The following is a 72,089-nucleotide window of genomic DNA, read 5'->3' on the forward strand; positions in this document are numbered from 1 at the left end:
GTGAGGTTTCAACGGAGAACTACGACGGTTCGTGGTGGCTACTGGTGGTTGTGGTGATGGAGAAGAAGCTTGGGACATTGGAAATGGTTTTGGAAGAAGGAAGGAGAAAGAAATGGCGTTTTTCCAAGGCTACACGAATCACAAAGGCTGAAACACTCAAGTGCTTCTGCTCTCGGAAAAGGAATGTTTCTCACACGTTAGACGTCGTATCGCCAATTGCAACGGTCAGATCATCCACACCTATCGTGTGAACCTCCAGACTAAATCTCGAGAAGATCCAACAGTTAACGAATGCAGGAGGGCGTTTTTACCGAGACAGCTCAGACAACTTCCTTGAGAAGCTTTCTCATGAGGCTTCTTTGTGAAGCTTCCTTGAGAGGCTTCTTTGAGAAGCAAGAGTCTTAACTACCCACACCCCTCTAATAAATAAACTAACCTCCTTGAAAATAAAACATGTATAAAATAACACAACAAATAAAATCAAACATCAATTATAATTACTAATAATATTTCAGGGTGTTACAGTGCAAGTTAGTAGTGCAACAAGAATCGCTCCTATGAGAAATGTGTTGAATACAATTGTGTTGATGAGCACATTGTACGTGATGACATCAATGAATGCATCAAATGATACAACATCAATTCTTACTTCAAGTATGATATCTTCTGCACTAGTGTAGAATATGATGAGCACCACTACTATGCCATTATATTCAAATGCAGATTTAGTGTCCAATACAAGATTAGAACAAATTCCTCCATTTATCACCATGCCCACAATTGGGTAGGATCTTCATACCAAGGAGGCCATGCATTCAATAACAATAATAATGGAACCCTTTTTAATTTGAGGTATCTATGGGGCATGCCTAAATTGAGACCCCAACGTTTAGGGTTAGATTCTTCTCAACCCTTCAATGGAACATCTAGGCAGAATTCAATTACTTCTCAAAATAGAAATCAAAGCCAAAATGACCAAGGAAATGCTTATCACAATGGGTCAGAACAATTACAAGGGTCAGGTAGGAATAGGAAAAATGAACCTTTGTTTGCAAGGATTTCAAACAATACTTTAATAGCCTTAAGACAACAAGTGGACTATAGTAATCATGATACGATGAACATGCTATCTCAGCAAATAACAACTGTGTTAAATCCATTAGTTCAAACGTCCTAAACATGATTTGAATCCCTCGAGTACAACCTCAAAATATGAATCCTACACATAATGTGTTAAACATTGGACAATCCATCATTGGAAGACCCATACATCTCTTAAGGTTTTGATGAAAACAAAGATGTAAATTTGTGTTAACCGTTTTGTTGCATGTAAGTCAACATCTTTAATAACTGGAAGCAACACTAGGTGAGACTTATCCATTAGTGGATACCTCATCTACTAGAAGCAACAAATACACGTCCAGTCCATCCAAACACCAATTGAATTAAGCATTTTATTTGAATTATTCATTTATACTAGTTTATATGATTATGTTTAAAATAAATATATCTATGAATCAATCCTTTATTTCCTTTTATGAGTATAACAACCATATTGATTTATGAATGACAAATATGGAAAGTTATGATCATATTACATAGAAATTCAAAGGATCTACTTATTCCAAGAAACAAGATCAATATGCTCAACAATCATATTATTCAATCCCAAAGATACTCTCCACAATTAAGATATTCTCTCTACCTATAAATACGACATAAAGGATTGAAGAACAATAACAAACACGTACAAAAAAAATAAGAGTCGTGAATCAAGAAACAAGAAAAGCACTTGCTAAGAAATATATTGAGTTTAACAGAGTCCATTCTCTGTGATATACAAAGTACCTGTGAGAGGTTAGAACTTCATTGTAAATTCGCTCATTGAGTGTTGTAAATAATCTTTGATTCTATATCAAACTTTTGTTTATGAAATCCAGGAGTGGCTTAGTGACAAAACAATACTTGGGTGTTCTTAAATTCAAGGGCAGTCTAAGGGTTGTGTCATTAGTGGCCTTGAGAATACTTGTAAGCCAAAAGTGGCAGAAAAAAATACTTGTTGCAATCAAGTTTGATTAGTGAAACCCTTTACTGGTTGGTAAAGGAGAACTAGACGTAGCTAAGCTTGAGTGAACCAGTATTTCAAAGTCCATTATTGATACATTTTGTACACAAGGTTTTCATTGGAAAATAAGTTTTATACATCATTGGACGACAACCCATTTTTAGTCATTGAACGAGGGTTCTAAAAAATCATTTATTATAAATGTCTTCCAGATAATCTGGCGAACAATGGCCCGACACTGCACATAATTGCCCAACAGGTGCAATGTGCTCACCAAACAGCATCCATCTATCATCAATTTCTGTAGTAGACAGCGAAGACACAGTAGGGTGTGGCAGAATAGCCTGGATGTAGCTGAACTGTCGTACAACCCTCTCCGATCGGTGGACGACCGTCAAGGGGCCCCATCTGAGATGGCCGAAAAATAATGAAATGACCTTAAATTCTCTAAATGAACGGTGGTCACCATACGAAATCCAGCACACCGCGTCAAGGGTCAATCTATCCAGACACCTCCGATACGTGGCCACAGGGAGTGTCTTGCCAGAGGTTCAACGACATATTCTTAGAATATTCAAAATCAGAATGCTCAAAACTATAATGCTTAAAATCACCAATAACAGAATGCTCAGGATGCTCAAAAGGTACTAAATGATGTCTAACTAATCTATGAAATGTCCTATCTATCTCGGGATCAAAGGGTTGTAAGTCAGATGGATTTCCTCTAGTCATACACTAATTTCAGCATGCACAATTAGTTGCCTTCTTATGCAAGTAACAATGTAGGTTTGAACTACAACTACCATCAAATGATGTCCAAATGACTTGAAATTTTGTGAGCAACCTTATAAAATTATGAGAAGATAGCACAAAAAATTTCAAATGACAATTCGAAGTCTAACTATATAATCTAAAAATGATAAGTTAAGAAAAATAAGAGAATAATACTTGAAAAATAAAAAACTTTTGACAGAATCACTTTTTTTGGATGATGGAGACCTCAACCGGCCTATAACCAAATGCCATGGCGTAGGAAATTTTTTTCTACCCCAAATACATATATAATAATTGCGATTATGATAACCGGAGCAAAAGTTATGGTCGTTTGAAGTTTTGACAAAAATCAAATTTGTTACTTTTTTGAACTTTCAAATCTGACCAAACTAAAGGCTCTAGCTATTTTTCCCACAAAATATAGATTAAAAGAAGTTACCACAAAAAAATTCAGCAAAAAATAACAACTCTAGCTACTAAAACAAAAAATCCCAAATAATTCAGCAAGGGTGGTCGCTAAAATCCGTCGCTACATGATTTCCACTACTACTCTATTTTGCCGCAAGCAAAAGTGGTCGCTAAATCCGTCGCAAAACACTATTCACAGCAAAACACCCAAAACTGAAGCAGGGGAAGCGCTTAACAGAAAAACTAAAACAGAACATACACTAAACAAAATACCAAGACACTAAACAACACTAACACACACACTAACACAACACTAACAATTAAACATAAAGCACAAAAGAATTAAACACTAACACGACACTAGCTATTATGAACCTTTCGACACTGCTCCCCGGCAACGGCGCCAAATTTGATCGAGGTCGTACCCGAATCAAATAAATATTAAAATGTAGTAACTAGGAAGTGATACTAGGTCGTTTCTCAATGAGCAATGATACACCAAATGTTCATAACAGATAGTAGGAAATAGTAACAAATTGGGGGGGGGGGGGGGTTGTTTGCTTTTGTAAATTAAACAGCGAGTAAAATTGAATTAGAATTTATCAGAATTAAAATACGGTTCTTCCCCTTGATTCACAAGCAAGTCTCTTATCCTAGGTTGCGAGAATTTATCCTTTATCAGTTCAACCACTTAATCCAACCCTAAATTAAATTACTAAACGAAATTTAACATAAAGCATTCATTATGTGATTAAGCATCACACACACCAATTACTCATAAACGATCATTAAGCATGAACATAAATTAAGCGCAGAGACAATTAATCAAGCACTAAGCATGCATGAATTAATAGCAACAAATTCAGAGTAATTAGTGAAGAGGAAAAACTGAACAGAGTTTAACAGTAATAATAGAACTTCAAAGAGAACTGTGCTTGATCCTCAAGAGAAAACAACGCTACAGACTTAGTCTTCCATTAATCAAATAAAGAACGAAATTTTATTGATAAAACTAAAAGTCTGAATTGGAATTGTAAAAAACGAAAATAAAAGAGAAAGAGAAGAGAAACTAAAACTAAAAAAGAAAAATAGAAGAGAGAGAGAGGAGAGAGAGAGGAGAGAGAGAGAGAGAGAGCTAAACTAGAACCTTGGTGTTGTTATATAGTTTTTTTTTCAGCCCCAAAGCTTACAAATCTGTTTTAAATCCAAGCCCATAAGTAAAATCAAATCAAATCTAGATAAGATAAGATAAGATCTAGATGAAATAATATCTAGATGAGATCAAATCTAAATAATATCTAGATAAGATAAGATAAGATAAGATAAGATCTAATTTTGTAGAATAAATCAGTCTGCCCTCTTCAAGTCCAAGCCCAATGTTGGATTCAAGCCCAAGCCCAATTCTAGATTCAAGCCCAATGCTTCATTAATTCTTGAAATTAGATTAAAAACATCAAATTAGCTGAATGGTCCCAAATAATAAAACTGCCTAATAAATTTGACAATTAAGACTAATCAGTATTTAAAATGGTGCAAAAAGGGTTAAGAAATAGGAGAAAATAATGGCACATCAACTATGAGGAAAAATATGCTCTTGTTGCTAGATTAGAAGCCATAAGAATGCTATTAGCCTATTGTTCGCGGCCGGCAAGTGTACCAGATCGCACCAGTAGTATAAAACAGTAAGAACTGAGTATCGAACTCTCGGGAAACTTGTGTTATCTGGTAAGCTATTTCGGTAAATAGGTGTCTAGTATGAAAAGATGATTTTGGTTATGAACAGGTATGTAAACTATCTAAGCAAAAAGAAAGAAAATCATGCAAGAGAAATGTTGTGTAAAAACAAGTAGAGAACGCGTTGGTCTTCCTAATAGGTTCCTGATGCTAAAACGAATGTTCTCTATCTAAAAATGCTCATGTATTCCTATGTTGTCTCCTGGACTGCTAGACCCCGATTCCTCATGATAGCCTAGCCTAATCCTGATCAAGCCTCGTTCGTAGATTCCTCTTGTAAGACTAAACTCAACCAGAACCGCATTAAGACACACATACACAACTAAGTTCTTGTACCCTGATTCCTCGTGATAGTACAACAACTTAGCCCCGTACTATCAAGGACTTTAGAATCAGACCAGTTTACACTGTTGAATGACCCTAACAAAGCATGCATCTACGTGATCAAGGTAAAGACATACTGGAATGAAAAGCAGATAGCATAGAGAATACACAAAACATCATTACATAGATCGAAATATATTTGCATCAGGTACCTACAGGGAAGATCCAACAGAGGATTTAGCTTTTCATAGTCCGGAAACCTCTTTTACAATACAGAGAAGAACAAGATGAAAGATTGCAAAAATACAAGTGGTAAGGATGTCTCCTTCACCTCTAGGATCTCACAATCACTCACAAACTCATCTCAAGCTCTCAGAACGGCTTCCGCTTCGAGCTCTCGTCTCTACAGATCTTCACACAACAAAATCTCTCAGAACTCTCTGGAACTTGGACCTTTCTCTCTCTAGAACTTCCTAAACATGCAAAAGCTTCAAGCCAAGGCCAGACTCTCATGCATGCAGAGGCTTCTCAAGAAAAAATGCCAAACTCCTGCAAAAAATCTGATTTCAAGCTTAAATAGGTGGGTTGGTCCGTGCTCGCGCGCTTAGCGTAAATCTGAATCGCTTAGCACGCATAAGTGGATTTTGGCTTAGCGCATTTCTCTCGCTTAGCGGATGAGCTGAAGCGGTGCGCTTGATGACCTGGAGCGGTGCGCTCAGTGAACCTAACAGCTCATCTTCTCCTGGCTTCTTCCTCACACTTAGCCACTAAGTGTCACGCTTAGCAAATGCTCACTAAGCCAGCAGATTGGCTTAGCGAGAAGGTGAAAACAACATTTTTGCCAATTTGCCTAATTAACCTGAAATTAAGAGAAATTGATTATTAAACACACAAAACAAAAGTATAAATTATCTATTACCTATATTTAACAGAAAGTACTTATAATATTACAAAACAACTATAAATTGGAGAAGTTTGATACAAAATACACAAGTTTTATACACAAAAGTTAGTCGTATTCATCGACTAACACCTATGCATCCATTATGGATTTTAAACTTTATCAAATGGATGTGAAGAGTGCCTTTTTGAATGGCTTTATCTAAGAGGAAGTATATGTAGATCAACCCCCTGGATTTGAAAATTCAGATAAGCCCAGTCATGTCTTCAAATTGAAAAAGGCTTTATATGGCTTAAAGCAAGCCCCTAGGGCTTGGTATGAGCGTCTGAGTAAGTTCCTTTTAGAGAATGATTTCTCTAGAGGTAAAGTGGATACTACTCTTTTTATTAAGAAGAAATTAAATGATATTTTATTAGTTCCAATCTATGTTGATGATATTATCTTTGGATCCACTAATGACTCTTTATGCAAAGAATTCTCTCAAGACATGCAAAGTGAGTTTGAAATGTCAATGATGGGAGAAATAAATTTCTTTCTTGGGTTGCAAATCAAGCAAACCAAGAATGGAATTTTTGTCAATCAATCAAAGTATTGCAAGGAATTGATTCACAGATTTGGGATGCAGAATGCTAAGCATATGGCCACACTAATGAGTACTGCTTGCTATTTGGATAAAGATGAAATCGGTCAGTCAATAGACATTAAGCAATATCGAGGTATGATTGGATCACTTCTTTATTTATCTGCTAGCAGACCAGATATAATGTTTAGTGTGTGTATGTGTGCTAAGTTTCAATCAAATCCCAAACAATCACATCTTAGTGTTGTTAAGAGAATTATAAGATATTTGTTAGGCACTATGAATATAGGATTATGGTATCCTAAAAATTCCACATGCAATTTTATAGGATATTCTGATTCCAACTTTGCCGATTCTAAAATTGATAGAAAGAGCACCAGTGAAACTTGTAATTTCATTGGATCTGCTCTAGTTTCTTGGCATAGTAAGAAACAAAATAGTGTTGTTTTATCCACTGCTGAAGCGGAATACATTTCTGCTGGCAGTTGTTGTGCCCAAATTCTTTGGATGAAGCAACAAATTTTTTATTATGGAATATTTCTTGATCATATTCCTATAAGATGTGATAACACGAGTGCTATAAATCTATCTAAGAATCCTATTTAGCACTCAAGGACCAAACATATAGAAATAAGACATCATTTCTTGAGAGATCATGTTCAAAAGGAAGATTGTGTTCTAAAATTTGTTGATACAAAGAATCAATTAGCTAATATCTTTACAAAACCTCTCCCTAAAGAAACATTCTTTGCTATTAGGAGAGAATTAGGTCTTCTAGATGTTAATGATCTAGGCAATAGGTAACTCAAATTGAGTCTTATCCTCCTTATGATCAATAGATTGTCTATGAGTCTAGTTGCTTGTGTTATTTGATTTTGTTTGTGATTGATGATTGTTGATTGAATGTGTTTGATTGTGATTGTGATTGAATGTTTTTTTATTGTGTTTGTGATTGAATATGTTTGATTTTGTTTGTGACTGATGATTGTTGATTGAATGTATTTGATTGTGTTTGTTTAATTGTGCTTGTGATTGAATGTGTTTTGTTTGTGATTGAATGTGTTTGATTGTGTTTGTGATTGATGATTAGGTGTTGTATTTGACTTGAAATAGTTAGCTTTAAGTGGAAAAGCCTTGTTTAAAGGGTCTGGTAATCGATTACCATTCCCTGTAATCGATTACATAAGAACAGCAAGGTTGTAATCGATTACAGAAGCCTGTAATCGATTACCAGTAGGCACTATTAGTTACAGGTTACTCCTATAATTGATTACAATGGCCTGTAATCGATTACAAGGCGTCCCTGTCTATAAATATCTACATTTTTGCAGAACCCTTATTCTCCCATTTCGTGTGACGGCGCAAAACTTTCCCCAATCTTCAAATCCATGTATCTCTCTCATTTCTTCACCAAATCACTTCAAACAAAGCCCAATCTTCATCATTTTTCATTCCCTTTCAAACCCACTGATCAAAATTAGCTGCAACATCTTCAAATGGAAGAATCATCAAAGAAGCGAAAAGGGTCTTCCTCCACCCCCATTGTTGCTGGCCACCGCCGCCAAGGAACCTCTAGAGACCCATCCACACCAGTTCCTCCTTCTCTTTCATCTCCTAGATCATCCATATTGTTTTCCTCGGATGATCAACATCAAAGGTACTATTCTTAATTCTGTAATAGAGTCATTCTAGACCCTAAGTACCTTGACCTTGAATTCTTTGATGAAGAAACATTTGATTGTTACCAAGTGTTTCAAAATTCTAGTTTGATTGATTTCATGTCTTTGAAACTGTCGTACTTTCCCGAATTAGTTAAGGTGTTCTATAATAACTTGAAAATTCAGTATGGTATTCTTTACTCTGAGGTGCATAATATTCCCATTGTCATTGATCAGTCCTTGTTCTTTTCCTTGACAAAATTGTCCAGTCAAGGTGTTCCTTTTGAGGGCACCATTGTTGATAACTGGAAATTTGATTATTCTAGTCATGATGCTCGCTGCATGGTCTGCAATGACCAGGCTGACATGACCAGTAGATTACTTGTTGGGTCATTAACTTTTGATTGTCGTATCATGCATTATATCATTGTTTGCATTTTGCTTCCACGATCCTCAAACCTTGCTCAAGTCTCTGAGGAGGATTTGATTCTGATGTGGGCTTTTCAAACTGGTCGTCAGATCGACTGGGCCCATCTAGTTCAGTTTCGAATGCATAAGGCATTACGGGCCAATGCACCTCTACCGTATCCCCACCTTGTTACTCTTTTTCTTCATCACTTCAATGTTCCTTTGGATGATGAACCATATGTCAAGGTTAAAAGGTCTTTCTCCATTGGTACCAGTGTGTTTACCTCCTTTGGTTACCAAAAGGATGTTGATGGTCAGTGGATTCACAAACAAGACTTGCCTCCACCTATTCCATACGAGCGTACCCCATCTCCTCCACCACAAAAGGGTGATTCCACTGTTGGATCAAGTGGTCTCGGAATAATTAAGAAGGGGGGGTTGAATTAATTATGAACGTGTCTTGACTAATTAAAAATTTATCCTTCTTAATATTACTAGATTTAATTAGGCTTTATAACTAAATTATGAGAAAGTAAAGAATAGAATAACTTAGACAAAAGTAAAGCGGAAATAAAAAGTACATAACGGAAAGATAAAGAGTGTAGGGAAGAAGAAGACAAACACAAGATTTATACTGGTTCGGCCACAACCTGTGCCTACATCTAGTCCCCAAGCAACCACCGATTCTTAAGATTTCCAATAACCTTGTAAAATCCTTTACAAGCAAAGATCCACAAGGGATGTACCCTCCCTTGTTCTCTTTGAACAACCAAGTGGATGTACGCTCCACTTGAACTGATCCACAAGAGATGTACCCTCTCTTGTTCTCAGTATAACAACCCAAGTAAATGTATGCTCTACTTGTACCACAAAGGATGTACGCTCCAATGTGTTAAGACAAAGAATTCTTAGACGGTTAGTCCCTTGAATCTTTGTAAGGGGAAACAAAAGATATCTCAGGCGGTTAGTCCTTTGAAATCTTTTGTTTAAAGGGAAAGGGAAAAAGATATCTTAGGTGGTTAGTCCTTTGAAATCTTTTGTAAGAAACAGAAGATATCTCAAGCGGTTAGTCCTTTGAAATCTTTTGTCAAGAGGGAGAAGGGAAGAAACAAAAGAATTCTCAGGTGGTTAGTCCTTTGAATCTTTTGACAAGAGAGAATGAATGAAGAAAAAGAATAGCACAAGTTTTCGGTCAATGAACTTTTCTTGAAAGAGAAAGTATTGAACAAAAACTTTTAGAAAGATGAAGAGAAATGAATGAAAGAAATCTTTTATGCATAAAAGGAATCAGTATTTGAAATTCGTGTCATGGTCACATATTTATAATCATTTGATTACTCAAATTAAAATTTGTGACTGTTGGTAATTTCTTTAAAACTAGTCACTTTAAGAGTTGTGACTTTTGTGAAAACTAGTCACTTAAAAAAGTTGTGACTTTTGAAAAAATCTTCAGAAACAAGTCACCTTAATAATTGTGACTTTTGGTAATTTATTTTTCAAAACAAGTCACTAGTAATCGATTACCATCATAGTGTAATCGATTACACATCAACAGATGTGACTCTTCATGTTTAAATTTGAAAATCAAAACATTTAGAAACACTGGTAATCGATTACAAGTATTGTGTAATCGATTACACAAGTTTGAAATGATTTGAAAATGTTTTATCACAAGTTGTGACTCTTGAAATTTGAAATCTAACGTTTTAAAACATTGGTAATCGATTACATGATTATGGTAATCGATTACAGCTTTGTAAATCAGTTTGAAAACAATGTTGGCTACTAGTAATTGATTACTGCCTTCTGGTAATCGATTACCAGAGAGTAAAACTCTTTGGTAAAAATTTTCTTTGGAACAAAATTGTGCTATTCAATAGTTTTTGAAAAACTCTTTTAATACTTATCTTGATTGAGTCTTCTCTTGATTCTTGAATCTTGAGTCTTGATTATTCTTGAATCTTGATTTTGATTCTTGAAACTTGCTTGACTCTTGATTCTTTGGAACTTGCTTGACTCTTGATTCTTTGGCATCATCAAAATAATCTTGGAAGACATTGCTTCCACATCCACTTCTCTGTTGTGCTGACTGAAGTCCTCACAAAACTATGTGAACTTCGAGCTTTTGTGGGTGAGCGATTTGAAGCAATGGATACTCGTCTTGATGCGATGGATACTCGTTTTGATGGGATGAATACTCGGATCACCTGACTTGAAGATGATATGAGCTTCATCCAGCATTGCTTTGATCCCCTGGCCGATTCTTAGTTATTTCTATTATGCTTTATTTCCTTAGTTTTCTGATTATTTCTTAGCCTTGTATTTTGGCTTTTATTGCTTTAGTAATTTGATTATGGTTGTCTTTGATGTTTCTCATTATGTTTTGCTTTGTGTTTGGTTATTGTTAGACTTTGTTTTGGTTGATTAAGACTTGTTTGTGTTTGGTGTCGTCTATGGATTGACTTAGTTTTTGGATGGATTGTGCTATGGTTTTAATGTTGCCTTAGTTCCTTTCTCTAGACGTTATTGGCTTTCTGATGTTGCCAAAGGGGGAGAGAACAAGGGTATAATTTATCATAAAACTTAGGCATAAATTCCAATCTTAAGGGGGAGTAAGGGTTGTGAGCACATATTATCAATTGTATATCATTTATCTTGATTTCAAATTATTGTCATCATCAAAAAAGGGGGGATTGTAGAAACATATATGATATGAAGTTTTGATGATGCCAAAGATAAGTTTTTCTCGAGTTTGATCCAAGTCAAGAGTCACAAATCTTCAGAAAATAACTCCTAAGAGTCACAACTCCAGAAAATAACTCTCAAGAGTCACAACTCTTCAAAAAATTAACTCCCAAGAGTCACATCTATTCAAGAGATTTTTGAATGGCCATCAAAGGCCTATAAATAGGTGACTTGGGACACAAAATTCCTAAGAGAGTTTTTCTAAACTAAATTGTCTTATCCTCTCAAAACCAAAATGTCTTATCCTCTCAAAAATATTCCTTGGCCAAACACTTGCATATTCAATAAGGAATCTTGATTGATCTCCAATTGTAATATCTTTCTCTTAAAGAGAATTCTTCTTCTTCTTATTCAAAGAGATTTGGTTAAGAGACCGAGGGTCTCTTAAGATGTAAGGATTTCTGAACACAAGGGAAGGGTTGTCCTTGTGTGGTTCAGACTTTGTAAAAGGCATTTTATAAGATAGTGGAAATCTCAAGCGGGTTGCTTAGGGACTGGACATAGGCACAGCGTGTGGCCAAACCAGTATAAAAACTAAGTTTGCATTCTCTCTTCCCTTAAACTTCTTTTATTTATTGCTATTTATCTTTTTCTTTAAAGAAGTTTATTTTGAATTTTCTTTTGAGTAATTCATATAAGGGTGCATTGTTAATCCAAAAAGAGAGAGAGTGAAATTTTTAATTGGGGAATAGTTTTTGTATCATAATTCAACCCCTCCTTCTTAAGATAACTGAGGCCACTTGTCTAACAAGTGGTATCAGAGCTTCATTCTTGTAAAAAGTTTAGAAGCTTCAAGAATAATGGCCTCAGCAAACTATTTATTTCCCGACGGACGGAAAATGCTCATAAATCCAACACTACATATTTTTTACAAACATATTTAAAATACATGACAGCATATAATAAAAAAACTTCAATTTAAAAAATTTTCGTCAAATCTTAACTAACCTGTAACAGAGTGATATATCCTGCAAGCTGCCTCGCCGTGCTCTTCGACACGTCATTTAAATTATCATACATGTGCACAAGTGCAGCAGCGCCCCAAGCGTAACCCGCACTCTGTGTCAGGTTACTCAATGCATCCAAGAATACTGTAAAAGCATATATGATATGAAGTTTTGATGATCCCAAAGATAAGCGCTTCTCAAGTTTGATCCAAGTCAAGAGTCACAACTCTTCAGAAAATAACTCTCAAGAGTCACAACTCTTCAGAAAATAACTCCTAAGAGTCACAACTCTTCAGTCACAACTCTTCAGAAAATAACTCCCAAGGGTCACAACTCTTCAAAAAATAACTCCCAAGAGTCATATCTGTTCAAGAGATTTTTGAATGGCCATCAAAGGCTTATAAATAGGTGACTTGGGACGCGAACTTCCTAAGAGAGTTTTTCTAAACTAAATTGTCTTATCCTCTCAAAACCAAAATGTCTTATCCTCTCAAAAATATTCCTTGGGCAAACACTTGCATATTCAGTAAGGAATCTTAATTGATCTTCAATTGTAATATCTTTCTCTTAAAGAGAATTCTTCTTCTTCTTCTTATTCAAAGAGATTTGGTTAAGAAATCGAAGGTCTCTTAAGATGTAAGGATTTCTGAACACAAGAGAAGGGTTGTCCCTGTGTGGTTCAGACTTTGTAAAAGGCATTTTACAAGATAGTGGAAATCTCAAGCGGGTTGCTTGGGGACTGGACGTAAGCACAGGGTGAGGCCGAACCAGTGTAAAAACTGAGTTTACATTCTCTCTTCCCTTAAACTTCTTTTATTTATTGCTATTTGTCTTTTGCTTTAAATAAGTTTACTTTGAATTGTATTTTGAGTAATTCATATTAAGGGTGCATTGTTAATCCAAAAAGAGAGAGTGACATTTTTAATTGGGGAATAGTTTTTGTATCTTAATTCAACCCCCCCTTCTTAAGACAACTGAGGCCACTTGTCTAACAAATATCACGTGCACGTGTGTGGTACTCTTGTTAGCAAAGAGTGTGCATCTAAGGAGATGCAACAAATACGCTTGTGCTGCTACAATCCACTCACATGCCTCAATCTTCAGCTCATACAACTCGCGCAACCACGATAGTTGCACATAAGACCCGTGACACTGAATGGTCTCAGCTCTAGCATCTGCAGCACTGACCTCGAGTAACTCCACCAATATCTCGACAGCGTCGTCGACATGAAGCTGCTCAAAGCTGTGGAACGCCCCTAAAACAAGAAAATGTAACAAAGATGCAACGTCATCCAAGGTGATAGTCACCTCTCCGACGGGCAAATGGAAACTTCTTGTTTCCTTATGCCAATGTTCCACAAAAGCAGACATTAGTCCATGATCGCTTGTATCTAGAGAACAAGCGATCAAAGGACCCAGTCCACTGGCCACCACAAGGCCTTCAATCTCTGCGGCAGGCTTCCCGAACTTAGTCATCTTCCTTCCATGGAAAGATAGCTTCAACTCAAGACGTTCCTGCAAACAATATTTATGAATGATGTAAAAAAATAATTAACTACTCAACTACGTTCTTTATGTTTTTTAAAAATTACATACCTCTCCATTCCACACGCTCAAAGCAATGTGATTTTCAAAATCACTAAGAACTGATGTGTCATGGGATCCGCTTGGAAAACCCTCAACATCAGCATCACCTTTTTCAACAGGTGCTTCTGGTTGCTAGTCGACCAATTCCTTCTTGGTCGTAGAAGGATCCTCCACAACAACTTGTCTCTATCTACGGGCTGATGCAGTAGGCCTTCGCCTCTGGGGGACATCATCATCACTCTCGCCTCTCCTCCCCATCACTTTTCCTACTGCGCACCCTAAAGCGCGACCAAGACCTCTAGTTCTAACCATTATCTACATAATAATTATCCTATTTTTTATATTCAATGGCCCTAAAGCGTGATTCCAATCATTTTTAATTTTCACATCAAAATTACTTTTTATAACTAATTTTAATTAATTTAAATATAGTGTTATTTTTCGAATCTTAGGTAATCTCATCTTAGTTTTAATTTGAAAAATCTAATCTAATCTTATTCTTAATTTAGGAAATCTAATCTAATCTTAGTCTTAAGTTGTGAAATCTAATCTAATCTTACTATTGATATAGGAAATCTAGTATAAACTTAGTAAGCTAATCTTACTCTTCATATGGGATATCTAATCTATTATTCCTAATCTAATCAAATGTAATGTTATATTAACAAACATAATTAAATAAAATAACAAGCTAATTAATCAATAACACTAACCAAATCAGGCCATACATAATACATTTTCATTAATTATTAAATTTCACAAATGATTAAGACATTACAAGAAATAATTACAATAAATTTTATTAACAAAATCAGTAAACAACAAAATTAAATTAATAACAAAAAAAACCATACGGATTGATAATCCATATGGTTTATAAAACAATTCTTTTAAAAAAACATTTCACCTTCATAACAAATTTTTAATAAAAAAATTTAAAAAAAAACCATACAGATCAGTCATCCGTATGGCTTATAAACTGTTTAAAAAAAAACACATACGGATCAGTGATTTGTATGGGTTATAATTATTTTTTTTATTTTAAACCCATACGGATCACTGATTTGTATGTGTTTAAAAATAAATTAAAAAAAACTATACGGATGGGTTATATAATTTTTTTTAAAAATAAATCACTTAGTGATTTGTATGCGTTATAATTTTTTTTAACAAAATAACCATAACAGATCAGTGATCTATATTAGTTGAAAAAAATTTAAAAAAAAAAAACCCATACGGATCCGTATGGCAAAGTTTAAAAAAAAATATTTTCAAAAAAAATAACGCCAGACAATATTAAAAAATATCAAATATATATATATATACAATATATTAAAAAAAACAAAAAAAAACCCATACGGATCAGTGGTTCATACGGATCATCAATCCGTGTGAACCATACGGATCACTGATCCGTATGGGTTTTTGTCGGCACACCGCCATTTTTTCCGGCAAAATACCTTTTTTTCGGAAAGGCTACCAAATAAACCGACAACAGCAGAAACATACACCAAAAAACAATGAAAACATAACAATATCATCATGCAACAATGAAAACACAACAATATGACCAAACGCCATTTTGTTTATTTATCTCTTTTTATCTGTTGGGTTGAATTTGTGATGATGGTTTTGTTTGATGAAGTAAAATAATGTGGTTTTGGGTTGGGTTTTAAGGAGGGTATGTTTTGTTTGATGAAGTAAAATAATTTTTAGTGATTTTTAACTGATAGATTATTTACCATATTTTAAATGTTCTTATCAAATATTTTTTATGGTTTTTCCGTGAGAAAAAAATCATCACAAACTTTTATGTCATTTTTTAACGGTAAAATTTAATGATAGGAATAAAAAATTTAAATGAAAAAAATAGGTGAGAAACCAAAACCCATCAACATTTTTAATTGCGGGATAAAAAATAAAAATCTTAAACAATTAATACAATAAAAACATATTTTATTTTTATTATCTAACAAATTACTATCAAATGTTAATGCTCCTGTGTAATGTAAATGAAATGTTTAGACAAAAAGTTTGGGGACATTAGCTTTGTGAAAAGATTTTGTATTTGCATTTTGTTCCTTTTTCAGTTTTATGATAATTTGTTTTTTTTTTTCAATCTAAGAGGTATTCTTAGTTTTTTATTTGACACTTAATTAATTTTTTTTACTTAATCGTTCCATTTTAGAATAAAGTAATACTTCTAGTTACGACTTCATGCTAAAACCAGGGATCGAACCTCAAACCTTTAATTAAGAAACTCAAGCGTTAAACCACTTGTATCATCAACTTTTCTGTAAGAGTTGTTTAGAGTAAATTATATTTTTTGTCTTTAAACTTTTTGTCATTTATGATTATGATTTTGGTCTGTAAAATTTCCAATGACTGATTTTTGTCTCCAAACTTTTTTTTATCTAGTAGTTTGATCATTTTTGTTTATTTTAATCCTTGACATTTGATTTTATTATTATTATTATTTGATTTTATTAGGTTTTCTAGCAGTTTTTAATCACTGCATTTTGAAAGGATTGAATAATTTGAAACATCTACGTTTTACTTAAAGTTCCATCACCATTTCACCATGACACTTTCTCGCATACCAGATAACTCAAGCAAAACGAAAATACCCACACAAAACACAATTTTTTTAAAAAAAATTCATTAAACCCAAATCTGGTGTTGTACTCAGAGCCGCTGGTGTGAATCAAAACCCCAAACTATGAGGTTGTCATCCAAAACGAATCCGATTTAGACCCTAAGCGGTTTGGCCTGGTCCTTCTACGGCGTTGTCGTGGCCGCTGTCACGGCCTTCAAATGCTCCACCATGATCAACTGCAAGAAGTCATCGACATCATCACCCAACAAATCAAAGGGACTCAGCTTCGACGACGAGTCCCCATCGAAATCCCACCCCCTCCATAACGCTCCGCCATCGAGCGCTTCCGCCTCCGCTACATGAACCCCAACTACCTCGCGGTGCCTCTTCCATTGCGACATTATTTTGATGATGAAGCTCAACGACATGAAGCGCATGATACAGACCTGGCATAAATCTTGATTGGGAAGCACATGGATCCAGATCTGGCACGAATCTCATTTGGAGGAGGCCGACGGCGGAGCGCCACCACTGTGTCGCCATAATCGTTTTCTTAATCTTCCTAGCTTTATGTAAGGTTGGCACCGCTCAAGGAAAGTGGAAAAGGTTTTTAGGAATGCATTTTTTTAGGAAGGTTAAATTACCCATTTGGTCTCTATAGTTTCATGATTCTTACTTTTTTAGTCCTTTTAGTTTCAAAGTGGTTTTTTTAGTTCCTATAGTTTACATTATAATTCTCTTTTAGTCCCTGTAGTTTAAAAGTGTTCTTTTTAGTCCTTATAGTTTGTATTTTAATTTTCTTTTAGTTCCTATAGTTTGAAAGTGATATTTTTAGTCTCTATAATTTGTAGTTTAATTACCTTTTAGTTCTTACTACAAAAAATATATATAAAATAATTAGCTACAAATTAGTTATAAATTATTAATTATTTTTTGATGTAGCTCCATGTGGAGCTTGTAGGCCTTGGATTTTCTTCATCAATGGATTCCTTTGCTTCTTGAGGTTTGATTGCAGCGGAATGGAGAAGGAGAAAAATGAATGAAGACGCCACTTCAAGTAGAAGATGAGTCTAGAAGAAACTCACCACCATAGGAAGCCATGGATAAGAGCTTGAAGGTAAAAGAAGATGAATGAAGGGAGAGGAAGAGAAGAGAATGAAATTTAGTGCCTGAAGTCTGAACTTTGAAGTTTAATTCTCAAATGATCAAAGTTGAAAAAAATGCACACACATGACCTCTATTTATAGTCTAAGTGTCCACAAAATTGAAGGAAAATTTGAATTTCAATTCAAATTTCACTTGAATTTGAAATTGAATTTGTGGAGTCAAATTTTCACTAATTATGAATAGTGAATTTCCGTTATGGTTCAGCCCACTAATCCAAGATCAATTCCAAAATTCTTCACTAAGTGTGCTTAGGTGTCATAAGACATGTAAGGACATGCACAAAGTGTGACTATATGATATTGGCAATGGGGTGTAGTAAGCAAATGCTCACATCCCCCTCTAAAATTTAATTGGATTGAGCTTCTACCAATTCAATTAAATTTATTTCCCAACACACATGTCAAATATTCACTTAGTGCATGTGAAATTAAAAAATTATCCCTAATACAAAAACTAGTCTAGGTGCCCTAAAATACAAGGGCTGAAAAATTTTATATTTCTAGGATACCCTACCTACATTATGGAGCCCTTAATACAAAGATAAAAAAAATAATGAAATTCTAATCTAATATGTACAAAGATAAGTGAACCCAACCTTGGCCCATGGGCTCAAAAATCTACCCTGAGGTTCATGAGAACCCTCGGGCCTTTTTCAACAGCTCTAGCCCAATCCTCTTGGAGTCCCTTACTCATGGCTCTGGAAACTAGTCCCTAGGGAGGATTGCATCATTTTTTTTTATTACAAATTATCTTACGATAAATTAGTTACGAATTACTTGCTAATATTTTTGTAGTTAATTGTAATTGATAATATTACTCATATTTTAATGGTGAGGACTAAAATGGAATTAAAATATAAAGTATAAAGACTAAAAAAATCACTTTTAAAAATTATAGGGACTAAAAGAGAATTAAAATGTAAACTATAGGAACTAAAAAAATTATTTTCAAACTATAAAGACCAAAAAGGTATAAATCCTAAAATTATAAAGATCAAATGAGTAATTTAACCTTTTAAGAAAACTTGTTGGAGGCCACTGAGTCTTTGGGACACCATGTGCTGGCACGATGGTTATTATTTTGGGTGATTAAATTTTTGTATTGTGTTGTTGTGCGTGCTCAGATGTAAAAAAACATTTGTGGTTCTTAATTACTACATGATATAATTTGTTGTGGCCGCTAAAGTCACTTCAAATATTTAATTATTTAATTATGTAAAAATATAATATTTTTTGGTTTTAGCGGTCAGAAAAAATATAATAAAATATTAATAAAAATAATGGAATGGCATTCCTTAATGGTCAAAATGAACGGAAAGAACTAAAACAATGAACCAAAAAAAAATTTAGAAGCAAAAATTAATCATTAAAAAATATAAGAATCCGTAAATGTAAAAAAAAAGAATTTGAGAGAAAAAAAAAACATAATTTACTCATTTGTTTATTTTGAATACTATTGTATTACACGGAACATCTTGTGTCTTGGGCAATTTCAATTTTCAACTTCTCAAAGAACACTAAAAGAAGATCCTCTCAATCCGGAGTGCATGTCGGCACAAACATTTGCAATATGTAGGTTGGACCAAAAAGTGGGGAAACTTGGAGTAGGAGGCCTAATCACTTACCGGTTATCATTTTTTGTATAAATATTTTCTTTTATTTTATATTGTTTTAAACTAGAAAAAAGATTAACTTTTATTTTTTAAATCAAATAAATACAAAATCACTCTATTTTAGATCTCACCTTTTATTCTTACTCTGTTGTTTTGTTTTATTTTATTATAACAAACGAAGCACTAAACATAATGTGTTATTGGTTTGAGAAGAATTAAATTCATATTCCTTAAGTATATATAATCTTAAATATGAGTTAGATAAAAAAAATGTTACTTTTAAAAAGGAAAACCTACTAAAAAAAAGGATCAGTCAAATTTTTTAATAAAAATTCGTCAAAGTTAACAAATATTTTACATTAATAACATATGTCTTACAAAAACAAAACAGTACTAATTACAATACATTATCATATTATAAAAAAGACAATGCCATTGTCATTCTCTTTTGAATTAATGTTTCTAATCCTTTTATTCGGCTTGATTTTCGGCACGGGCTTGGGATGCGGATGGTGTAGAAACTTAATACTAGTATTTTGATAATTATTTTACTCTTGAAAATGCAGTGCAGCAGTTCTTTGGAGCGTGGATATCCCGCGCAATTAAGAAGGAACGTAGTTTCCCGCCCCTTATTATTTAGAATTTTGTTGGCTTAATTAATTCGAAGTTTAAATTGTATTGACCGAGTTTTTTTTAAGTATTATAAATGTGTAATTTAATTTTCTCAAGTTTTATTTGTCCTAACTGAATCTCTCAGGTATCATAGTTTTACAATTTTAATCCTAGGTATATATATTATATTGATAACATGTATTTTGCCATGCACAATTAGTTATATATTGTATTATCAAGAGTGGCATCATTAGAGTTTAATACTTTAATTGATTGTTGAACAAAATGAGAAAAATATGTAAGCTGTATTGAAAATATTAATGCTATAATAATATTAACTGAATGTGTAAGCTTTGATATATTTTATTTTTTCGCCATAAATTCACAAAAATAATTGACGGTTTGTATATTGCTGATCCTAAGTATACACATATAACTAGAATGTTATTTATAACATACTATAAATTAATAAAAATAAAACTTAATATAAGTTTTCTATATTTAAATTATATTTTCTCAAATCCAAACAAATCTTTATATATAATGCACCAGTGGGGCCATCTAGATAACACATGGATCCTTCTTCTCTTATCTTTTCTATTGTTATTGGTGGAAATTAAAGTGTAATACCGCGTATTTATGATGCACGTATTTCCCACGTTAATAAACTCTATTAGAGATATTCTACTATGATAAACTATATAGGTGCAATTTTTCACCAACTTCACCTCCATAGCTTTAATTAATGTCTCAGTCATGGTGCATAAATTACACTTTATAGTATACTTCCAAGTAGAGGACACGGCGTGGATATGTTTATGTGGAGCCCTTTTTCTTCTCCCTTTTCTTGGTTTCACACACATTACAATAGTAATTTGTGTTCTCTGTAAACAATTAGAAATATCCCAATTTATCTTTTTGACCGACACTAGTGGGATTCTAATTAATCTCTCTTATCTAGTAACATAAGAATTTTGAAGGTCCTTATCCTACATATGGCTAACAACCCTATCAAAAGAGACCCATAACGAATAACCAACCTATGGGGCTTGACTCTTATTCTTGACTGCCGACTTCGTTCGGTGGATTGTATTCTTCTCTTGTGTCCATTGTATGTGTCAAGTGCGGGGACTGGGGATCAACAATTTAACCCTTTTCTCCGACATAATATATGAAAATAACAAAAAAAGAAACAGTTTGAAATGAAAACAATATCTGACTTAAATATGTTCTTTCAGTCACTTATATACTTTTATATTAAAAATTAGAACACGCAACCTAATAAATTAAATGGATTTTTAATATATATTTCACACACCATTCTCATTATTAATAAAAAAAATTCTCTTTTAACCATCTCCAACTACCATATTTTTATATTTATTTCTACGTCTAATCCGTTTATTAACTATCTATTATTTACTTTACCATATTTTATCCTTATATTTAAATTGAATTTCGACAAATTGTCAAAAAAGAAATTCTCAATAGTTAAAAATAATCTTATATCTCAATTTAAATTGTAGATTTTAAATCTAAAAACTAATTTATATATTCAAATATATTTATAAATTATGAATTTTAATTATAGTGTAATTTATAATCGATCTAAAAATATTTATTTATTATGAATTTTAATTATAAAAATAAATATTTATTTTATACAACAAACAAACTAAAATACTAATAAATAAAAACAATATACTTGTAAAAAAAGCTATAATGGACTAATGATGTGTCTAAGGTGTACTATTAACTTGTCTGAAGTGTTGTTGCTGACTTGTTTTAACATGCTATGGAACACAGAGCTTTGAATTCTTCTAAGGTTGGTCTAGATTTTAGTATATAGTTAAGATACATTAGAATGGGTATTAAAAAATAAAGGTACTAAGGCCAATTTTTACCAAATTTTTAGAGAACAAAAATATATTTAGCCATAATGATTTCGTGACACATTTGTCAATTTTTTTTAATATTAAGCAAATGTTCAAGAATCAAATATAAATTTTTAATATGATTTTTTACGAACTTCTTTAATTTTTATGGGAAAATAAAGCAAAACACTTACAGAATGTCTAAAGGTTGGAATGATGTCCCATGCTTTATTAAGTAGGATTTTTTCACTAGATACCCAACGTGACACTGTAATCTTGGGCTCCGATGTAGGATCCAACACCAAAAACTGTTGATTTCCACTTGAAGGTGTGTGTTAGGGATGTTAAAAAGGAATCCGTAATTGATGTAATTCTAGGACCATGCTTCTTTGACATTGGGTAAAAGTATATGGGAAGACCTCAAAGTTAACCACCAAAATAACATCTCAAACATTGAATACCTCTTAAAAAATGTATATTCCTTTCTAGCATCTCTAATGCATACCTCCTAGTGGAAATCAACAATTCTTAGCGTGAGATCTTGCATAGGAGCTTGAGATCATATCAGTGTGCCACATTGGTCTCCAATGTAAAAATTTCGCTTCCTTGAAAAAAGTGTGGTACACCATTCTAACACTTTAGGCATTGCATTCATTTGTCAGTGTTTTATTTTATTTTTCTATAAAAATTAAAATAACTTCTCATAAAAATAATATTAAAAATTTGTTTTTTGGCTCTTGAACATTTGCTCTATATTAACAAAATTTGATAAGTGTGTCAATAAATCATGATTATTATAGTAAAATTGTGATTTTGGTACCTAAAAATTTGGTTAAAATTGCCCTTAATCCTTGCATTTTTTAAATCATAATTTTGATTAGAGATTAGGTTAAATTTGGTCTTAGTCCTTATACAAATCTTGATTTTCCATGTGACACCCACATCATGTATGGCATCCTTGTGGCAACCATTTAGCCATGTAAGCAAAAATGTAAATGCATTTAAGGTGAGGAACTAGGGATGGATCCAAAGATCTACCAGGGGTTGAATTTTTTTCTTCCTTTATATATTAATTATTTTTAAAATACATAATTATTTCTTCACATAATTTTAAAATTAATTTTTATTTTAAATGATAATAACCTTACCGGTCATATTATAATAATAAACATAATTAATTTTACATAATTTTATAATAGTTATCACCTTAATCATTACAATAACAACAACAAATACAACTAATTTTATATACTTTTATACTAATTGACCTTAAGCATTATTATAATAATAACATACACACAAATAATGCTAAACAATTTTATATAACCAACTTAAAAATATATGCATATATACATGAAAATATTCAAGAGAGGAGAGAAGCTAGGGCCCTATTCACCACTCTAGATCCATCCCTCTGAGGGACCTATTTTAAAAAATTCATATACCAAAAACAATAGAATTTTTTTTTATGGACTGAAATCAAATAAATTTTTGAAGACAACTCTCACATCGATCTTAAATTGAATTTACCAAATGAAATATCTTCATCTAAAAATAATGTATCAAATTCAAAATTAAAATTAAAATCCATTAAGTTTTAATGATAGTGTTTGAGGGAATAAAAAAATTATAAATAAAAATAAAACTAGACACTCAATATATGGAAGAAAGTAACTCTTAATTCTTTAAAAATAATCTTATTTAAAAATAAGGATTTACATTTATAATATAAGAATGAATAGTATTATTAAATAAAATAGAGAATTATATATATATATATATATATATATATATATATATATATATATCCAAAATGAATATTACACTATATTAGATTATATATGAAATTTATGTTCATATTTCTTTTTTGTATTTAAAAATATTCGTTCAACCTAGTTAATTGAAATTAGTCTAACATTTGTATTTGTTAAAAAAAAGCTTTTTGAATTTTCCGTAAAAATAGATTGCGCTAATGAAAAGGCTTTCAATGTTGTAAAATATCCTTTCTTTTTCCATAAAGTGTTCCGAATCCTTTTTTTTGATATAGAAGTGTATTATTGAAATTAGTCTAACATTTGTATTTGTTAAAAAAAAAAGCTTTTTGAATTTTCCGTAAAAATAGATTGCGCTAATGAAAAGGCTTTCAATGTTGTAAAACATCCCTTCTTTTTCCATAAAGTGTTCCAAATCCTTTTTTTTTTATATAGAAGTGCATTTTTTTAGAGCTGCCATATAATTAGTATAGCTTTTATATATATATATATATATATATATATATATATATATATATAAAAGGGTTCTCAGATAAATTTTATGAGCAAAAGTAATTTATGATATTTTTTTACATTTATGTTTACTTTAGTAACTTTTATGGTAATTTTATATAAAAAAGTGCCTTATTATTAAAAAGTTATTAGGGTAAACTTAATTTAGGAACTTAATATAATTCACATTTGAATTATTTTAAATTTTAAAAAATAATTCTAAAAATATTGAAATATAACAAACCATATTTTTAAATATACCCGAAAATAATATTCATATGTATTATATTCATGGGAATATAATTCCCAAGAATACAATATCATTCTGTAAAAAAACACCAACTAAAAAAAAGTGTTTTAATTTGTGCAATGTAAGATAAATATTTATTGTATGATTAAATTTTATAATAAATAAGTATTTTTAAATATATAAATATATTATAATTAAAATTATAATATATTTTTAATACATACATTATATTTTATATTTGTAAAAAAATATTGTGATATAAGGTTATTTTAATTATTCATAATTTTTTAAAACATATTAAAATTAAATTTAAAAATAAAAATCAAAAGATAAATTGAAAGAAATAAACAATTTAGAAAATCAATATATACATAAAATAAAATGAGAGTGATATGAGATGATTAAGAATTTTTTTGAGTTAACTTTTAAATCATATTAATTTTGAAATTAAAATTAAAAAAAATATTTAAAAGAATAAAAATATTAAATAATCGATATATAATTATAGAATAACACATATTAGTTAATAAGAATGAGATTAAATTCTTAAAAAGAAAATAAAAGAATGAGAATAACTATTAACCACACTGATCCAAAAATAATTCTTCAAATGTTGTCATTAAAAGTAACTTATAATGCTCTCACTTAATATATGAGAAATTTTTTGCCCTGAATTTATATTAGTTCCTATTTCATTGAAGAAAAACAATTATTTTCCGTGTTCCTTTTTAATTGTTAATTTTTTAATTTTATTTATCTATCATTTATAAAGTCTAAGATCTCATTAATTACTCTTTTACCATTTATATTCTTATTTATCTCAATTTTTAATTAATTTATGTTAGACAAGTGGCCTCAGATATCTTAAGAAGGGGGGGTTGAATTAAGATATTCCAAACTTTTTCCCCTAATTAAAAATCTATCTTACTTTTTACTTAAGTTATGAATTCCCTTAATGACAATCTTCTTAAATATTAATTCAAATGAAGCAACTTGAATATGAATATAAAGCAATAATAAATAAAGGAGATTAAGGGAAGAGAAAATGCAAACTCAGTTTTATACTGGTTCGGTCACACCCTTGTGCCTACGTCCAGTCCCCAAGCAACCCGCTTGAGAGTTCCACTAACTTGTAAATTCCTTTTACAAGTTCTAAACACACAAGGACAACCCTTCCTTTGTGTTTAGAGATCTTTTACAACAAGAGACTCACAGTCTCTTAATCTCTTAGAAAATGAGAAGAAGAAGAGGAACAAATCTCTCTAGAAAGAGATGGATTTTACAGATTGAGCACTCAATTAATTCCTTAATGAATTGCAATTGAATTGGCCAAGGAATTCTTAAGAGGATAAAATGAAATTGCTTTTTGAGAGGATAAAACACTTTGTTGTTCTGAAAATCTCTGAGCAATTTCGTGTTTAAGTCACATATATATAGACCATTGGTGGTCATGAGTAAAGCCTTTGAAAAGTTGTGACTCTTGAAATTATTTTTCTAAAATTCCTGTCTGGTAATCGATTACATTAATTGTGTAATCGATTACAGCTTTTAAAATTTGAATTAAAACGTTTACTAACTGCTGGTAATCGATTACCAAAATTGTGTAATCGATTACACAGTCTAAAATTTTGAATTCAAATTTTTATAGCTGTTATAGAATGTATTTGGCCACTGGTAATCGATTACATCCTCTGGTAATCGATTACCAGATAGTAAAACCTTTGAAAAACACTTTTATTTTAAATCACTTGGCCAAACCTTTGCTAATTCAATTAGGAATTCCCTTCCTAATATTCTAGTGATCATCTTGATGTTGTGACTTGTAATCTTGAAGTATTGTCTTGAATTTTTAATCTTGAAAAGCCCATTTGCATCAATTGCAACACATCATCATGATCATCATCAAAACATCAAAACCAATTGCATCTACAATTTATACATTGTGAAGTAAAAAAAAGAAATAAAATAAGGAATCTTAACAATTATTTTATTAGGATAAAAAAATGATTGAATTTATTGTTTTTCATAACAATGTTAAAAGACCGATAAAAAAAAAAACAACGGAGTTACGGAGGGGAGTAATAAAATGCGTTGTTCAAACTTCAAAATCATCAATAAAAAATGTTTGAAATTAAATACTTAAAAAATAAAGAGAGGAAGAAGAATTAGTTGGTGTGACTTGTGAGTAAGATTTGGTGGGGGAGACATGAGGCCCCATTAACACTCTTTTTAGTCTTTTATGTAAATGCAAAATTATTACCTTAATAAAATCCCTATCCACTTCTCATTTTTCCTCTGCCCAATTTCAATAACACTCTGCATGAAGCGGTCCACTCCACGTGCCCTCTCTCTCTCCTTCGCTTCTCATTCTCTTCTCCACCGCCGTTTCCCTCACTTTCTGTCACTTTCCCGGGAAAAAAAATAAAATGTAACCTCACGCGCTCTACATGCCACCGCACTCTCTGCCACGCTGCATCTTAGTTTCAAACCAAACGCTTATTCCATTGATTCCCCAAAATATAAAAAGCAGAGAGAGAGAGAGAAAGTGATGTGCTAGCGAACGAGTGAGTGAGAAAGAGTAACAGAGTGAAGTGAAGCCTACAAAGACATCCTTCAGAAACCCTCAATTTTTTTTACGCGATTTCTGTATTGTCCTCTTGTGAATTGCAAACTCCACCGACTTATCATCTCACACTGCACCGCTCAACTCAACATTTGGTACTTTCTCTTTCTCAGATTTTTTATGTGTTATTTATTATTGTTTCTTGGTTTGTTCAATTTGACTAGGGTTTTAAGCTGCAGTTTTTTGTTTTCAGGATTGCGTAGTAACATTATTGCCTCTTTAATTCGTAGGTTTGGTCTTCGATTCGCGTGCTTCTTTTGTCTGATTTTCGGTTTTCTTTGCGATTTTCTGAGTTTTTGGTAGCTATGGCGTTTGAGCAAAACTCCGTTCCAGTGGCTCGGGTGGCGGAGGAGCCTCTCGTTTTACCGGCGACTACCGCGGCGGTTGCTGGCGCGGTGCCGATTTTCTACCCCGCGTCTGTGGCTGATGCTGGCTTGGTCGGAGTGGGGTATGGAAATGTGGCTTCGGTTGGTGGTGGTGGTGGTGCTGCCACGTGGTGTGTTCGCCCTGCTGTGCCTGTTCATAATCATAATCACTCTGTGAATCCTGCTGTTGGGTTCTCTCATGCTCCTAGTTTTACTAATAGGGTTGCTACTGCTGCTGGTGGTAGCAATGGTGTTGATGTTTCGGGTAGTTTTGTGGCTGCTTCTCATGGGTATCCTATGAATTTGGGAAGCAATTGGGTTGCCACGAGTAATGGTAATGGCTTGGATAGTAGTAATAGTAGTAATAGCATTAGCAATATTAATGGTAATGGTAGTGGTCTTCAGGGGAATGTCAAAGCCATTAGCAATGCTAGTGATCATGTTGGTGGTGTTGGGGTTGGTTCCATTTCAAATACCCCGGCAAGCCAGCGGACTGATCTGGTGAGTGAGGAGGGTGGGGATGATTCGGTTTCGGGACAGAAAATGAAGTTGATGTGTAGTTATGGGGGGAAGATTTTGCCGAGGCCTAGTGATGGGATGTTGAGATATGTTGGAGGGCATACGAGGATCATAAGTGTTAGGAGAGATGTGAGTTTTAATGATTTGGTGCAGAAGATGGTTGGTACATTTGGGCAAGCCGTGGTTATCAAATATCAGCTCCCTGATGAGGACCTTGACGCGTTGGTATCGGTGTCCTGCCCTGATGATCTGGAAAATATGATGGAGGAGTATGAGAGATTGATTGAGAGGTGTCCTGATGGGTCTCCCAAATTAAGGGTCTTTCTCTTTTGTGCAGCAGAACTTGATCCTTCTGGTATGGTACAGTTTGTGAATTTAGATGATGGTGGGATGAAATATGTTGAAGCTGTGAATGGAATTACTGATGGGATTGGTGGTAAACTCACAAGGAAAGCGAGTTATACAAGTGCAGCTTCTACCCAGAATTCTGATTTGAGTGGGGTAGATGCTCTTGATAGCTCAAATGCTGCTCGAGGGGATGTCAGTGGGGTACATGTACCTTTGTCTGGCACATTATCACCTGAGGGGATCGTAGTTGCTTCTCGTGATACTGCTGCTGCAAATTCTGTGGTTTCTGAGCCTGGAGTGTCTTACACAGATGCTTCTGTTGTTTCACTGGGCATTCGTGCAGTTAATTCTGGCCCAACTCACACTCCACCTGTCCAGAATGAGGTGGAGTTTGAAAAGTCTGTATCTGTTAATTTTTCTCATCCTCAATTTGGGGTCCAGCAACTTGGTTCGGAAATTCCACCATCTGCACCTTTGCAGACTTTTGTTGATACTCACCAGGAAGTTATGAACCATGCAGATTATGTCCAGCTGCCTCCCCATATGGGATTCCCAAATCCTCAGCTTTTAGGTAAGCCTTGTTCCATCTACTCCCAACAGTTTCATGATAATACTTCTCGTTTTGGGTCCCATCATGTAATCCCTGCAGTGCAAATGACCATGACTCAGCCCTTTTCTCATGCTGGTGTAAGACCAAGTGTTATTCAACCACAAACATTCATGCAACCACAGCAGAACCGTTTGGACCAATATAATGATGATAATACTTCAGGGTTAAGGATTCACCAGCTTCCTGCTGAACAAAGTTACAATGCATATCCGGTTCAAGTCCCTTTTGGAGGTAACTACGGCTGGGTTCATGTTCCTTTGGCAGAGCATGTGATTTTTCCTGATGCATTTGTTCCTCAACAACCAGTGATGATCCCTGAGAAAGTCCAAAGAGTGGAGGACTGTTATATGTGTCAGAAAAAGCTGCCTCATTCACATTCAGATCCTGTGGTTCAGGATCTTCGTAATAGCTGTGCTGGTACAATTCCTGATTCAGTCCCAAGTTTCTATAGTGTCCCTATGGGGGAGAACTCAAGGGCTCAAGCAACAAATATGGTTTTGGTGACTGCACCAATGAAGGAAGACAATATTGAACAAGCAGTTGAGACCAGGCCCAAGGTCATTAGCAAATTGGATACTCCAGCTGGAGTACCTTCTACTGACACAACTGGACTTTCTTTGGAGTCTGAAGGTGAGAAGGTTTTTATACAGAAGCTGGATTGGTCTGATCATCCCAGGAATGCTGTTGTCCAGGAAGCAGTTGTAAGAACAGGTGAAAAACAGTCACCAACTGATGGGCTGATGGGAACATCACCGCTGTCTTATCAAGATGATGTTGCCCGCCAGCATATTGTGCCAGTTGAAAACTGGGCTAAAGAGGATGCTCTTGTGGCTAAACCTGTTAATAATGATATACCTTTTGTTGGCGGCACATCTGTTGAAAATTCTGACTGTATGGTTCAACAATGTCCAACAGAATATACCAATGAACTTGCTAGCACTATTTCAAAAGCAGATGCTGTGGAGAATTGGATATCACAGGACCTTCTCAAACCTATTGATGGAAGGCTGGACAACCCGAAGATAGGCAATCCTGAAAATTTTCTAAATAATGATAAATTTGATTACAGCACTCAACATGCTGTAGAGAAGAAAGGGGTGGTTTCAGATAACAACCATGGCAAGTCAAAATTGACCACTGGTGCAAATCAAATTAATATGATGGATATGCTTCCTAGTTCTACAGTGGAATATAATGAAGTTACACAACCCCCTGTTTGGGGCATACCTGGATCAAATCCTCAGTCAAAGAGTGGAAACCTTCACAAGGATGATGCAGTTTTATCTTCAGTTCCCCCATCTGTTAGGCTTGGAGATGTGCAGGATTCTTCAAACTCACTTTTTAGCAATCAAGATCTCTGGAATATACACAGTACCTACTTTCCTCCACCAAGACCTAACAAAGTTGCATTGAAGAAAGAAACTTATTCTAATAAGGACCAGCTCTGTGAGATTCCAGGCAACAGTGGGGAACAAAATTTAGAATCTCAAATAGACAATGGCCTCTACCAGACATTCAAACAGAATTTAACTTTGGAAGAAGCTAAATCTGCCAAGGGTATGTAAATCTGTTAACACCTTAAGTTATATTTAGTGATCATATATAATTTTTGAGCTTTTAGCACATAGTCATTATGTTTTGGTTTCTTTACTGAAGTCTCATCAGAAGACCGACAACTTCAAGCTGTTGCCGAAGGTTTAGCTGCTTCTGTTCTGCACTCGAGCACTTCTTCAAATCTTGATTTGCATGCCAGGGATGTGTCCCATCATGAAGACACTGGCAATGAAGATGTTCAAAATAATCAAACAGATATACAGCATAATGATAAAACTCAGGTGACATTTTTTGCAGATTCCTTGGTATTTATATTATCTTCTCTATCTTGCAATTGCAGGAATTATGTCCAAAATAATATACTTTTCTGCCCCCTTCATCCTGCTCTCCCATGACATGGCAAAAAACCCGTACTTATGTGTACCTGTCACACTGCGATATTGACTGGGGTCTGATCCCACCTGCTTTGATAATAAAATTATAATAATAGTTAAATTGTAAAGTTCAGCTTCCATCTTTATAGTAACTATGATATGATTTTATTCTTAAATTTCTTATTATCTTGTAAGGTTCTTAACATTCATTTTTATGTATTATTCAATCTAAAATGTGCTTGATATATGACTTATTTAAAGAAAAAAATATGGGATACCACAAAACGGGACATGGTTGAGTATCAATTTTTTCATTTCTGTTAGGAAAGGAAGCAGGATTCACAGGTGGGTTTGTGGAGGTGGATTGTGGGGAGGGCAAATCCCACTGTTCTAATGCCATCCCTATTTGGATGTATTTTCTTATATTTGTTGTTGTTGTTATTATTATTATTATTATTATTATTATAAATACAATTTTATATTTCCCTCGCAGGATCTCAAAAGCAAGCTTCCAGAGAAGGCAAATTTTGGCTTTCCAGTATCAGATGTTGGAGCTTTGCAGGTTGAATGATTTCTATTGCATGTTTCCTCTTCTATGGTTTCATATTGCCAGCTCAGTTGAGCTAAAACCTTGCTGTGGCAATGTGACTAGGTTATAAAAAATTGTGACCTTGAAGAGCTGATAGAGCTGGGTTCTGGGACCTTTGGGACTGTATATCATGGAAAATGGAGGGGTACTGATGTTGCAATAAAGCGGATTAATGATAGGTGTTTTGCTGGAAAGCCTTCGGAGCAAGAGCGCCTGGTCTGTGTCTCATCATTACTGGTTCTGATTTCTATTTCATACTTCTTTCTTTGCTATCCAACAAACTGGCTGACATTGTTCATGCTTTATACATCAATTAGAGAGCAGATTTTTGGAATGAGGCAATCAAGCTTGCTGACTTGCATCATCCGAATGTGGTAGCATTCTATGGTGTTGTGCTTGATGGCCCCGGAGGTTCTGTGGCGACAGTAACGGAGTATATGGTTAATGGTTCTCTAAGAAATGCCTTGCAGAAGAATGGGAGGTAGTGGTCATGTATTTGTATATGTTACATTACTTTGATTTAGTATTATAAACGTTTCCATAATGGTAAGTGTTTGAAATTTATGTGATAATATCAGGAATCTTGACAAGCGCAAGCGTCTTTTGATTGCAATGGATGTGGCCTTTGGTATGGAGTACCTGCATGGAAAAAATATAGTTCACTTTGACTTGAAAAGTGACAACTTGCTTGTGAATCTCCGGGATCCGCACCGCCCAATATGCAAGGTTGAAATATTATTCTGATGTGATCATATTAGAAATCTTGTTCTTATGTATCCTTTTATATTAGGCATGCATTACACTATGCTGTAAACAAGGAGGTAAGTAATTAGTGGACCAATTTCCATAGGCTCAGGTTTACGTAATGATTATGATGGGACCAGGGATAAGAGTTTGGACTTAGAAGGGAGGCCCAAGGATTGGAGAGTGTATGTGAGGAGAAAGGGGTGAGAATAGAAAGGTTGAGGTGGCAAAGGCTGTAACAGAATTGCCCAACGTGTGAGAAAGGAATTTGGGAATATATAGGTAATGATTAGGAGAGAGAGGGGACACATTTTTGATTTGTGAATTCTGTTATGGACAGAGGGCAGTAGCCTCTCTGTACGAGCCTAGCTCTGTGGCAGTAGGATTACATTCCTTCTGTATGTTCCCTTTTCTGTTAGCAAATAATACAATCGTCCCCCGATTTACGTATACTTTTCCTTCTCTGTTTTTTGGTCCCAAACAATTTGGTTCGACCTGCCGGATCCAAAGAGAAGGAGACATGTGCAGTGGTGACGATAGAAGATGGAAGTAAAGGTCACAGGCCTCAAAATCGCTATGCAAGCTATGCAGCTCTAGGCTGACTCGAACCATGAGAAGCTGGTTGAGGTGTTGTCCAGAAACAATGGAGAGTCGAATTGTGATGGATCAGCCCGCAGTTTTTTAACGGGGTTATCGGGGACACTCTAGCGGAATTCCGGAAATCGGTGAAAAAGGTGGAGTTGCTGATGTTTGACAGAGACAACCTTTCTGGGTGGATTGTATGCGCGGAGGTATATTTCCAGGTCCAGGGGACTCATCCAAACGTGAAAGTGAATCTGGCTCAGTTGTGCATGGAGGGTTCCATGATTCATTTTTTCAAATTCCTTGATGAAAACACTTGTCTGACATGGGAACAACTTAAGAGTGAACTATTGAAAAGATATGGTGGTATCGGGGAGGGTGACATTTTTGAGAGATTGACGGTGATCCAGCAAGCTGGCAGTGTTGAGGAATACATTAGGGAATTTGAGCGCCTCACTGCTCAGGTACCACGCTTGCTCAATGATCTGTACTTTGGGTATTTTGTGCATGGATTGAAGGAAGGCATCAAGGGGCATGTGCGTAGCATGCAAGTGTTGGGTCCCCTGCCACGCTCGCGCATGATGAATTGGTGAGAGTGGTGGAGTTGGAGTTGCAAGAGAGACAGGGAAGTTGGGCTGGGTTTTGGGCGACCAGCAGAGCATGGAGGCAATGGATCGGGCCTGGAAAACCAGGTCGGCCCGTCTCACTCCAATAATTTTTATGGGTCAGGTCGAAGATCTGGGTCTGAATATGGTAGGACCCCATCCAACAGGGGTGTGAATGCCAAAAATGGGTTTAAATCCGAACCCAATGCGGATCCGCATCGCTCCAACGCGGATCTGCATCCGCATCTTTCGTACGTCGAACTGACCGAATGGAAGACTAAGGGGTTATGTTACAAGTGTGGAAGTCCTTTCCACCCTAATCCTAATCTCCAATGTCTCGACCGCCAGTTGAGGGTGATGTTGGTTGAGGAAGGAGAAGAGAACAAGGATGGGAACTTAGTCACGGAAACTGACGAAACCGATGCGGAAGAGGAAGACAGCGAGTGCAACATGCTGTTTCTGGGTAGTGCAGTGATGTTGAATAATTAGAAGCCACATACAATGAAGATTGAGGCCCGCATCAATGGTGTTCCCGTCCTGGTCATGGTGGACAGTGGTGCAACTCAATTTCGTTTCGCATAGGTTGGTCAAAGCTATGGGATGGCTTGTGAAGACAACGAAAACATTGAACACTAAGCTTGGGTATGGATACAAGGCGCGAGCTCAGGGAATGTGTCATGGGGTCAAATTAGGGATCGGATCTTTGGCTTTTAGGGTCGATACTGTGTTATTTTATTTGGAGAGAATTGATTTGATATTGGGAATTGCTTGGTTGGCACCATTGGGGAAGATGATGATTGATTGGGGGGAATTGGTTATGCTGATAAAAGTAGATGATAAGTGGGTCATAATACAAGGGGAAGGGACACGTGTGTGAGCAAACAGCTTTTCAAACGTTGTTGGGACGATGCAAAAGTATGGTTGAGGGGTTGTTGTGGTCGACAGAAGTGACCTTGCCCAATCCCAAGAAGGAAGAGAAGTTGTCTAGTTCAATCATGGCAACCCAGGAGCAGGAATTGAAAGCCCTGTTAGGAAGTTTCAGCAAGGTGTTCAGAGAACCCCATGGATTGCCACCAAGGAGGTGTAAGGAACATGCTATCAATTTAGTTAAAGCACAAGGGCTAGTAAATGTCAGACCATATCGGCACCCACACCACCATAAGGATGAAATTGAGAAACAAGTACAACAATTGCTGTGCTCTGGGGTGATTAGATCAAGTCAGAGTACATTTTCTAGACCTTTCATTTTCGTAAAGAAAGATGACACTTGGAGGATCTGTTGATTATTGTGCTTTGAACAAGGTGACCATTCCTGATAAGTTTCCCATTCCGGTGTTTGAAGAATTGCTTGATGAGTTGCATGGAGCTCAGTTCTACTCCAAGCTCGATCTCAAGTTTGGGTATCATCAAGTACGAGTCAAGAAAGCGATGTCCACAAAACAGCATTTTGCACACATGATGGCCACTACGAATACATGGTAATGCCTCTTGGATTAATGAATGCTCTTTCTACCCTCCAATTTGTGATGAATGAGATATTCAGGCCCCTGTTGTGAAGGACAGTGCTGGTGTTTTTTGATGATATACTCGTGTATAACATGAGTTGGGAGGATCGTATGACACATCTCCGGGAGGTCTTGATTATATTACAGCAGCACCAACTAGTGGTGAATCAGAAGAAATGCACGTTTGTTCAGCAAGAAGTGAAGTATTTAGGACACATCATTTCAGCTCGAGGAGTAGCGGTGGATCCCAATAAGGTGAAAAGTGTGAGGGAATGGCCTATGCCACAAAATACTAAAGGAGTGAGAGGGTTCCTTGGGCAGACAGGGTACTATAGGAAGTTTATTCAGGACTATGGCAAAAGGGCTAAACCATTGACGGAATTGACAAAGAAAGGAGGCTTTAAATGGAACTCACAAGCAAAAGGGGCGTTTGATTGGCTCAAACAACAACTCTCAACGGCTCCATGGTATATTTCAGCAAAGCATTGGAGGAAAGAAATTTAGCTAAATCTGCTTATGAAAAGGAATTAATGGCAGTAGCTTTGGCAATTCAACATTGGAGACCGTACTTGCTGGGGAGAAAGTTTGTGGTACAGACAGAACAGAAAAGTCTAAGGCAGTTGCTTTTGCATAGGATTACCACCATGGATCAGCAGAACTGGGCAGCGACACTGTTGGGGTACCAATTTGACATTGAGTACAAGCCAGGGCTTGAAAACTGAGGAGCGGATGCATTATCCAGGATGTATGGCGTTGCTGAGTTACATTCTCTAGTTCATCAAGCGCAGTGGGAGGATATTCAGGAAGCCATGAGGGAGGTACACTTTGATGAGAAGTTGTTATCTATCATTTCTGACTTAAAACAAGGTAAGGAAACTAAACCTGGTTTCATATACAAGCAAGGAACTCTGTTTTATGAAGGGAGGTTAGTGTTGTCATCTACTTCTTGCTTATATCCCTAAGATGCTTAAAGAGTTTCCATGAGACTCCTCAAGGAGGACATTCTGGATATTATAGGACATATAGGAGGTTGGTGGCAAATTTGTTTTGGTTTGGAATGAAGCAGAGTGTTCAACAATTTGTGATGGGGTGTGATACTTGCCAACGACAAAATTACCTTGCTGCTGCCCCAGGAGGGTTGCTCCAACCATTAAACATTCCAGAGCAGATATGGGAGGAGATATCGATGGATTTCATTACTGGCCTCCCCAAGTCTAAAGGGTATGAAGCGATTTTGGTAGTTGTGGACAGGCTGTCCAAGTACAACCATTTCATTCCCCTGAAGCATCCTTATTCAGCAAGGGTGTTGGCTGAAATTTTCGCAAAAGAGGTGGTGCATTTACATGGTGTTCCGGCTTCAGTCCTCAGTGACGAGGATCCAATTTTTGTGAGTTCATTTTGGAAGGAATTGTTAAGTTACCGGGAACATATTTAAAAATGAGTACATCCTACCACCCATAAATAGATGGCCAAACAGTGAACCATTGCTTGGAAACATTTCTCCGGTGCTTTGTAGCTGATCAACCCAAAATGTAGGTGCAGTGGTTGTCGTCGGCTGAATATTGGTACAATACTAATTTTCATGCGTCCACAGGGACCACTCCTTTTGAGGTGGTGTATGGGAGGAAGCCACCTGTGCTGAATAGATTTTTGCCAGGAGAAGTGAGAGTGGAGGCTGTTCGAAGAGAGCTGCAGGATAGGGATGAGGCGCTTAAGCAGTTAAAGTATCAGTTGCAGCGTGCTCCAAATCGAAAGAAGGATCAAGCAGACTGTAAGAGGAAAGATAGACAGTTTGCATTAGGGGAATGGGTGTTCCTTAAGCTTAGGCCTCATGGCCAGTTGACTGTGGGGGCTCACATCAATCCTAAATTAGCTCCTCATTACTATGGCCCTTTTAAGGTGTTGGAGAAAGTCGGAGCAGCGGCCTACAGACTTTCTGAATCTGCAAGGATACATTCGGTTTTCCATGTGTCACTATTGAAAAAAGCTGTAGGTGATTACAATGTTGAGGAGACACTTCCCTTCCCTTGGAGTTGGTTAGTGACAATGCAGCAAGTATGGAACCAGAGGCAGATTTATAATTAGCTCCGCCTCTGTAACATTAAGCACCATCTTTTTCCTAGAAATTTTATATACTGGTTTTCTAGTCTGGTATTTTTGCTTTCATGGTCCACACAGTCAATGCTACATTTTTTGTTAAAGTTTTAAAAAGAAGTAATTTTAAGATTTTTTTGTTAGAGATTTTACGTAATGGAAAAGTTAAAGTTTGTTTTGTTACAATTATAAAAAGCCCTTTTTATTTTGGAAGTTGGTTATTTCTTTTTCGAAATCTATTCAAAGTAACTTCTCAAAATAATCATAATTTTTTTTATTTAGATTCTATTTTTTTGTTCAAAAGCTTGAAGCCCACTAAAAGTTATTGAAGTGATTTCTTTCACAATAGAAGTGTTCTCGTTAAAAAAAAGTTTAAGCAAATGGGCTCATACATTTTTTTGTATCCTGGTTAATTGACTTGTCTGACTTTCATTTCAGGTTGGTGACTTGGGCCTGTCCAAAGTGAAATGCCAGACTTTGATATCTGGTGGTGTTAGAGGAACTCTACCTTGGATGGCCCCAGAACTGCTGAACGGGAGCAGTAGCCTTGTTTCAGAGAAGGTGTATTTGGTGCTTTAACTTATTTGAAACATTGATTTATTTTGATGCTTCCTTCATATTTTGCCATTCTATAACCTACTTTTGTTTCTCATATTTATCGATTCAGGTTGACGTGTTTTCGTTTGGCATTGTCATGTGGGAACTCTTCACGGGAGAAGAGCCATATGCCGATTTGCACTATGGGGCCATCATAGGTAATAATCCGTACTTTGACCTTTTATTCGCTAAACACTAGCTTTTGGTTATTGAGATGTTGGGTTTTTTCAAACAGGTGGTATTGTAAACAACACTTTACGACCTCCAGTTCCAGAATTTTGTGATCCAGAATGGAGATTGCTGATGGAGAGGTGCTGGTCATCAGAACCATCCGAAAGACCTTCCTTCACTGAGATTGCTAATGGATTACGTTCCATGGCAACCAAGATCTCTCCCAAAGGACAAAATCAACAGCAGCAACCTGCTGTACCACAAAGTCAAGTGCAGAAATGAGTTCCAACGACTGCAGGATGCTTAATCCCTGTTTTGGATCTGGTTTGTCTTTTTCATCCATTCAATGGATCAACCCTTTTGTTCAATATATACCCTAGGAAAGATTTGTAAGTGTTGGCGCAAGGTCAGTAGTTGTCGGGCCTTTTAGCACTGTTGCATATTATTGTATTACACCAAAACCTCAGTGAATATTATGTGTCCTTTTCAGTTAAACAGAAAAGGAAAAGAAAAGATCTTCATATTTTAAAATTTTTTTAGTGCTTGTAAAAATGGATATTCTAAAGAGTCACTTACAGTGATGTTGTTATGGTATGGTGACTGTTATTCTCATAATCCCATGTTTTCATATTGATCCTTGCTGGTGGTGTGTTAGTGTTACTGTATGTATGACCTAGAACTGTTTCTGTTTTTCAACAACACATGCTAACGGGTTTGACATGTGGTTGCCCCCAACAACTAAATTTCTTTGCTACTAATACTCTATGAATATACGTGGGAGCCACCAACAGCTGAGCATGACACAGCGTACCGTTGGGGTCGGCTTTAGCCTTCCCTTGTTCCCGTTACGTGTGGGGCACATGAAATTAAATTCATATATCATACTCTTATCATTTTCACATTTCTTTTTCTTTTTCTAGTATTTAATTGTATTATTATTGTCTTGAGTGATGGACATGCCAATTGCCAAACATCGGGTAAAACCAACCCTGGCGTTTTCAAACTCCAGAACGGACGCTTCCAGATCAAACAATTCTTTTTCCTTTTTTAATTAATATATATTTTTTTTTGGTTAGAGATGTTCAATACAGCTGTAGCTTAATATTCTTTGACATTTCCTCCTTTGCATCTCTTTCTCTCTCAACCCTATTTCTTATAATCATCGCCTATAAATGGTATCTATATAATTGAAGTCCCCTCAGCTCCTAGCTCCAACCCTTACAAACTGTCCATTTTCGGGAAATATGGCTGCTTCTGAGGGAAGGCCATTGGTGGAGGCAGTGGAACACAAGGAGGATTTCTATGAGCACCAAGAGCCAAGTGGATGTGGGTATGGATGCTTTCAGGGTTTTGGGTTGAGTTGGTGTAGAAGCCATGAAGAAGGTAAAGGCCTGGTGGAGCAGAAGGGCAATTCGTGGCTGAGTTGCAAGTTGAGGAAGATAAAGGAGTTTTCAGAAGTGATTGCAGGCCCCAAGTGGAAAACATTCATCAGAAAGATAAGCGGGTATGGAAGGAAGCAGCAGCAGAAGAACAGGTTTCAGTATGATGAACACAGCTATGCTCTCAACTTCAATAGTGGGGATAAAAGTGAAGATGATGACACGCCCCCCAGTTTCTCTGCTAGATTTAGTGCTCCTTTTCCCTCTGCTCGTCGCCAAACTGAATAATGATTTGTGCATGCTCGTTTCTGAAGAGGTGTTATTGCTTAAATGTCTTCTTAGTATTTTTCATCCGTAGAATCATTAATTATTCGTTCTGTAAAGATCATTCTTTTTATTCAAACTATTGAAAATTCTCTTCCTTTTCTTCTTGCTGAATTTTCCTTAAACAGAAAAAGAAACAGGAAATGTAGCATGGTGACCCCACCCATTCAATTACAGGCCGAATGTTGACTAAAATAATTCTCTTTCTTGAAACAAAATGGAGGATGGGGGTGGAGACAGGAATGATGTGATCATAAGAAAAAGTTTTGAATAGATGTAGTATTCAGGGAGGAAACGTGTTCTAATCAAAGACGTTGAAAGCAATCCATTCTTTCATTTCTTTTCCTTTGCACTTTGCCAGTGGCCGAAGAATCTTAACTCGCGATTCGGTTTTGTTGTACAAAGGCAAATCAAAATATTTCCGGTATCAACTTGGACACCTTTGAGTACAGATGTTCATAATCGTAGAAAAATTAATGGTCGTTGCTTTGGTTTAGTTTTTATTTTTTATTTTTCAAACCGTATAGTTCAATTTGTGGTCTGACACGTGAAAACCAAATCAAACTAATCCAATGCCCTGGATGGTTCGGTACTTCGGTTAAAGTTTTGGACTGAAAATGCATTCGACCCGATATGAACTGGTTGGGTTTGGTTAAATCCGATGACCTGAATCGAGTTGACTTGGTTGATTTTTTTTCTTTCCAATTCTTGTATCATGTTAAATTGTTAATAGTTAATTATTGAATAACATAATATGCTTTTATAGTATTTTTTATTATCTTAGTAACAATATATAATAACTAATTATTATCATATTGATCATGATATAATTCAATATTTATGTATTTTTATAAATCTTCAACTGATTTATTTATGGTCACTCGATAACTTTTGTATTTAATCTTGAAAAATAAGAGTTTTTTTAGCAATTTAATGATAATATCCAAAAAATAATAGTAATTTATAGTAATAAATGACCATATAATATTTTATAATTTGATCATGACAATAAATTTAACTTTGGAGTATAAAAGTATGAATTGATTACATTGTGTTGGGTGTGTGTGTGTCTATATATATATATATATATATATATATATATATATATATATATATATATAATCCTTGAACTAGTTATTATTTAAGTTTTGTCCAATTAATAATAAAATTTTTTAGTATTTTTTTAATACTTACTGAAAAAATTTCAAACCATAAAAATTGAACCAAACAAAATCATAAAAAAATTGGTTTGAATTTCATAAATAATTTAAACCAAACCAAATTGTTACCACACTCAATTTTCTTGTTTGATTCAAACTCACTCAAACTGTCAAACAAAACCAACAATAGAAAAATATAGACAGAAAAATGTTCTCTACCCTAATAAAACTATCATGTTTGTCTTTTTCATAATATTTTTTTACATAAAATATTTTATAATAACAAAATATTTTGTCCCTATAATGACTTTAATCTTTATATAAAATATTTAACATATTTTACCTTATATGAAAAAATACTAGCAAATAAATTTTTACTATTTTTCTTTTGTCATTGTGACACTTATACGAGGTATCTATCAATTTTGTTAATAATTAATTTCCATTGAAAAACTTAATTAGTCACTTATAGTGGAATTTCTTTCAACCAATCATATTTTTTCATTCACCAGGTTCAAATTCGAGACCTTAAAAATATTAAATCTAGTTTCACTCAAACTAATGACATGTTAGTATCAATTTCTACTATTTGTGCACATTACAATGGCATTGAATTTAATCCTACCATTTACTTAAATTGCAACAACATTAAATTTAATCCTTTTATCTAGTAATGTTTTTCGTTTTAATTTCTGTGAAACAAATTTATACTTTATTTTAGTCCTTATAATTTTTTATGTTTTATTTTATAATTTTGTTGTCACATTGATAATGTTGTTTTCATTTTAGTCTTTACAAGAAAAAGATTCTAATGCTATAAACAATGAAGGTTAATTTGCAAAAAAAAATTTATATTGACTAAAATATTTTTTTAATATAATGACTAAATTAGAAAAATAGTATCAAGTGCGAAAACCAAAAATTTAACACAACCAATTTTCTAGTACTTTAATTATGAATCTTGAGTCTTTCTTATTTTATTTTTAAAAAGTGTAATATTTTATTTTACTAAAATTTGAAACAAAATATATTTATAGTTAAGAATTAAATTGATGAGTTAGTTATGGTACTTTGCTATTAATCATCAACATAATCAATGAATATTTTTCGCCTATAACATGCTTAAAAAAACACTCAACTAATATTCAGTTCAATATTTCTTTGAGATTACTCATGAGAAATACAAGAAAATGAAAAGATAGGAAGTGACTTCAAATCACATAATATATTATACCTTTTTTTCTATTTTTATGGAATTTTCTATATTCACTTTCCTTTTTTGCTAATACACTCCCCTTCCCCTTTTTCAAAAGTCAAATTACGTAAATGACTTTTTCCTTTCAAAACCTCACTTAAGAGACTCCCCCCTCTCTGTAAAGCCGATTTGTGTTTGTTGCAAGCCCTCTTAAACCATAGCACGTTGGGTTTCGATTTGAAACCACAACCAATGATCTCTAAACAATTTTCATGCTTTCTCATTGTCAGACCCTAATTTCGTCCGAGAACTATCATTCACTGATGTTTTGATTCTCGTTAGCCGAACTGTGTTGTTCAACACTAGTTACTGCACAAAACGAAAGATTGTTCGATGTTTTGGTCAAGGATGTGACAGATACCAAAGGGAGGGGCAAAAAGGTCTTTTTAGGAAATTTTCTGGACCCTAGCTCGCCCAGGCTAGCCTCTGGCTTGCCTGGGCCCCCAAATTGCTTAGGGCTGAAGGAAGTAGCTCGCCTAGGCGAGCTGCCATGGTTCCAAAGGCCATTTTTTTGCTATAAATAGGCATGAGGGAGGCTGAGTAAAGGGTTCTAGCATTCAACTTTGAGAGGTTTTGAGAGAAATAAGGGAGAAGAAGAAGAAAGAAGAGAAAATGAAGTCGAGGTACTGCCGAATTGCGACTGTAATCAACCTCTACATTGTTCTTCGTTCGGTGTTCTTCATTCGTCATCTGGTTAGTGTTTGTTTTTAAGGACTTGAACGTGATCTATGCACCCTTAGGGGTCCTCTTTGTTGTTTTATGCATATTCATCTCCTTCTTATATCATCGGTAATCCCTTTTCTTTTGTAAAGTAAATTTTAACCGATCATTAGTGCCGTAAGCCATCTTTTAAAGAGCTCGAAAGTTAATAAACAAAGCTGAGATAAAATCAACATATAACTGAATTTCTCTCCATTTAAGCCATTTGAGATCGTTTAAGGTCCAACGCCTTTACGACCTCTCTTTTGTTTTTTTTTTTGTCAATTAAAATGAAGCTTTCAAAAGCCTAAAACCAATTCAACACACAACTTTCTCACTTTAAAGAACTACGTAGGTCTGAATTGCTCATTACACCTGAGGATACGTAGGAGCAAGGGCAACACCCTTGTCGACCCCAAAAAAATAAAAAATATAAAAGGGAAAAATAAATAATTCTGAAGTCACGTTACGCACACTCGATTAAAGGCTGCCGTCCCTTGTGACGGGCGCGTGGTGTGCTAATACCTTCCCCGTGCGTAAACAACTCTCGAACCCTTATTTTCAAAATTCGTAGACCCTCTTTTGGTTTTCCTAACGTTTTCCTCGAATAAACGTTAGTGGCGACTCCCACGCGTTTCTTCATGAGAAGATGTGCACTTTTTATTTCGCTTCGCCCTCCGGCCAAAGGGTAGGTTGCGATAGTTGGCAACTCCACTAGGGACTTGTTAGAAAGTTAAACCATTCGATCAACATGTAAATTTATCGTGACTTTTTCTTTGTTTGGTTTCCCTTTTATCTTTTATTTTTTGTTTTGTCCATATTTGATATAACCTCTTGCTGTGTTATTGTGTTTTTGCGTGTCTATCTATTTATTACATTCATAGTTAAAAGCGGAAAAGTAAATGAAATAAAAAGCGGAAAAGACCATTTCAAGGTGTTGGACCTTTGAAAATGGCTTTTTTAGGCGATGACAAAAGTTTGGTTTATGAATTGATTTTAGTCTTAGTTCCACTTTGGTTATTAGTTGATTCGATTAAGAAAGAAAAATCCCAAAGAGAAACGTCCGATTGGTTTTTTTTTTGGTTTATTTTACTAAAAGATATTTTTGATTATTATATTATTATTTTACCCTTGTTTGGTTTCCAACGTGGTTATGGCATGATCGAACGGTCGGATTTCACTTTAAACGAAATTAACGGATATTACAATTCAAATGATCGGCGGAAATTTATTTTATTTTTTGATTAAGCGAGAAAATAACTTAAGCAAATGATTAAAGCACGTCAAAAGGGGTACGGAAAGTAAATGAAATAAAAATAAAAGCACGTGAAAGCAAATGAGGACCACTAAGGGTACATAGAATGAATTGAAAAGTTCGATTTCGGGAACTTACCGGTTGAAGACCGAAGAACGACGAAGAACGAATGAAGAACGTCGAAGAGCGGTTGAAAATCTTCGCGAAATCACCCACGGAAACGTTATGGAAGCGCCTCGGCTTGGATTTTCTTCACGGAACCAATTTTTTTCACTAATTTCAAGTGATTCTCGAATTACCAGAAGGGTTGAACCAAATTTCCTTTCACTTCTCTCCCTATTTATAGGAAAATGGGGGTGATGCTTGCCACCCAGCTCGCCCAGGCGAGCTAGGTTGCTTCCTCCAGAAGCAACCGCCTTCTGGAGGAATTTTCTGAAAGGCCCAAGTGGGCCTGGTTTCTATTTGCACCCCCATTTTTACTAAATACACCCCTTGCTCTTTTTTGGTGATTCTTTTTCCGTAACGTTACGAAACTTTACGAATTTCGTAACGATGCTTTTTTTTCTCTCTGTAATGTTACGAAACCTTACGGACTACGTAATCAACCCCTTTTTGGTTTTTGGGATGTCACGGAACTTTATGGATTGCACACTAACACTTCCTTTTAATTTTCGGCATGCCACGGAACTTCACGGATTGTGCTACAACGCTTTCTTTTGACTTCTGACATGTCACGGAACTTCACGAATTGCCTAAGATGGGTGCCAAGTACCTCGAAGTAGTCAAACGAGGGTCGCATCCCAACAACGGATGGTCCCCAGATGAAATTAGGGTATGACAGTTGCCCCTCTTTACTTGTCTTTTATTGGAGATAAAAGGGAAGTAAAGATAAGACACTAATTTCGTTCGAGCGAAGCACCACTCGGCCTGCGAACCTCCATGCCAGCGGAACCTGCAAAAAATTGAAAATGATCAGTACCAACACATCATCCTGATATTGTTGAATTTGCTCCCCTTGGTTCATACAAGACGCAGAATGACCATAATTTGTCTCTGTGTTTTGTTGGACACGTTCGAGCCTGGGCGGTGAGACACAGAATGACCATAATTTGTCTCTGTGTGCCACCGGACACGACCGCCTCTGGATGGCGAAAAGGTGTGCGGAATGACCCTAATTTGTCTCTGCCCCCCTCTCAACTTGTTGTTTCTTGAATGACAAAGGGCACAGAATTTGCCTCTGCGCGTTTACCACCCGACTTGCTGTTTCTGAATGATAAAGGGCGCAGAATTTGTCTCTGCGCCTTTACCACCCAACTTGCTGTTTCTGAATGATAAAGGGCGCAAAATTTGTCTGTACGCGTTTACCACCCAACTTGTTGTTTCTGAATGATAAAGGGCGCAGAATTTGTCTCTGCGCGTTTACCACCCAACTTGCTGTTTCTGAATGATAAAGGGCGCAGAATTTGTCTCTCCACGTTTACCCACTCAACTTGTCGTTCCTGAATGATAAAGGGCGCAGAATCTGTATCTACGCATTTACCCACTTAGCTTGTCGTTCCTGAATGATAAAGGGCGCAGAATCTGTATCTACGCGTTTACCCACTCAGCTTGTCATTCCTGAATGATAAAGGGCGCAGAATCTGTATCTATGCGTTTACCCACTCAGCTTGCTATCATGCTTTGAGTCTTAGAGATAGCAAAAGAAAGTTTTTACGAATAACCACTCGGGTATCTCCGCATGTCACGTGACTCCAGTGTCAGTATGACAAAATTTGTCTGCGCGGAAGATGACGTAAATCTCCGCGTGTCAATGGGCTTGTTGGCCGCGATTGACAAAGGGTGTAGAAGACGACGTTAGTCTCTGCTTGCTATCATGCTTTGAGTCTTAGAGATAGAAAAAGAAAGTTTTTACAGATAACCACTCAGGTATCTCCGCATGTCATGTGACTCCAGTGTCAGTATGACAGAAATTGTGGGGGGGAGGGGGGGGGGGCGGCTGACAAACGCGAGGCTCTTGCTCCTACGTATCCTCAAGGAGGAACTCAGACCTACGTAGTTCTGGATAACTTGTGAGACTAAAAAAAAAATAGTCTCGGTGTTTTCTTCACTAAAATGCGAACATGCTTTAGTAAAGAGAGAAAACTTCCTACTAATCAGAGCAACATATGCTTTTCGGATGAAAAACAATGTGTCTACCAGGGAAGGGGAGTATGCTGATGAAATCTTCTCATAACCACAAATGAGATTTTGGATGTTAGCATTTCATTTCTAAATGACCATTTAGAGGAAACATTGGGTTCAACAAAAATAGAAGAAAATCACTCAAAGTGTATCAATCTCACACAGGTAAGTGTTTCATCCTAATTCCGAACTCTAGGTATGTCATGACTTGATTTTGCAAATCATTTCCTATCAAATCAAAGATTACATGCGTGATCATGGATCAGTATGACTTTTTATTGGGAATGGGTTTTTTTCTTGGTGGGAAATTTGCTGAGTGTTTTTGGCCTTTTTCCTTTCTATTTTCGTTTAGCGCGAGGCGAACAAGTCACCGACGCACAAGATTTTGGTTGGTAATCAAAGGGAGAGGACCACTTTAGGTCGTGGTTTCCTTTCTTTTCATATTTTCTTGGTGACAAATCTGTATTGTTCAGATATTGTCTGGTCCAAAAGACCTTTCTGCATACTTCTTCTTTTCTCTTCCGATCTTTGATCGAGAATTCTCTTTCCTTTTTTTTTTGCTTTCCCCCATTTTCCTTGATTGGGAATTTTCTCTTTTTGCTTTTCTCCTCTTTTCTTCTTTTCTTTTTTTGGTTTTCTTTTGAGGGCAAGGTTTATGGTGAGTTGGGACTCTGGTTCAAGGCTTATAGAACGGATGGACATGATATATGTCAGGATGTTGGTCCGGTTCAGGGATAAAAGGGAATGTCCCACATTATTTCCATGACACAAATGCAACAATGATGATTTGGAAAGTTTATGCAAAACTAGTCATGAATGCACCTATGTGGACACTCAAGTGTCGAAAATTTTTTGGTCATGTGATGCTAGGGCTCATAATTCATTTTCTCTATTTTAGTCAACCAGTGTTTCCAAAATATGTTCTTTTATCAATTTGGGCATTCATCCAAGTCCATTTTGGGTGTTCGAAAAACTTTCAATGCATTTACCCTTCAGGTGTATACACATTCTTTTTTTTTCAAAAACTGGTTATGATCAGTGAATTCTTTCAAAGAAAAGTTGGAAGTTATCTCTTTTCACAAGCATGTTGTTTTTTTAGCCAGACAACTTTTTATTTTTATTATTTTCTTTTTCCTTCCTTCTTTTTCTTTTCTTACTTGCTCTCTTTTCTTTTTCCTCTTTTTCCTCTTTTTAAGTTATTTATCATTTGTTCATTTCCGCTTTCTTCTTTCTTTTTTCCTATTTGAATAGGTCGTGCGGACGAGGGCGCACACTACCTACTTACGTCTAACCACAAGGTGAACGAAAAACGTACGAAAATGGTAAGTCGCAAAAATGGTGATGAAATAACTGAGAGCCATAACGCCAAAAATTTCTAACAGAAACGAACAATAATGATAGTAACGTTAGTAACCATATGAACAAAATAGAAAATAGTAATCTCAACAACAATATGGGCAATAACAGAAAACGTTAATAGCAAACTAAACAAAACAAAAAAAATAGATATGTCAAAAAATGCGGTGACCTCGGTCACGTGGCTCCGCTGCCTCCCAAGAAATCGAGCAAATCCGTCATCTCCTCATCCATGCGGGCCTCCTTTCCATCACCGGGAGCCTCTGCGGGCGCCTCCCCTGCTTGGGCCTCAGGCCAATCTCCGAGCCATGCGACCTCTGCCCTGAACTGATCAGGAGTAGGGCACGGAAAAGGAGCGAAACCCTGGCTCTGCAGACTGAGGCTGAGCTGGTAGAGACAGTTATGGGTCTGCACATGCGCCCTGTGGTTGGCTGCCTGCTGGCGAACCAAATGCCGTAAATACCGCTCCGTGTCAAATGACCCAGCTGGATCAGCCTGATGAGGTGGTGGCGGTGCGTCTGGGGCCTACGGTGTGCCACTCTGCGCCTGTCTAGGTGTGCAATACTTCTCTATGAAGGCCCGGGTGATCGACGGTCGAATCACCTTACTAGGTGTGACGGGAACCTCGAACGACTGGCAGAGACCTGTGATCAATTCTGGAAAACCCAGGGCCCTATTAGACTTATCTAGGTCTAAAGGGTGTCTGGTAGGTGGCATACCTACAAATAAATAAATGGCGTCAGCGATCAACTGAGTCACATGGACGCTCATCCGTGTCAGGATGGCATACACCAGCTGAGACTTCGGCAGAGGGAGGTCGGAGTTATGATCGCTGGGTAGGATGTTGCTGAGCAGCAACGTCATCCACGTCTGGGTCAATGTAGTCATGCTGGTGTGCATGATCCGCACCCGTCTCCCGGCAGCGGTCCGGGCAAAATCCTGACCCGGTATGCATAGCAGCTGGGCAATGGCCTCCTCGTCAAATCCATCGGCCCGGTTCCTTCTCTGACTATACTCGCACTATTGGCCCTCCTCCAACATTAGCGGGTATCCCAGGAACTGGCTGAGGGCGTCTGCATCAAAAGGAATCCACTGGCCCCTTACCCATGACCGCATGTCCCTCACGCCCTCCTCCGTGGGCCAAGCATTGGCATAAAACTCGAGAACTATATCCGGATCAAACTTGGCAAAAGGAATCCACTGGCCCCTTACCCATGACCAGCGACGTCCAACGCCGGCGAGCTATCTCCTCCTGGAAACCTGTGTACTCATCGTCCCTGAGCTGGACGCGTCTCTCTCGGTGGAAGGACCATCCCTTGATGGCTTCGAAACGCTGCAGGTGCTCAGCGCTCCTGAAACGATGGCTATCGAACTTGGGAGCGGCACTAGTCCCTTCGGCCGCGCGTCCTTCCTAGATCTTTTTATGGAAAGCTTTCTCGGAGCCATTTCCTGCGAAGACAAACATTTGGAAAGCTAGTTTACAAGAAAATGCTTATTTTAACGTAAAAACGACATGTTAATCTTTCCGATTTAGAACAAACTTGTGCACACATTTCCTTAATGTAAAACATTTATGAACATGCGTATGCGTAAAATACCCTACTATCAACATACAAGGATATTCAAAATATTCTAGTTACCACACACATATATTTATTATTTTTTTTGAAAAGAATACATATACACATGCTCAAAATATTGTGTCAAAATTACACATGTTCATATCCTAAGCATTTCGCTACCACAAACTACACATTTGAAGTATTTTATTTAACATACAAATTTTTGTTGTTTTATTCACATTATTTATACACATGTGCACATCGGAGAGCCAATCTCACGTCACGCACACGCTTGCATTTGAAATGGAACTTACATGTCATCTATATACATTTGGGGGGCAATCCCACATCATATATTTATTTGGGAAGCATCCCCATGCTATTTTTGACATGGGTACATTTTTTTAAAAGACTCCTTATACTATCTATCCACAAATATGCACATGTTGAAAGGAATTTTTGCTACTCATTCACACTTTGCAAGGTATTTTTATGCCATATATTCACACACTTTGCAAGGCATTTCCGCGCTACCTATATCCACATATATACATACAGTTGAAAGGTATTTTCCATGCTACCTAGGCGCAAGGTATTCCTCATGGGGCAGCCAAATTCTAGCAGAAACCATCTCAAACATGTCCTAATATTCATGCCTATTCAAAACCAAAATTTAGATTCCTAGGCATAAGTCATGCTTCCTTACATTGAAATTAAAATCTTGGGTTCCTAGGCCTAGAATTGCATTCGGGCACTCATTTTAAATCCTTCACGCTGTCCCTATATATATAAAATAGTCCCACAATCCCAAGCTTACAAAACCATGCTCATATGTCATTGAGGCATTTCACCGAGCACTTGGTGGGCGCATGTTTAGGCATGAATAGCAAGAGAGTGGGGGCAATGTAGCATGCCCCATTGCTTCAGGATGCAACATAGGCCTAAGGCCATCCCCTACAACCCCTCAATTCAAACCAATCAAGCATGAAAAACAAACCAGAATTGCCCCACAAATTTGAGCACATTCCCACAATTTAGAGCACCAAAAGAAGGCCAAAATACACCAATGGAAAGCTAGAAAGCTCAAGGATGAGATACTTACTTGTGGGAGTGAGTAGGAGTACCAAAAAAGAAAGCAAAATGCAACCAAAGGTAGCTTGGGGGAGCAAAAACCGTGAGTTCCGTAAGCCTTCTCCTTTTGAATGAGGGAGGGAAGTTTTTGAGTGCAGAAAACGTTCCCCTCCCTCGTTTTTTATATTTTGGTGCAGGGGTTGCTCGCCCAGGCGAGCTAACCTGCCATTTTTTTTTACACCGTCATGAGTATGGCCCTCTAAGGGTCGGCCTTCGCTTACTCGAACCCACTCAAGGTAGATTAAGCACCCATTATTTACTTTAAACAAACAATAGTGATTGTTACTGTGAATTTAAAGGATACTAGGCTGCCTTGCAGCGACGCTTTCCGCTTGTCCAGAGTCGGGAAGGGACGACGATTTGTCGGTCGTGACCCTTGCCTTTATTTGCATCCGTTCCTAAGTACCTGAAAGTAGGAAACAACAATGCATGGCAAATCGTGATCGCGTCGTCGTCTTACCTTGATTGGTTTCTGCTTTTAGCTTTGTCTTGACCTCTGACTGTGGCCTAAGACGATTCTGCCCCTATTATCACAAAAATAGGCATGCGTATGCGTATGCATGAATGTTTTCAAACGCAATAATCTTTTTAGTGAAAGCTGGTTAGGTTCAGTTTTGATAAAGCGCTTGGGGCATCCCATGGATTGAGCGAAAGGGCTTAGGTTATCACAAACTAACACATAGTTTAAAACCAAAGCGAGGACTGAAGCCTCAAACCCATGTTCTCTTCCTTTAAAAGTCTGTGACGAGAGATATACAGTGGACGGGAATCCCTGGGGGAAACCAAGAAGACACACAAAAATAAAAGAACATGAAGCAACATCCTTAATTGCCCCAGATTCTAAGCATAGTATAGCTTGACAACATCAGAGTTCACAGGTAAAGGCAGCTCCTCGCCGTCCATGTTGGTAAGCACCAGGGCTCCTCTAGAAAAATCCCTTTTCACAACAAAAGGCCCTTCGTAGTTCGGGGCCCACTTCCCTCGACTATCTTTAATAGCGTGGGACATCTTTTTCAGCACAAGGTCTCCCTCATTGAACTTGCGCAAGCGTACCTTCTTGTCAAACGCATTCTTCATTCTTTGTTGATACAGGCGCCCATGACTCATGGCCGTCAAGCGCTTACCTTCAATAAGGTTGAGTTGGTCATAGCGTGTTTGAGCCCACTCTGATTCTTCTAAGCTCGATTCTGCTAGTATCCTCTGGGAAGGGATCTCTACTTCAAATGGGAGTACCGCTTCCATTCCATAAACCAAGGAATACAACGTTGCCCCAGTTGAAGTTCGTACTGAAGTTCGGTATCCATGCAAGGCAAAAGGCAACATCTCATGCCAATCTTTGTATGATACTGTCATCTTCTGAATAATTTTCTTAATATTCTTGTTGGCCGCTTCCACGACTCCGTTCATCTTTGGCCGGTAGGGCGTGGAGTTGTGATGCTGGATTTTGAAATCTGCAAACATTTCCTGCATCATCTTGTTATTCAGGTTGGTGCCATTGTCAGTAATGATCTTCCTAGGAAGTCCGTACCGACAAATCAGCTCCCTCTTGATGAATCTGACCACTACACTCCTCGTGACATTGGTGTAGGAAGCCGCTTCGACCCACTTGGTGAAATAATCTATCGCCATGAGAATGAAGCGATGACCGTTCTAAGCCTTGGGCTCGATGGCCCCGATGACATCTATTCCTCACATGGAAAAGGGCCAAGGGGCGGACATGACATTCATAGGGTGTGGCGGAGCATTGACATTATCCGCGAACGCTTGACACTTGTGGCATTTCCTTACATGGACGCAGCAATCACCTTCCATGGTGAGCCAGTAATAACCTGCCCTAAATATTTTCCTGGCCATAGCATGCCCATTGACGTGCGTCCCAAACGAACCCTCGTGGACTTCCTCGATCATGTGGTTCGCCTCTTTGGCATCCTCGCCTCGTAGGAGAGTCATATCGTGGTTTCTTTTATATAGTATGCTCCCGCTCATGAAGAAACTGGTCGTCAATCTCCTTAATGTCCTTTTATCATTGTCGGAGGCCTCTGGTGGGTACTCTTTGCTTTCGACATATCGCTTGATATCGAAATACCAAGGCTTACCATCCCGTTCCTCTTCCACCTGGCAACAATGTGCGGGTTTGCCACGACACCAGAACTCAATGTATGGTAGATCCCCGTGCGGTGTTAGCTAGAACATGGACGCCAAAGTGGCAAGCGCGTCAGCCATTTGATTTTCCTCCCGGGGGACATGATGGAAGGAGATCTCATCAAAGGAATTAGCCAACTCCTTGATATAGGCTTCGTAGGGTATCAACTTGGGGTCTCTAGTTTCCCATTCCCCTCTCAGCTGGTGGATCACCAACGCTGAGTCCTCGTACACCTTGAGTAGCTTGACTTTAGAGTCAATCGCCGCCTGGACGGCCAGGGCACATGCTTCATACTCAGCCATATTGTTGGTGCAGTCAAACCCCAGCCTGGCTGTGAAAGGTATACATTGATTGCCTGGAGAGACCAATACTGCTCCAATGCCATGGCCTAGAATGTTTGACGCTCCATCAAACCATACAGTCCACTTGTCCCGATCTTCATCTAGTTTTTCCTCAAACAAGGTCATGATGTCCTCATCCGGGAACTCGGGATGCATGGGTTGATAGTCGTTGAGAGGCTGCTGAGCCAAATAATCTGCTAAGGCGCTTCCTTTTATCGCCTTTTGGGTGACATAAACTATATCAAACTCGGATAGCAAGACTTGCCACCGGGCAATCCGTCCTGTGAGAGCTGGCTTTTCAAAGATGTACTTAACCAGGTCCATCTTGGATATCAACCAGGTGGTATGACTCAGCATGTATTGTCTTAAGCGATGGGACACCCAGACCAAAGCACAACACGTTCTCTCGAGCAGAGAGTAATTCATTTCACAGGCCGTGAACTTCTTACTCAAGTAGTAGACAACGCGCTCTTTCTTTCCAGACTCGTCATGTTGCCCCAGCATACATCCCATCAACTCGTCCAAAATCGTCATATACAAGATGAGAGGCCTTCCGAGTACCGGTGGCATAAGCACAGGAGGATTCATGAGACACTTTTTGATCCTCCCAAATGCCTCTTGACAATCCTCATTCCAACGGTCGGTTTGGTTTTTGCATAAGAGTTTGAACAACGGCTCACAAATAGCAGTGAGCTGTGATAAGAATCTGGCAATATAATTCAAACGTCCCAGGAAACCTCGGACTTGCCTCTCAGTACAGGGTTCCGACATTTCAAGGATGGCCTTCACCTTTTCGGGGTCCACCTCTATCCCTTTCTGGCTTACGATGAAACCTAGCAATTTCCCTGATTTGACCCCAAAAGTGCATTTAGCGGGGTTCAACCTCAATTGATACTTCCTAAGCCTTTTGAACAACTTCCGCAGGTTGACAAGGTGTTCCTCCTCGGACTTAGATTTGGCAATTATGTCGTTCACATAGACCTCGATTTCTTGGTGCATCATATCATGGAACAAAGCTACCATAGCCCGTTGATAAGTTGCCCCAGCATTCTTGAGTCCAAAGGACACCACCTTATAACAGAACGTTCCCCACAGGGTGACGAAGGTAGTCTTTTCCATATCCTCTAGCGCCATCTTTATCTGGTTGTAACCGGAGAACCCATCCATGAAGGAAAACAAAGCGAAATTGGCCGTATTATCCACAAGGATATCGATGTGTGGCAAAGGAAAGTTGTCTTTGGGACTGGCCCGATTCAGGTCCCGATAATCCACACACATTTGCACCTTCCCATCCTTTTTAGGGACTGGTACAATGTTGGCAACCCATTCTGGGTACCGAGCGACAACCAAGAACCCAACGTCAAATTGTTTCTTTACCTCTTCCTTTATCTTCAAGGATGTCTCGGGCTTCATCCTTCTCAGTTTTTGTTTCACCGGGGGACACTCGGGATTCAGGGGTAACCGGTGCTGTACAATGTCAGAACTCAAACCGGGCATATCTTGGTACGACCAAGCGAAGATGTCTTGGTAGTCTCTTAGCAGGGCTGTTATTTCTTCACGGATGAGTGCGGTCATACCCGTGCCTACCTTTACTTCCCTTTTTCCACTGCCAGTTCCCAAGTCTACTAGTTCTGTCTCTTCTTGATGAGGCCCCGTTTCTTGGTCCTCCTGGGCGACTATCCTTTCCAACTCCGGGGGAAGTCCCACATACTCGTTCTTTTCATCTTCTGTTTGATTCGTTTCTTGCTCGAAGTCGATGGGCGGGTCCCAGGTATTAGTACCTTCGAGGGACTCGTCGTCGGGTCTAGCGTTTTAAACATAAAGAAGTAAACATGCAAATGGATGAGAATGGGTAAAGACGCAAGAATAGATGAAAAAAGATCTTTGTATTAGAGCTTCAGGAACAAAAGACATAAAGCCTTAACAAAAGGAAACTCTAAAGCCTAGGCCCAACAATAGAGTTTTTTAAAGCCATAAAAGGTTTACATTATACTCGTCGCGTAAATGTCCGGGCGCTCCTCCACTCGCCAATTTCCTAGTCGAAAATCAGGAGGGCATGGTGGTACCAAATCCGACCCACTCGGAGCATCATCTTCGCATATTGCAATGACTTGGCCTTCGTCCCCTAGACCCGCGCTTATAAAGCTCCTACTTATGTGGCAGGGCGGGCTTCCTTCGTCTTCTTGTCTTAATCGCGAGCCTTGACTTTCGCTTTTCCTTCCCGCAATGCTTTTCCTTATATTTGCCTGTGTGGGTTTGTAGCCTAACCCAAACTTCCCACGATTTCCTTTGGCACTTATCAGGCTAGTTATGTCGCCGTTGTCCTTGCCTAAACCCATTCCGGACTCGTAACCATTCCCCAACATTACCCGGGCCACCATTACTGTCGTATCTGACAGGCAAGGTTGCCCCGAGAAAGAATCCACGGAGGAAATGCTTACCACCTCAAAAGACTGGAAAGCGGTTTCTAATGACTCCTCTGCGGCCTCCACATATGGCATAGAGGATGGGCAACTCACCAAGATGTCTTCCTCGCTCGATACGATAACCAAATGCCCTTCCACTACGAACTTCAATTTCTGGTGGAGTGTAGAGGGAACGACTCCCACCGAATGGATCCACGGGCATCCCAACAGGCAGCTGTAAGGGGGGTTAATATCCATTATTTGAAAGGTAACCTGACAGGTGTGAGGGCCTATCTGTACCAGGAGGTCGATCTCTCCCCTAACCTCTCGGCGGGTGCTGTCGAAGGCACAAACTACCATGGAGCTTGGCTTTAGATGGAAAGCATTAAACGGTAATTTCTCCAAAGTGCTTTTGGGCATCACATTTAAGCTGGAACCATTATCGATGAGTACCTTGGCTACAATGTGGTCCATGCACTTGACTGATACATGCAAAGCCTTATTATGCCCTCTTCCCTCGGTAGGGATTTCTTCTTCGACGAAGGTGAGATAGTTATTGGTGGTGATATTATTGATGAGCCCTCCAAAGTCTTCTACAGAGATATCTTGGGCCACATGAGCCTCGTTCAAAACCTTTACTAACAAAGCCCGATGAGGCTCCGAGCACATGAGTAATTCCAATAGCGAGACCCTGGCCAGGGTTTGGTTGAGCTGCTTAATAACCTTGAACTCGCTCTACTGAATTTTGCGGAGAAACTCGCTGGCTTCCTCTAGTGGCACCTCCTTTTTGCCATAACCATCCCTTTTTTCCAGAAGACCTTTCACCGAAATATCCTCATTTGGAGGGAGGGGTGCTTTATCATCTTGTTCTTCCACTACCTTTGCCTTCCCCTTGACGTTCGTGGGTTGAATTGGTAGGTCGGGGGGCGCAAACACGCGACCGCTGCGGGTTACACCGCTAAGCCCTGTGATATTGCTTACCTTGGCCGACAACGAACTGATGTTGGTGGCTTCTCCTTCCTTTTTGTTCGGAGGTGTGTACCTCCATGGGACTGCGTGGCTGTTTTGGTATGGGAAAGGGGCAGGTTTAGCTGCCGAAGGGTGTTGGAGCTTTTGCGAAGCTGTGCCCTTGGTGAAATATATCACCAAAGGTTTAGGCCTTCCAAAGCTCTTCTCATCTACAGACTGCATACATATATGCTGCTCTTCCTTCCCCTCATCACCGACTTTCAGTTGGCCTTGATCTATCATTTGCTGCAACAATTCCCCTACTGCCAGACATGTTTCCATTCCATGTAGCTCGTCGGGATGCAACAAACAAGAATCCTCTTTATGCCCATCGTGGGGAATCACACCTCCCTTTTGTAGGGCTTCAAAGATAAACCTCCTAGGGGTTGCCACGTCCCTTAAAGGTTTAGACTTGCGCGGCCTATCTGACCCAATGGCATTAACCGCTCCCCCTCCATGATTGGCAAGCGGGTTGGTTTTCACGTTGGGCCGATTCTTTTGAAATGTCAGCCACCCAGCATCTATCAAATGTTGGACCTTGTATTTAAGGGGCAAGCATTTTTCGATGGAATGCCCTGGGGCATTCCCGTGGTATGTGCAAGTCGCGTTAGGATCATACCACTTTGGGAAAGGGGGTTAGAAGATCTTCCCAAGAGTTATTACGACCAGTTGGTTGGCGATGAGAGACGGCAAAAGGTCCTCATACGTCATTGGGAGTGGGGTGAATTTTGGAATTGGCCTTGGGGGAAAGTTCCTTATTGTGTTGGGATTGCCGGCCGGGCGAGTCGTGGTTGGAGTTGGAACTTGGGGGGCCTCTCTCTGAATAGGTGTCTTAGGCTGCATGGGTGCTGAATTAGAGGAGTTCCCGGCGTGAGCTGAGAAACTCGGATGATGTTGCGCGTACTGATGTGTACCATGAGATGCTTGCGGGGGTTTGACCCACACGGGCGCCGAAGTGACGACGTGGGCATCTCCCTCCTTCCTTTTTGTCCCAGTTGCTCCGATCCTTTTAGCATTGGCACTTGTGGAGGAAACGTAATCGAACTTTCGTCTCTTCAACCCTACTTCGATTCCTTCCCTGACGAACACTAGGTCCGCGAAGATGGACGGTATGTAACCTACCAACTTCTCATAGTAAAACACTGGCAAGGTGTCTACCATCATGGTGATCATCTCCCTTTTAACCATGGGAGGGGCCACTTGTGCTGCCAGGTCTCTCCACCATTGTGCGTATTCTTTAAAGGTCTCACCTTCCTTCTTGAACATATTCTGTAGCTGAGTGCGATCGGGAGCCATATCGGAATTATACTGATATTGCCTTAGGAAAGCAGTAATCAGGTCCTTCCAAGTATGGATGCGGAAAGCTTCCACATTAGTGTACCAAAAACCCGCGGCTCCGGCCAAGCTATCTTGGAAAAAGTGTATTAATAGCTTCTCATCCCTAGAGTGTGCGCCCATCTTGTGACAATACATCTTGAGATGGTTCTTGGGACAAGTCGTCCCTTTATACTTGTCGAAGTCCGACACTTTGAATTTTGGGGGAATAACAACATCTGGTACCAAGCAAAGATCCGTCATGTCCGCGAACGGATAGTCACCAAAGCCTTCAACCGCCCTCAATCTCTCCTTGAAGAGATCGAGTTTCCTTTTTTCTTCGGTCACCGGGGGTGGTCCTTCTGTGGACAAGATTATTGGTTGTGCTGTGAGGTTGGGCTGAGGCAAAGTGTTGGGTGCCGGCCCCTCGATGGGAATCGGGGGGTAGAACTCGTCATCCCTTTGGGCATACTCTTGATGATCTTCATGGACCTCGTCGGGCTGTCGAGGAGGCTCCCCTTCAAGGATGGGAGAAGGGATATGACCCGCATCATCTTGCACAACTGGCGGTGTGTAGTTAGGCGGCAATCCATAAGGGTAAGCATCTCGGTTGTATCCCAAATGGGGGTTGCTGTTGTGCCCAGTGTGTTCCTTCCTCGTCCCACCGCATTTGGGGGAGGATGGTGCGCGGTAGCTAGGAGAGTTGGGTCTGCTTCGGCAGCCGAACTGGAAGCGGCAACGGTGGCCATATTTTTCTCCATGAGTTGCCTCATTCCTAGCATGGCCTCCATCATATAAGCCATTTGTTCTTTCAGAGCCGACATGTCGGCTTTCATTTGTTCCTGTGTTTCCTCTTGATCACCCATCGTTCTAGATTTGGATCTGGTGCAATAGGGATGCCTTGGGGCGCGTTTAGTTATGGTGTTCTTCCTAGAAAAACCAAACGTGAGGAGTAGGTAAAAATTATGAATGCACGCTAGGGATAGAATGCAGGAGTGATTTGATTCGCACTGACTTTTGGCGTAAAAACATGGGATAAACTCATTTTATTCAAAAAGTTTATAACTAGTCAAGATCTGAGTGACAATACAAGTTCCCTAGCGGTCGGGGAAGTTCTTGACTCCCGTTCAAGGTAAGAGCAAATCGGTCCATCCATATGGTTGCCTCTTGGTGTAACGAGTCGATCACCCTTCCTCTAGCCTCTTTTTCTGCGTACACTTGGGCATACTCATCCGCCACCCTATGCTCGTGGGTCGTGGCTAGGCTTAGTTCTTCTTGGTACTTGGTAATGATAGCTAACATGTTAGTCTCTGTCTCGCATAAACGCTGAGACAAGTTTCTTTTGGACCTTGAGCAAGCGACTAACTCTTCTTTTAAGACCATGTTATGTGCTTATGATCGGTCTCTCTCTTCCCTTCGAAGCTTGAGCTCACTGTTGCTGCCCCACAAAGCTCCACGGAATTTGTCACGGCCATGCTCCTCCTTGCGAGCCCTCTTGGTTTCTTGTTCAAGGGCTCTTGCGGTAGCTGGATTTTCTTCTTGTAACCCAGCACACTCTTTCCGGACTTCTGTAGCGACCAACTTGAATTTTTCTTTGACAAGTCTCGCTTTTCCTAGCTCGGTTTTCAGAGCTCGAACTTCTTCATCCTCTTCCGGAGCTTCGAAATTCTCTTCGTTGATAATTTTTAACTTGGCGAGCCAATCTAAACCCCGTGTACGAACTTTCAGCCATTCATGATAACCACCAATGATGCCATTACGAATGCCCCCAAGTTCTTTATCTTTCCTTAACGGGCTTCCCCACGCCTTATGAACTCTTTGTATAACCTTGAAATTTTGCACGCCAAAATCTCTCACAAGGAAAGGAGACAGGCTTTCTTCCGTCGGTGCTCCCCTCATGGGGTACCCTAACTGTCTTATAGCAAGCACAGGATTGTAGTTAATGCAACCCCTCGTTCCTATCAATAGGATGTTTGGGTAGCTTCCACATGAGAAGAGAACACCTGATGCAAGCTCCATTGGAGCTTGTAGGCCTAGGATCTTCTTCATCAATGGATTCCTTTACTTCTTGGAAGATGAATGGCAGCGGAATGGAGAAAGGGAGAGGGAGAGGAGACGCCACTTCAAGGAAAAGATGAGTCTAGAAGAAGCTCACCACCATAGGAGGCCATGGATAAGAGCTTGGAGGAAGAAGGAGATGAATGAAGGGAGAGGAAGAGAAGAGCACGAAATTTTGTGCTCTAAATGAGCTTTGAAATCTGAATTTTAATATTCAAATGATCAAAGTTGAAAAAAATGCACACACATGACCTCTATTTATAGCCTAAGTGTCACACAAAATTGGAGGGAAATTCAAATTTCACTTGAATTTGAAATTGAATTTGTGGAGCCAAACTTTGGAGCCAAAATTTCACTAATTATGATTAGTGAATTTTAGTTATGGTTCAGCCCACTAATCCAAGATCAATTCCAAGATTCTCCACTAAGTGTGCTTAGGTGTCATGAGGCATCAAAAGCATGAAGGACATGCACAAAGTGTGACTATATGATGTGGCAATGGGGTGTAGTAAGCAAATGCTCACCTCCCCCTCTAAAATTTAATTGGATTGGGCTTCTACCAATTCAATTAAATTTATTTCCAACCACACACATCAAATATCCACTTAGTGCATGTGAAATTACAAAACTACCCCTAATACAAAAACTAGTCTAGGTGCCCTAAAATACAAGGGCTGAAAAATCCTATATTTCTAGGGTACCCTACCTACATTGTGGAGCCCTAAATACAAGGCCCAAAAATAATGAAACCTTAATCAAATATTTACAAAGATAAGTGGGCTCGTACTTAGCCCATGGGCCCGAAATCTATCCTAAGGCTCATAAGAACCCTAGGGCCTTCTCTTGCATCTCTGGCCCAATCTACTTGGATTTTTCTATCCAATGCCCTTGCGGGGTAGGATTGCATCATTCCCTTCCCCTTGAAAAGGATTTGACCTCAAATCCCAAGGTTTTTGAAACTCTGGGCTTTTTTCCTCAACACCTGTAAAAAGAACAAAAACATATGTATTAGTGGTGTTTAGTATGTTGAAGTAAGGTAAGGTCTGAAAACTCATTTCCTGGGCATCTTCCCATGAAGGAACATGGTTCCTCACCAACTCAATGAGTGGTGCTACAAGTATAGAAAAATATGGGAAAAACCTTTTGTAATAGTTTGTTAAGTCTTGGAAGCCCCAAATTTTTCTTACACTTGGTGGAGCGGGCCACTCAGGAATGACTTTTATTCTCTTAGGGTTCATGGGAACCCCTTGATCACAATTTAAAAAATTAAGAAAAGTAAAGCAATAGAACATACCTTTTTCTGCATTTTCATGTTGATTATTCCTACCAAAAAGTATGACAAACCTAAGGTGTCCCATATGAGTACCTAAGTTTGTATTGAAACTAAAAATAAGAACAAACCTACCTAATGAGTCCCTATGTACACAAATCATGAAGATGTTGGGTGCACGAGTGATTTTACAAATGAGTGTTGTACCACCCAAAGTATTAATCATACCACCTATTTTAGGGATTTGGTGCCTAATAATACCTATTTTGGGCACCAACAAAGCACAAGGATTTAAGCTCTTGCGAACCAAACCCTCATCCAACAACTCCTTTACTTGAGGAATAAACTCAAGCCTAAGAGGTGTGGCAAGTGTCTTTTTACAAAGGAGAAAATGTGGAGGTTGTTTAAGAGGGGAAATTTCTTTAATATTTGTCTTTATTTCAAAATGTCTTTCCTTCTTAGCTAACCTCTTGGAGGAGACACTTACCTCCTTACACTCCTCCTTAACCATTAAAGGTTGTCCTTCTTCTTGGGGGTAGATCTCTTCACTAGATTCTTCCCCTTTTGCTTCTTCACTTTTACTAGAGGAAGGTGAAGTAGTAGCCTCATCTTGGCTACTATAAATGTCTTGGCCCCTCATAATCATGGTTTTCTTGGTGGGGCATCGAGAAGTAATGTGTCCTCTTCCAAGACATTTAAAGCACTTCATGGAGCTAGTCTTCTCTTGCATACTAGCCTTAAGGGGTTGCTTTTCTATTGTCTTCCCCTTATCATCTTTGGGCTTAGAAGGTCTCACCCCTAAGATTCCTTGACCTTGGTCTTTCTTTGGATAAGAGTGAGAGCCATAAGATTTTGAAGTAGACTTCCTTTTAAGTTGTTGCTCTACCCTTATTTCCCAATCTAAATTAGCCTCTACATTGTCCTTCCCATGGAAGTATGGGAGGTTAATGTTAGCCTCTTGAGGCTTTCTTTCCTTTTCTCTCCTATGGGAGTGAGGTCTAAGATGTGACCTATGCCTTCCTTCATAATAGTCACGAAGTTCTTCACTTAGGCTCTTGCAAGAGTTATGACTACTATAGGAGGCATGTTTTTCTCTTTTCATTTCTTTCATTATTTTTCTTCTTTCTTCCTCTCTTATTTTCTCTCTTTCATCTTGACTTATTTCTTCCACTCTTTTTTTACCTTTTTCTTTTCTCTCTTGTTTTTCTTTCCACAACTTAAGGGATCTCAACTCATCTAATATCTTATACAAGGGGTCCTTAGGAGTAGAACCCTCACCATTAACACTAGATGAAGAATGAAGACTCATGTTGGTTCCTAAGTTATGGTTCTTTCTTGTTGGGGGTTTGAAAAAAAGGTAAAAGAAACTATGGTTGAAACTAGCCAAAATAAACACTAAAAAAGGTGTGAAAGATAAGGTAAAAACTAATTGGTAAAAGGAAAGCTATCTAGGCGGTTTGACAATGGAGGGTAAAGGAAATAAGCTATGAAAGTAAGCAAGAAATTAAAGTGCAAGAAATGCAAACTAGGCGAATCCTAAGAGTGTTTGGATGACCTCATTTAAGGTTCCCAACAAAACACTCACTATCCTAAGGGAAAATTGCCTAAAATTATTACACACAAATGGAAGTAGGGTGACCTAGCGGAGGCTCCCAACTTACTTCCAATGAAAGGCCTTTTTGTTACAAAATTTGAAAGCAAAGCAAATTGCCAATTACAAAATTACAAAGAAAAAAGTCCTCAATTGTGGTGGCTATTCTCTCTTTAGTGTTTCAATCAATTTGGAGTGCTTCTTAGTGCAATAGCTCTTAAGGTGGTTGGCCCCTTGCTTCTTGACTCAAATTCTTCAAGATATGGCACCAATCCTCCTTTCCAATTCCCTATATGGCAACTCACAAGCAAGGAAACAAAGAGACAAGCAATAACCAAAGACCAAAAAAAATGAAATGAAAACTAAACCAATAGAGTTTTAACAAGACAAATTTCCAAGGATTATTCAACAATTAAAGCAATGAAAAGCACAAAAAGCAAGCTAGGACTCAAAGAGAAACCTAGAATGGCTCTAGAGTAGAGTAGAAAAACTCTAAAAAAAAAAGACTCAAGAAACCTATAGTTTTGGAACTTGTTTTCACAATAATTTTCAATTGAAATTTCAGAACTAGGATTGGTATAAAATAGGCACCAATTATAGAACAAATTTTGAGCCAAAACAACAAGCACACTTTCCTTTCACTTTTTTTTTTTTCCTGGACACTGATTTTTCTGCCAACTTGTGAGATTTTTCTTATTTTTTCCTTTAATCCAAATCGCTTGGTTCTTTTTTTATAATTTTTTTCCAGATGTCTAGAAAATTCAGTAAAAGTTTCAGCTCAAAAAACTTAGTGACCAATTCCCAGTAATTTATACAAGTTCGTATGTTCAAGCTGCCAGCACCAGCGATTTCAGCCTAGAAATCAAGAGTAGTGTTTATGTTGCTTAAGGCTTGGATAGTTACAATTTGTGTTTGCTTATGCTCAATTATCTTGAATAACACAATTAAAGAGAGCTTAAGACTTATTTTGATTCACAAATCCAGCCACAACTCAGCACCACAACTCAACTTCATCATAGGCATCATGTAGGAAACTTAGAAAACAAAAAAGAGTTCAACAACAAGACTACTTCTAGGAATTGATTTAGAACATTTATGAACTAAATAACATGCATGAATTAGACTCAAAATTCAAAAGATAGGCTAAGAATGACAAGAATACATGAACAAATGTATCTAGAATTCAAAAAACAAAATAAAAATTCAACACAAACTTAGAGCATAATGTGACAATTACTATGACTAAACATGACTCTAAGACAACATGGATTAAGTGATTTACACTTAGATTTTTGTGTTTTTTTTTCTAATCAATATTTTGGAACAAAATTTAGATCTAAAGGTTCAGCACAAGAATATTATGAATGAAAATTGATAGAACCTAAAATCAACACAAAAACAAGATTCAAGAGTAGATCTACAAAATTTGAACCATAGAAATGCAAGAACAAGTGTAGATCTAAGATTTAATCGGTTTATTTTTTTTTGAATCTACTCTAAACAGCACCAAACCACAAGAAAATGGAGGATATACATGGAGAATAAGATGAAGAACAAGGAATTAAAGAGAATTCACCGAACAAAAAGATAGAGGAAGCAAAAGAACATCACCTAGATGAAGATGCTCTTGATACCACATGATGCAAGCTCCATTGGAGCTTGTAGGTCTAGGATCTTCTTCATCAATGGATTCCTTTGCTTCTTGGAAGATGAATGACAGCGGAATGGAGAAAGGGAGAGAGAGAGGAGACGCCACTTCAAGGAGAAGATGAGTCTAGAAGAAGCTCACCACCATAGGAGGCCATGGATAAGAGCTTGGGGGAAGAAGGAGATGAATGAAGGGAGAGGAAGAGAAGAGCACGAAATTTTGTGCTCTAAATGAGCTTTGAAATCTGAATTTTAATATTCAAATGATCAAAGTTGAAAAAAATGCACACACATGACCTCTATTTATAGCCTAAGTGTCACACAAAATTGGAGGGAAATTCAAATTTCACTTGAATTTGAAATTGAATTTGTGGAGCCAAACTTTGGAGCCAAAATTTCACTAATTATGACTAGTGAATTTTAGTTATGGTTCAGCCCACTAATCCAAGATCAATTCCAAGATTCTCCACTAAGTGTGCTTAGGTGTCATGAGGCATGAAAAGCATGAAGGACATGCACAAAGTGTGACTATATGATGTGGCAATGGGGTGTAGTAAGCAAATGCTCACCTCCCCCTCTAAAATTTAATTGGATTGGGCTTCTACCAATTCAATTAAATTTATTTCCAACCACACACATCAAATATCCACTTAGTGCATGTGAAATTACAAAACTACCCCTAATACAAAAACTAGTCTAGGTGCCCTAAAATACAAGGGCTGAAAAATCCTATATTTCTAGGGTACCCTACCTACATTGTGGAGCCCTAAATACAAGGCCCAAAAATAATGAAACCTTAATCAAATATTTACAAAGATAAGTGGGCTCCTACTTAGCCCATGGGCCCGAAATCTACCCTAAGGCTCATAAGAACCCTAGGGCCTTCTCTTGCATCTCTGGCCCAATCTACTTGGATTTTTCTATCCAATGCCCTTGCGGGGTAGGATTGCATCAACACCCTCCTTTCCTTCTTTCCATCGTGGAAACCAATTGATTGTTTTGCCTCCTATCCCAGCCAAGTGTTGGTCCCAATCTACTCTTCTTTTCTCGACACACGAGCGATGGCTTCGGAGTGGACATGGATGCCTTATGTCTTGTTGGAATAAATGCGATACCAACCATACACAAAGAGCGGGTAAACAACAGATGATCCGTGCACTACTCTTTTCGCACCTTCGGTCAAATGTGTCAAATAAGTCTGCCAAGATAGCTACCACCGGGCTCTCTTTGCTATGGTGATATGCAAGGAAAGCATCACTTGCGGCTAGGTCCACCAAACCATTCACGTTTGGAAAGAGGACAACCCCAAAGATTAGCAATGCTATTACATACATAAACAGGACCCACTCTTCTTGACTCGCCATATCCCTCGCCCTGCCTTCTAAGTACTACTGCGGTAGGCCCACTATGCCGTTTCGAGTTTGCTTTACACGGTCCAATCCACTCGCCAAATCCCTGACCACAATTGCAATTTTGCTCAAGGAGGGGAGAAACCCGAAGAAAAGATACAGTTTCCTTCCCCCAAGAGGACATCCTAGAATCTCGTCAAATTCTTCAACGGTCGGTACTAATTCGAAGTCTCCAAAAGTGAAGCATCTCATGGGCTGGTCATAGTATTGGGTGAGTGACGCAATGGCTTCTGTGGATATCTCTGCTATGGTCAAATCTAAGATCTTTCCGTACGCCTTGCAGAAGGCTTGAATTTGGAGAGGTCCCATCAAGCGCCCCAACTCCTTAATGCTGGTGATATCTAGGCCCTTAATCTTGACTTGATAAAACCTTTTGCCAGTTTGATTTGTCCCCATGTTTACTAAAGTGAAACAAAAACCCAGTGTGAATCAAAACTCCGACATCTATCATGGGTGGAATGGATGAATGCATGAAGGAATGCACATGACACAGATGCAATTTATGAATACGGGAGCCCGGGAAATTGTCTCCTTCTTAGATACAACGTCTTAGGGTAGCAAAGCACCCAACGTATGTATTTAAGAAGGTGACATGGGCCCTCCGTTGGTTTGCCCAAGAGAGGGGATCAAGACGGAAACCACGCATGATGCATATGCGAAAGGTACAATGCGGGGATGTACATGGCACAACAACATTCACAAACAAATATAAGCAAAAGGGTACATGATACTTATGCATGGCAGTGTGAAAAAATGGCATGCAGCGTGTCCGCTTCGTGCCCCTATTCAAGGTACCTATATGGGAGAGAGCTAAAAAGGTTTTTAGTGATAATCCCCAAGGTGGTTATATCTCTCTTGATGGTCTCTAGAGGTATCATCCTCTTCGAAGAACATATTGCAGCAGTAGGGACTACTAGCAATAATATGTTATCAAAGAGAAAAACTCTAGATGAGGGTTCACTGTAATCAAGCAAGTCGGAGACCTAGCATGATCACAGATTCACCTCCACTCCTTATGTTCCCACGAACCCGGGTATAGGGCCCTTTTTCAACTCACCGTGTGTGCAAATAGTGTTGGTGTTTTGTGTGCATCAAATGAATAAATATTTACCTCATGCATACACTTTAAAACGCACTAAAAGCCACAAAGAGTTATATACACAAGAACATAAGAAAAAAATAAAGGGAAACCAACAAATGAGGATGTCATGATAAAACATTGCACAAGATTAAATGGCCTAACTCTCAAAAAATATTTCCCAGTGGAGTCGCCAACTGTCGCAACCTACCCTTCGGCGGGAGGGCGACGCGAGACTCGCAGGTGCGTGTTCTAAGAAGGAATACACGCGGAGTCGCCACCAACGTTTATTTGAGGAAAACGTCGGAAAAACCGAAAAAGACGTGATCTACGAATTTTAAGTGAAAGGTTTGGGAGTTGTATTTACGCACGGGGAAGGTATTAGCACCCCATACGTCCGTCACAAGAGATGACAGTCTTTAATTAAATGTGCAAACATGACTTCAATTTTTATGTTCCCTTTTACGTCTTTATTTCTTTTTGTACTTTTTATATTTTTTATCTTTTTGCGGTCGAAGAGGGTGTTTCCCTTGCTCCTACGTATTCCTTAATTGCGATAAGGAAATCAAACCTACGTAGTTCTTTGTGAACAAAGTGTTTGGTTAAGTTGTTTCTATCCTTTTTGCAAAATATGTTTTTATTGAATGAAAGGTCATTTAAGGCGTTGGACCATTAAGCAATCTTTCGATTCTTTTGAAAAGAGAGAAGACATTAAGGTATTGGACCATTAATGATCTCTTTATTTTTTGAAAGAGGTAATAAAGTTACATGTTGATTTTAGGCCTTTAGAAATCTACAATTAACCAATAAAAGTGGAAAAGACCATTTCAAGGCGTTGGACCTTTGAAAATGGCTTTTTTAGGCGATGAAAAAGTTTGGTTTATGAATTGATTTTAGCCTTAGTTTCACTTTGGTTATTAGTTGATTCGATTAAGAAAGAAAAATCCCAAAGAGAAACGTCCAATTGGTTTATTTTACTAAAAGATATTTTTGATTATTATATTATTATTTTACTCTTTTTTGGTTTCCAACGTAGTTACGGCATGACCGAACGGTCGGATTTCACTTTAAACGAAATTAACGGGTATTACAATTCAAATGATCGGTGGAAATTTATTTTATTTTTTGATTAGGCGAGAAAATATCTTAAGCAAATGACTAAAGCACGTCAAAAGGGGGTACGGAAAGTAAATGAAATAAAAATAAAAGCACGTGAAAGAAAATGAGGACCACTAAGGGTACATAGAATGAATTGAAAAGTTCGATTTCGGGAACTTATCGGTTGAAGACCGAAGACCGACGAAGAACGAATGAAGAACGTCGAAGAGCGGTTGAAAATCTTCACGAAATCACCCACGAAAACGTTACGGAAGCGCCTCGGCTTGAATTTTCTTCACGGAACCAATTTTTTTCACTAATTTCAAGTGATTCTCGAATTACCAGAAGGGCTGAACCAAATTTCCTTTCACTTCTCCCCCTATTTATAGGAAGATGGGGGTGATGCTTGCCACCCAGCTCGCCCAGGCGAGCTAGGTTGCTTCCTCCAGAAGCAACTGCCTTCTGGAGGAATTTTCTGGAAGGCCCAAGTGGGCCTGGTTGCTATTTGCACCTCCATTTTTACTAAATACACCCCTTGCTCTTTTTTGGTGATTCTTTTTCCGTAACGTTACGAAACTTTACGAATTTCGTAACGATGCTTGTTTTCTTTCCGTAATGTTACGAAACCTTACGGACTACGTAATCAACCCCTTTTTGGTTTCCGGGATGTCACGAAACTTTACGGATTGCGCACTAACACTTCCTTTTAATTTCCGGCATGTCACGGAACTTCACAGATTGTGCTACAACGCTTTCTTTTGACTTCCGACATGTCACGGAACATCACGAATTGCCTAACGATGGGTGCCAAGTACCTCGAAGTAGTCAAACGAGGGTCACATCCTAACAACGGATGGTCCTTGGACGAAATTAGGGTATGACACATACCCTTGAAAGCTAAGGGTAGCCAATATAACTTTTCTCTCTTCGCTAATATGATGGCAAACAAAGAGTTGTTCAACCTTCATTTCCCAATTTAAGTAGGCCTCAACATTATCTTTTCCATGGAAATATGGGAGGCTAATGTTAACCTCTTGAAGCCTTCTATCCTTTTCTCTTCTCTGGGAATGATGTTTACTATATGAACTATGACGCCCTCTATAATAGTCGCTAAGTTCTTCACTTAAACTCTTGCAAGAGTCATGACTACTATAGGAGCCATGTTTTTCTCTTTTCATTTCTTTCATTATTTTTCTTCTTTCTTCTTCTCTTATTTGTTCTCTCTCATCTTGATTTATTTCTACCCTCTATTTTCCTTTCTCTTTTCTTTCTAGTTTTTCTTTCCATAACTTGAGGGAACTCAACTCATCTAAGATTCTAGATAGAGGATCCTTATGACTAGTACCCTCACCATTAACACTAGATGTATGATGACTCATGTTGGTTCCTAAGTTGTAGTTCTTTCTTGTTGGGGGTTTGTAAAAGTTAAAAGCTAGGGTTCAAAAGAACTCAAGACAAGCGTGATAAGCAAGAGGAAAGTATTATGTAATTACAAGATAAAATAGGTGTGGCTAGTAAAGAAAATAAGCTATGAAAGTAAGCAAGAAATTAAAGTGCAAGAAATGTAAACTAGGCAGATCCTAGGAGTGTTTGGATGACCACATTTTAGGTTCCCAACAAAACACTCACTATCCTAAAGGAAAATTGCCTAAAATTATTACACATAAATGGAAGTTTGGTAACCTATTGGAGGCTCCCAACACACTTCCAATGAAAGGCCTTTTTGTTACAAAACTTGAAAACAATGAAGGTAAGTAAATTGCCAATTACAAAATTACAAAATGGTCCTCAATTTTGGTGGTTGTTCTCTCTTTGGTGATTCACTCAATTTGGAATGCTTCTTAGTCCAATAGCTCTTAAGGTGGTTGGCTCATTGCTTCTTGACTCAAATTCTTCAAGGGATGACACCAATCCTCCTTTCCAATTCTCTATATGGCAACTCACAAACAAGGAAATAAAGAGACAAGCAATAACCAAAGACCAAAAATTGAAATGAAAGCTAAAACAATAGAGTTTTAACAAGACAAATTTTCAAGGATTATTCAACAATTAAAGTAATGAAAGACACATAAAAGCAAGCTAGGACTCAAAGAGAAACCTAGAATGGCTCTAGAGTAGAGTAAAAAAAACAAACAATAAGACTCAAGAAACCTCTAGTTTTGGAACTTGTTTTCACACTAATTTTCAATTGAAATTTCAGAACTAAGATTGGTATAAAATACGCACCAATTATAGAACAAATTTCGAGCCAAAACAACTCGCACACTTCTTTTTCATATTTTTTTTCGTGGACATTGATTTTCCTGCCAACTTGTGTGATTTTTCGTATTTTTTCATTTTATCCAAATCACTTGTTTATTTTTTTCTAATTTTGGTCCAGATGTATAGAAAATTCAATAAAAGTTTCAGCTCAAAATTCGCAGTGACCAATTCGTAGTAATTTTTAAAAGTTCATATGTTCAAGCTACCAGTACCAGCGATTTCAACCTTGAAATCAAGAGTAGTGTTTATGTTGCTTAAGGCTTGGATAATTACAATTTGTGTTTGCTTATGCTCAAATGTCTTGAATAACACAATTCAATAGAGCTTAAGACTTATTTTAATTCACAAATCCAGCCACAACTCAGTACCACTGTCGCAACGTGCCCTTCGCGGGCGAGCGAAGGCGAGGCTCACGGGTGTGCTTTCCAAAGGAGGAAAGATGCGCGGAGTCGCCACCAACGTTTATTTGTGGGAAACGTCGGAAAAACCGAAGGGAACCGGTTAAAAGGAAAATTCTAAGTTCGAGAGTTGCATTTACGTTTGAGGAAGGTATTAGCATCTCTCACGTTTGTCTCGAAGGACAACAACCTATTTTTTAGAATTGTGGAAATTGTATTACCTTAACTTTTATTTCTTTTTATTTTTTGAGGTCGACAAAAGCGGGGCTTTTGCTCCTACGTACCCTCCATCGAAGGGGAAATCAGACCTACGTAGTTCTTCCTTATGCGTGAATCAAGTGATTCTTTTTACTTGAAAGGTGATCATTTTAAGGCGTTGGACCTTAAAAATGATCCATTTTACTTGGTAAGAAACTGAAATGATAAACTTTCAAAACCCTATTTTTGTGGACGAGCTTGACTAGGCGAGTTGATTTTAGCCTTAATTTCACTTTAGTTATTAGTCAATTCAATTAAGAATGAGAAATCCCAAAGAGAAAACGTCCGATTGATTTTTCGCTTTATTTTTCTAAAAGGGCATTTTTTGATTATTATATTATTACTTTACCTCTTTTTTGATTTCCAACATGGTTACGGCACGACCGAACGGTCGGAATTCATTTTAACCGAAATTAACGGATGATACAATTTCAATGATCGGTGGAAATTTATTTTATTTTTAGATTAGGCGAGAAATGACTTAAATAAATGGCTTAAGCACGTCAAAAGGGGGTATAAAAAGCGAATGAAAACGAGAATAAAAATACATGAAACAAAATGTGGACCACCACGGGTACATAGAATGAATTGAAAAGCTTGATTTGGAAACTTACCCGTTGAAGAACGAAGAACAGATGAAGAACGGTGAATAACGGAGGAAAACCTTCACGGATTTGCTTACGGAAACCTCTCGGAAGCGTTACGGAAGCACCTCGGCTTGGATTATCTTCACGAAAACAATTTTTTTCACCCAAAACAGCTGAAATACCTCACCAGGGGCATCCAGGATCCTTAGAACAACCCCCTTCAGCCTATTTATAGGAAAAAGGGGGAGGAGGTTGCCGCCCAGCTCTCCCAGGCTTCAAAAAACATTCTGGAAGGCCCAAGTCAAAATTTCGAAATTGCTATTTGCACCCCCCCAATTTTGATAAGACACTGATTTCATCCGTCCTGCCCTTTCCGTGATGACGACTCTCGTCTCTACTCCTTCTTTTCTGCACAACACAAAATAAAATACAAACAACAACAAGAACAACAAACTATACATATACACATTTGGGAAAGGAAACAATCGGGAACATATCAAAGATCACATTTCCCAGTCAAGAGGATCCACCCTTGACGATGAAAAACCCTGGAGAATGGAGGATTGCACTAGAGGGTCCTCACTAGTCAATCATGAAGCATAGCTCCAAACTCTTGGGTGGAGGACGCATGAACGAAAATGCAATTCATGGGGCTCCGAAAAAAAATGAGAATGGAGAATTGCACTAAGCAATCACTACGCATGGCTCCAAACTCGAAGGTGGAGGACACATGAATGAAAACGCAATTCATGGGGCTCCGAAAAAGGGTGAGAATGGAGAATTTCACTAAGCAATCACTACGCATAGCTCCAAACTCGAAGGTGGAGGACACATGAACGAAAATGCAATTCATGGGGCTCCGAAAAAGGGTGAGAATGGAGAATTGCACTAAGCAATCACTACGCATAGCTCCAAACTCGAAGGTGGAGGACACATGAACGAAAATGCAATTCATGGGGCTCCGAAAAGATTGAGAATGGAGAATTGCACTAAGTAATCACTACGCATAGCTCCAAACTCGAAGGTGGAGGACACATGAACGAAAACGCAATTCATGGGGCTTCGAAAAAGATTGAGAATGGAGAATTGCACTAAGCAATCACTACGCATAGCTCCCAACTCGAAGGTGGAGGA

General features: G+C 37.9%; 3 protein-coding genes across 5 annotated transcripts; 2 read left to right on the top strand and 1 right to left on the bottom strand.

Annotated features, from left to right (window-relative positions):
* Positions 1 to 2,253: 2,253 nt before the first annotated feature.
* LOC102670492 (protein MAIN-LIKE 1-like) lies at positions 2,254 to 14,443 on the bottom strand. The gene is made up of 5 exons (XM_006598411.1): positions 14,326 to 14,443; positions 14,141 to 14,238; positions 13,633 to 14,059; positions 12,546 to 12,688; positions 2,254 to 2,604 (listed from the first exon to the last, which is right to left on the bottom strand). Exons 1-5 carry the CDS (start codon positions 14,441 to 14,443, stop codon positions 2,254 to 2,256), a joined length of 1,137 nt encoding a protein of 378 aa, XP_006598474.1.
* A 12,336-nt stretch (positions 14,444 to 26,779) lies between these two features.
* Positions 26,780 to 38,401, top strand: LOC100776264 (uncharacterized). Of its 3 annotated transcripts, none has more exons than XM_006597886.4 (10): positions 26,780 to 27,224; positions 27,323 to 30,528; positions 30,628 to 30,806; positions 31,393 to 31,461; positions 31,552 to 31,704; positions 31,806 to 31,969; positions 32,067 to 32,214; positions 37,457 to 37,579; positions 37,686 to 37,773; positions 37,851 to 38,401. In XM_006597886.4, the coding sequence occupies exons 2-10, from the start codon at positions 27,435 to 27,437 to the stop codon at positions 38,066 to 38,068; spliced, it is 4,236 nt and encodes a 1,411-aa protein (XP_006597949.1). In that variant the 5' UTR covers positions 26,780 to 27,224; positions 27,323 to 27,434; the 3' UTR covers positions 38,069 to 38,401. The 3 variants fall into 3 exon arrangements, with proteins under 3 accessions (XP_006597949.1, XP_006597948.1, XP_006597950.1); XM_006597885.4 differs by having other exon boundaries at positions 27,360 to 30,528; XM_006597887.4 differs by having other exon boundaries at positions 27,433 to 30,528.
* A 208-nt stretch (positions 38,402 to 38,609) lies between these two features.
* On the top strand, positions 38,610 to 39,938 carry LOC100815807 (uncharacterized). Its single transcript, XM_003546554.5, has 2 exons — positions 38,610 to 39,481; positions 39,618 to 39,938. The coding sequence occupies exon 1, from the start codon at positions 39,031 to 39,033 to the stop codon at positions 39,451 to 39,453; it is 423 nt and encodes a 140-aa protein (XP_003546602.1). The 5' UTR covers positions 38,610 to 39,030; the 3' UTR covers positions 39,454 to 39,481; positions 39,618 to 39,938.
* The last annotated feature ends 32,151 nt before the right edge of the window (positions 39,939 to 72,089 follow it).

The sequence above is a fragment of the Glycine max genome, chromosome 15 (assembly GCF_000004515.6).
Source record: "Glycine max cultivar Williams 82 chromosome 15, Glycine_max_v4.0, whole genome shotgun sequence".
NCBI classification, from domain to species: domain Eukaryota; kingdom Viridiplantae; phylum Streptophyta; class Magnoliopsida; order Fabales; family Fabaceae; genus Glycine; species Glycine max.

Coding starts and splice junctions, on each gene's coding strand:
- LOC100815807 (XM_003546554.5), top strand. CDS start 39,031: ATGGCTGCTTCTGAGGGAAGGCCATTGGTGGAGGCAGTGGAACACAAG.
- LOC102670492 (XM_006598411.1), bottom strand. CDS start 14,443: ATGGTTAGAACTAGAGGTCTTGGTCGCGCTTTAGGGTGCGCAGTAGGA. Junction 14,239..14,325: donor AAGGCCTACTGCATCAGCCC/GTAGATAGAGAC, acceptor CTGTTGAAAAAG/GTGATGCTGATGTTGAGGGT. Junction 2,605..12,545: donor GATATATCACTCTGTTACAG/GTTAGTTAAGAT, acceptor ACCTCTGGCAAG/ACACTCCCTGTGGCCACGTA.
- LOC100776264 (XM_006597886.4), top strand. CDS start 27,435: ATGGCGTTTGAGCAAAACTCCGTTCCAGTGGCTCGGGTGGCGGAGGAG. Junction 31,705..31,805: donor CTTCGGAGCAAGAGCGCCTG/GTCTGTGTCTCA, acceptor TACATCAATTAG/AGAGCAGATTTTTGGAATGA. Junction 31,970..32,066: donor GCCTTGCAGAAGAATGGGAG/GTAGTGGTCATG, acceptor TGATAATATCAG/GAATCTTGACAAGCGCAAGC.